Below are 72,089 nucleotides of genomic sequence, written 5' to 3' on the forward strand. Positions count from 1 at the left end.
TCCATTTATTTGTATGCTATAGGGAGGTTGGAACTATTTCCTTATTTGTTGTGAGTAACTTTTTCTTTATTATGCAATCTGAATTCATTCTTAATCTGTCCTAGGATATGAATGATAAAAGGGTCATTGCGGACAAGATAATCACTATTGCATAGTAAAAAAAGGAACTCTACATTGTCTGGTGTGTTTGCATGTAAGCAACATTCAGGTCATCTTGGCTCTTTATGCCTTGGTACTTATGTTCTCTTGCTAAATCAAAAGGACATGACATTTAGGTCATCTTGGTTCTTTGTTCCTTGGTGCTTATGTTTATCTCCAACATTTTAAAAATCTCAGTAATGATAAATAACATAACAAATCCAATGACTAAAGTATTAGGTTGCATTCATACTAAGCTTTGTACATTTCAAGAAATTTCAGCATGATAACTTTACGTTTTCTTTCTTTTGAATGAATCTTGAATCTAAAACGATCATGATTTCTCTGCCAAGTGGTCAATTGCATATTATTATCTTTGACATGATTGAGTACCTTTGTATTGACATCATAATTCCTACATGATATGTTAGCTACATACATGAGCATATCATATAGATCCATGAATCCATTGCATATTCATTTGAATCCATATTATCACATTGAAAAAGAAGAAAAATAAACACGGCATTCACATTTGCATCAGAATCATCATATTTATCCATTAAGTCATTCATTTGCATATGAAAACAAAAAAAATTCATGATCATCAATGTTACATACATCCATACTGTAAAGGAAATGCATACATATAAGACATCATATAGAATAATGCATATCAAACCCATCTCATGAGTCATCCTATATCAATCAACATAATATAATGAAGTCAAATCATGTGTCTCAAAATTTTCAAACTTGCTCCGATTGACACGAAATTTATACCCCTAGCTACATTGACCATCCCGAGTCCATTTTTGGGATTGAAATCAAAATCTAACCTCACTTTTCTAGTCAAATTCTCACAACATTGACCACTTGGCACATTCATCTTTAGATCAATCTTTGCATCACTCTGCACTCAAATATTTTCCAATCAACTCAGAATTCCTTAAATTTATTTTAAATCATTTTTGTGCTCAAATTATCATCGTTATATCTTTTTATCACCCGAATTGCCTAAAATCACTGTGGTATCTTGCCATCTTTTGATTTCACTCCCAAGGGGGCATACTTATTACATCATCAAAAATCAAGAATTTTTTTTTCAAATGTTCATCAAACGCCGAGCTACAAATCTTTTCAATCAAATATTAATTGAACATCAATCATATCTCATCACACAAGATCTCATTGCTAGGGGCATCTCAACTTCATTGCATCATATCAAGTTGAGGTTCTTCAAATAAAATCAATCTATAGGGGCATATCAGTTTCATCACACCAAATCAAGTTGATATTGTCTTCATCTGAATCAGTCTCTTAATGGTAATTAGTTTCATCACACCTCATCATGTTTTTTATTCATTTAAACCTAATAAAGGGTTTAAAGAGTCTTTTTGATAGTGATCACACACTCAATCCAAATAGGTATTTAGTTTCATTGCATCAAATCCAACTGGACATTCTATTTCGCTAATCGGTTCTTGTTCAATCAAGTTCAGAATTGGTATTATCTCTTCACTCAACCAATTATAGTTCAATCAAGTTTTGTATATTCTCTCTTCATCAGTCCTAGTTCAATCAAGTTCGAGATTAATATTGCCTAAATCAATCTGTTCAGTTTCATCACTTCAAATCAAGCTGAATATCTTGCTCTTCATCCATTCATGATCCATCAAGTTCAGAACCAATATCTTTTTGACATTAATTGTTCTTTGAATCAATATGCTTCTCACAAATCAATTCAAAGAGGGGAAAATGTAATACCCTAAAAATTCTCATTAAAACCATGGGCCCCTAATCTCAACTACATCACCAAGGTCCTCACCAAAGGCAATTAAATCAATTTTGAGCACATAATTAATTAATTCCTAAATCATCAATGTCACATGGAAAATTAATCTTTTCAATTAAATAAATCATCAAAATCTATTTAATCAATTATCCTATTTATTTAATTAAATATCCTAGCATATTTAATTAATAAATTAATTTGCCATTTAAATCACAAAAAAGGAATTATTTTGAAAAAGGAATTAATTTGACATAATTTGAAAATGAAATTTCAGAAAAAGGAGAAAAATTTAATAAAAGGGAATAAATCAAAGATAGCTTTCTTTAAGAAAGGAAAATGGAATAAATTAGTTTTTCTAATTTTATCTCAATTTTAGCTCAATCTTATCTCTTTCAGATCTGAAGAAAGCAGCCAATCACATCAAATCACTTGGATTGTGCTACTTCTGGGAGAATCTTGACCACTCATCAACAATCAATCTCGACCGCCGCTTTCTCTCTGGATTTCTATAAATTCAGGCTCTCATCTCTCAATCAAGAAGGCTAGAGAATTTATTGTTATCATGCTAGTTTTTCTCTAGAGTCATTGAAAACATTGCATCTTAGCTTATTGCATATCTTCTTAATCATATTAGCATAATCATGTTAGATTGATAGAATCATATAACTTGATATTATAGTTTGCATCCATCTAGCTTAATTTGTTTAATCTTTCACTCATATAGATTAAATCCTTTGTCTTGGTGTAGTCCAGTCATTGGTATTGCTCAGATAAATCTGAGAGCAAATATGTACTCGCATCTTTTAGGAAGAAATAGGTCGACTTGTTATGGTTTTACAATCATTGATTTTGATCAACTAACCATGCATGCAATGAATTATTGAGTGTTAGTGTTTCATATACAAATTCCAAATTTCATAGCCACACTTCATAATTTGACTCATCATCTGAAATACCAACATCATTTCTAACATAGTAGGCTTTCTTATTGAACTTTTCTTTATTTTCTTTAAACTTTTGTTTTGTTCTTATTTTCGGACATCTACATACATAGTGATCAATCTTTCCAGACTTAAACCATTTAAGAGGTAACATACATTTATACTTGTTGGTTCCTCTCTTCAACTTTCTTACAATGTTTGCTTCCATTTCATCTAGGCTCTCATCACCGAAATCTTCATTCAAAGCTTTTGTAGTTTTAAATGTTGTCTTAGTTCTTGCTTTGTCTTTACCAAATTTCCTTATCTTAAATGGAGTCAAGGTGCCATACAATTGTTCTCTAGTGAATTTGGACAGATCATAAATTTTTTTAATAGCTGAAATCTTGACACTGTAACATTCTAGTAAAGTCCTCATGATCTTTTAGATATTACATCATTATCATCCAAGGTGCCACCAAGATCTATGATCTCATTCATTGTGTTGGACCCTTAAAAATTCAAAATTTTAAGGTCCCAGATTCATACTAAGAAGAAAATATCTCTCTGCAATTATTTAGATCAAGTATCTATTCCACTCCGAGTTCCCTACAATTACTTTGATGCATGAACAAGGTGGTCAATTTCCAGGTATGTATATGGTTGCAAATACAGAATCAAGCCAGGTACGCCTTTTTGAACCATAACTTCTTCTCATCTGAACTATGTTATGTCAAATTAATTATTCCTCTATATTTTATGTATATATGAGGACCTATGTTTCAAATTTTGAATTCATACGATATCGTTTGATATGTTTTATGAGGCTAATCTAAATACAATTTCTTCAAATTTGCAATATACAATTTCAAAATTTTGTCAAAATGATTATTTTTCTTAGGTATAATATTAATTAGGAAGTATTTAATTTTGAATATTATATTTTTCCTCCAATTAATATTATAGTATTTAAATTATTTGTGTTACATGAAATAAAAGATTTTACGTTTGAGCAAATAAAATGATCAAATACTTTATAGTTGGTAGAAGGAAGTAAAAAGTTTTTATCTCAAAAGGTGAAATATTAAATCATTTTTTTAAATAAATGATTGGGATACATTGGGGCCTGATGAGTAAAAGCCATCGAGTATCGGCATAGGCATTTGAGAGCCCTCCTGATCCTCGATAGGGCGGCCAGGCCATTGTTGTACAACTGGTTGACAATGAACAATATATTCATTAATAAACAACATATACATGTTTCCTTAATAACCTATTGAGTGCTCAAGCTGAAGTATTATAGAAGCTCAGCAAATATTAGAGAAGTGGAGAGGCTATGATGAGAAGTATCCCCAACAGCAGCAAAAGTTCATTCACATTTTTGCAATTCAGGCCATTTAGGGGCTTGAATATGAGTTTTAAATGGTGATTTTTGTCTCTCAACAAAGGCCCAAACCATCCACCCTACCTTGAAGGCCATTTTTACAAGATTTTTGATATTTTTGGAGTATTGGTAAGCTCAAAAATGGCCCAGATTTGAAAGGGATGTTACATTGGGAAAAAATAAATTTATAGGCACATTAAGGAGCAGGGAGTATATCTTAAGCAAGTATATTTTTTATTTACAATAAGATTGCATTCTCCATATAAATGATTTTAAAATAAAATATATTTTTACAAAAAGGCAGGGAGAGGGAGTTGAACACTCAACCTCTCAACCCGACCTTCCTAACTACCCATACCTACCCTCCCCTTTTACCAATTGCTCTATTGTATTATTTGAAAATATTTATTAGGGTAAATTACTATGGAGAATAATTTGCAAATATTTCCATAAGATTTTAATTTATTAAAGTAATCTTGAAATGTGGAAATACATTTTGAAATATGTGATTTAAATAAATTATTTTTACCCTAAAACATTGGTAAAATATATATTAGGATAAAATGTTATTTCATATAAATGGATCTTATTTTGAAAAATATGTTAAAAGTTGTGAAATGTAATAATGAAGAAAATTAAATTTTGATATTGTTATTACCCTTTTTACTCTCTTGTAAATTATTTTTGCCTTTAATCACTAAATTAAATACTTTAGGGTGAATTTTATTTATTAGGAGATTAATTAAAGGATAAATATTTATTACAATGTTGTTTTATGTGCAGAAAGCTAAAATTCTTGGGCAAACATTAAAGATTACATTTTGACATTTTTTTGTGATATAATATTTCTAATTATTACTTGCCAAAGACATTTTGATATTTATAGCACCTTGATATACTTATGCAAGTAGTATTTTCTTTTTGCCTTTTAAGAAATTATAATTGTAATATTTTTTATCAAAAGGGAAAATATATGTGGTATTGGATGACCTAAATAGGGTTTGATATATTACTATGTCATTTTATATTCTCTTAATATTATTTTCACCCTAGGTAAATAATTTGAACATATTTATTAGGGTGAGTCATTTAATGCTTGATTTCTTTTTGCAAAGGTTATTTCATATGATATAATATTTCCCACCCAAATTAAAGATTACCAAAAGGTGAGAAAGTATTGTAACATTATCCGAAGGGAAGTATTTTCTTTTACTTACTATACAAAATCTTTTACCTTATGTTATTTAATAAAAACTATTATTGGAATAAATATTTACAAGTGTTTAATACTTTGATTTAAGTGAATTATTGTAAATAAGTATTTTACATAGGGTAAAATGATTATTGCCTAATCTAAAGTGGAATATATTTAATCTTTAATTAATAAGGGATTTGATTGGTTTATTTTATGTGCAGGAGATATTGATTATTTATGGGAAGTATTATCAAAGCGGAGGATAAAGGATATATTATTAAAGCTTTATTTAGTGTGTATTTTAGGGATTCAAATGTAATTATCTTTGTAAACCAAAGGGTGTGTCCTTTGGAAAAACAACTGTCTGTAACTCCCTCCTGTATGTGAAAGGGTGTGTCCTTTCACATATGTCTTTTGGATTAGGTATTTATAGGGAGTGTTTTTCAATTAAGAAGTGATCCAGAACAATTCACAATCTGTCAGGCTGCCAGTAGAGGCTATGGGATGTCTGTATTCGAGAAGTCTGTAGGAATGGAAGTATCATTTTGAGCAATCACTGTGTAATGGAGTATCCGTAAGTGTAGCTATTGTATGCAGTCACTCTCCAAAAATTAATATACAAGATTCATTATTTCAATTCCAGAATTTGTGTATACTTTTGTGTTGATGAATTTCATTTTGTCCTCTTGATAAATTTGATAAAGGGTTTAATACAGTGTGCCACCACAAGTTGTTATAATTGAATATAAGATTTTCTTCTTCATGTTATTATAGCACTTAATGGAACCTCTGTATTGATAGTCTTGTGTTACAAGTTGCCTAAAAACTGTCTCAAGAGTTTAATCAAATTATTTGTCCACAAAGTATCGTGCATATTCCTAGATAGAGGCATTGGTCTGTTATTTATTTCTGAGATTTTGATTTGTATGCATAAGGTCCTTATAGAGAAACATTCTTCCATATCCCATTTGAACTAATCCTTGCAGATTTCATTCAAGTCCTAAAAGCATTTCATTTTCAATATACAATAACTTTAACATGCACTTTTATTCATATTCAGTTTTTCAGTTTTCACAGTATTCAGCTCAAGCACATGATATAGCATAGTTGCAGAACACTAATTTGCCAGTTGTGTAAACTTGCTTAGAGACTTAAATCCACATTTAAATAACTCTTTTGTGCTTGAGAGGGAAGGGTACACCCACCTAGGTCTTGTGGAGCCTGAAGTGTGGAGGGATTTGGTCTTCAACCATCCCTGTTCGTTGGCCAAGGCTGATTGGATTTCCTAAGGAGTTGGCAAGTCTTTGGGTTTTCTAATCTACGGTTTTGGGCACCAACACATTGCATTGCCAACCTTCTAAATATTACTCATTATTTCTTCACCTTCTTTCATCCTCAAGTTTTTATATTTATCTTTAGTAGTCTTCATCTTAGCTAGCTTAACTCTGTCATTTCCTTCATAGATATTTTTCAATCTTTCCCAGACTTCATAAGTAGTATCTAATGAAACAATCTTTGGCAATTTAGTTTTAGATAGGGCACTAAAGATAGCATACCTTGCTCTTGGATTTTATTCATAGGTTTTAATCTCATCTGAGGAAGTAGTCCCATTTACCCACATTACATAATTTGTCTCTATAGATTTCTAAATCTTGTAACTTAGAGCAATAAAACATCCTCTCATCTTCACTCTCTAGAAACTATAGTTAGATCTTTTAAAGGTAGGAATAGTTAATTTATGTGCCATTAGATCTTCCTCGAGTAGTTAGTCTCCTTTCTAGGAATCAAAGCTTTGATACCAATTGTTGAATATCCCAAACAATTGAAAGAGGGGATGAATTATTTATCAATTAAAACATTTTACTTGTTCCACAAAAACAAATCTGAAAAACAAACTTTTGATTACTTAACCATAAACAGATATAAGCATGAGAGATCACACACATGAAACATACACATGAAACACCAAATTTTATGTGGAAAACCGAAGAAGGAAAAAACCATGGAGAATGCTAATTCTCAAGTATAAAACACATCTTAGGGTGATGCCAGTTAGGGTGATTTTTACAAAGGGTGGCTCACTACTTGGCTAAAACTACTAGAAAAGGGCTCACTATCTAGAAGAAGAAGAAGGAAAAAACATATGATCCACCACTGAAGCACAATTGTCACAATTTTGCAATGCCAAAAGAAACCTTTGGCTCACTACCTTGGTATCAAACAATAATAGCAGACTAACACACTGTTCAATCACAACATCACATAACCTTGCACAAATTCGCACTAGCAAAATATATATTTTCTTTTTAAATCCACTTGCTTCTATATCTTTTGTGTTATGATCATCTACTATTTATGCTAATCTCTTGAATAAGAAGTTTCCCACGTCAGCCAAAAAAATTGCCAGAACACAATTTGAAATATCTCTACACTAAACATTCCCACAGTAGAAGGGAGTGAGATGTGGACCACACCACAATGCACTATATCGATCAAAAAAATAGGCTATCCATATGTCATAATCACTAGATCAAAAATAAAATATTCAAGGACAACGAGACAGAGAATGAACATATCCACAACCACAACTTTTAAGAACATCATGTTGGGTATCCCAGACAACTAAGAGGGGGGATAAATCAGTTGTACATTAAAATATTTTACTTTTCCCACAAAAAATAGATACAATAGACCAACCTTAGATTACTTAGCCATAAGAAGATATAAACATGAAATAATATACACATGAAACACTAGATATGACATCGAAAACCCAAGAAGGGAAAAACCATAGAGAATGTTAGTTCTCAATGTAGACACCTAAAATTAATATTTAATTAATTTAAGCCTATCAACACAATTAATTAATTTATTTGTGTTATCCTTGTTCCTCTTAGAATCAATTAAATCTAATGTAATTAATCCTATCACTATTGTCCAATAATTAATTTATCAAATAAATTAATTATTCCCCTATTCTTCTAAAGTCCCCTCGAATAGTTATTTCCTCTAAACCCACTCAGTTAATTAATTATAATTAATTAACGTAGTCATGTGATTCCTACAAATCACTTTTCCTAATCCCACTTAGCCTAATTAATCCTTTCTAGAATATCTCATAATCATGCTTATAATTATTCTCCAATTTTTAATTCCCACTCATGTCACATCAACATTGAGTCTCTCAAAGAAATTCAAATTTCTTTGAATCCCTCAATGCATTCTTATTTTTGAATTTTTAATTCTTCATATTTGAAATTCAAATTTCTCCGCCCTTTTCCCAAGGAATTTTATATTCCTGTTTATTTTCCCAAGGCACCCTTGATACATGCCTTCTATCTCAAATCAATCTCAACCCTTCATGATCAAATCAATCTTGGCCCTCCATTGGCCTCCTCTAATCTATAAATTGGAGCCTATTATCCTCACAAATCATCCCCTTCTCATGCATTGTCATGCTGCCTATTTCTTCTCTCATCCTCTTCTAATCCTCTCTCAAATCTATAAAATTCATAATCCATCACTCAAATCCAATCCTATCAAATCCATCCACTTATCTTGTTGAGCATAAGGAGAGCAATCCATATTCACTCCATCTCTCCCCAACTCTCCATTAGTCAAACTTTGGAGCTAGCAAAGTTCATGGAGGCAAGGAGGACAAGGAAGAGCTACTTGCAATGGGAGCTTCATGAGTATATTTTGTCTTGTTTTTCATGATGTTCTTATTCAATCTTTCTTGATATCTCATTTAAAATGGTTTTTGGGTTTATTGAACACTAATCATGCTCTAGCCATTTTATTGTGAGACACTCAATATGAAAAACACCTATTAGGATTGTTGGACATTTGGTGGAATTGATTATGTGTTGCATTGATGTTTTGTCATTGATGTCAACACTAGCTATTTGGATGCTTTACCTGCACCCTTCTAGTCCTGGTAGGTTAAGTTGTTTTTGGTTAACTATGATCCGATAGGCTCTAGTATAAATTGGTGATGGAATTGGCTTGTTCATGATACTAATACTCATATTTGGTCAGTTGGTTTTGGTTTGGTGATTAGATGCTATCCTGCTTGCTTAGAAGCTTGGTTTCTAGTTCCGACAAGGGTTTCACCAGTAGAGATTTTGATGGATATTTTTGATGAATTGCATAAGTGGTGTTGGTGTATCTTATGATGGAGTTTTAGGATGCTATTGGTGATCATGTTCGAGACTTGGCTATCGGAGATCATTGCTGAAGCGTGTGGACCTATACTTGGTCCCGGTCGATCTAGGTTATGGATTGGCTTTAATGTAATGTGTGGATAGGACCTATTGATGCATTTATGGGATGTCTTATGTGTTGATATTACTTGTTTGGTCTACGGTCAACATGATTTGTAATTATGTAATTGGTTTATGGTCTAGTGGCCGACCTGATTGTTTATGGTCGAAAGTTGGTATATATAGATGTAAGATCTCATTGTAGATCATCATGATTAATGTAAGAGGTCATGGTCAAGGAATGCAATGTGCAAATAATGCAATATAATTTAGGTAGAGGAGTTGGTCGATCATTGGAGATCGAATTGGGTTTATGTAAGAGAATTTAGTCCTCTGGTATTGAGCTTAATCAGAACTGTACTCAGGCATAGGAGATGTTATCTTTTGTAGTTCAATATTTCTCCGGATTGTAGTTTGGATTTATATGTAGTCACTGAGTCTCTTTGTGTGATGAGGAGTGTTCTCTAGGCTATTGGCCTTCCTGGAAGTTCAAGCCCCTTCATTGTAATTCACATACTTATTGCAGAAGTATTAGCTGACTGTGGGTAGGCTTCCCACCTTGTTTTTTCCCTTTACTAGGTTTTCCACGTACAAATCTTGGTGTTGTGTGGATGGTTTTTATTATGTGATTTTTTTTTTATGCTTAATTGGATTTAATGGCTATTTTGGTAATATTGTTTTGGGTTCCAGTATTAAAGTTTTAATTATTGAATGTTCCTATAATTTGTGAGAGCTGATTCATTCCCCCCTCTCAGTTGTCTTCCGGTTATCTGAACTATCTAACAATTGGTATTAGAGCTTTGGTCCTCTCTGTAGAAAGCTTAACTGCTTGAGGAAGATCCTATGGTGACTAACAGTTCAAGTTCATCCAGTTCTTCTGGAGCTATCTTTCAAAGGGATATTCTGAGGCTTGATGGAGCAAATCACATAGTAATGAAGATTCAAATGGAAACTCATCTGAGATGTCTTGGCAAGGAGATTTGGGAGATCACATAGAATGGTGTCACACGCTTTAATCTGGGAGATGGAAATCCTCCTTCAACAAACCTAGACAAGGAAATTGAGAATGATTGCAGAGCAAGAAAATCCCTCTTATGTGCACTTTCTGATCAACAAATAATGGGATTAGCAGATAAATCATCTAGAAAGGCTATATGGGATAAATTGGAGACTCTTAATGAAGGTGATCCTATGGTGAAGATTGCTAAACTTTATGGCTATCGAGTGAGATATGAAAACCTAAAGATGGAAGAAGATGAAAGGATCATTGCATTCATGGAAAGGGTAAATGAGATTGTTATGGGAATTCAATGTTGTGGTGGAACTCTGAGTGAAGATGAAATTGTTTATTAAGTTCTGAGAGCCCTGCCACTAGCTTACAAAATGAAGGCTACTGCTATTAATGAGTTGAGAACAATAGCTAATACATCTATCAACATAGATACCTTGGTTGGGAAACTATCTTCTTTTGAGCTTGAGGAATTTGGTCCTTCTAGAGCTATGAAGACTAAACCTTCTTTTCATTCATCTACATCTGCAACTAGTAAGCAAGATTGGAAAGCTTTATATACAAAAAAATTAAAAGATGATGAGTTTGAGAAACTCAAAACACTATTTTCCAGATGAGTACTGAAAAGACCGATAGGAAGTAAGTATGAAGGAAAAGCACCTTTTAAATGTTTTGCATGCAATAAGTTTGGTCATTTTGTATCTAGATTTCCTGAAGGAATTCAAGATTTGAAGAAAGAGTTAAAACATCATTTAAGCCTAACACTAGATATCAGAACAAATATAGATTCAAGAAAATAGAGACAAATCATGCTACATAGTGGATACGGAAGGCATTACTGATTCAGATGATGAACCGATAGAAGACTCTACTAATGAATCCGACAATGGGAAGGAATGGGTATTCTTGGCTATCAAGGAAGATGATCCAGTATTGGAAGAGAATGTACCTAAGGAGAAGGCACTTGCTGCTAAAATTGAGGACATGGATAAATGGGTAATTGACAGTGGTTGTTCACATCATATGACTAGAGATAAAGAGAATTTATTTTCTTTGCAAGAATTTGATGGTGGACTAGTTAGATTTGGAGATGACAAGGCATGTATGATTAAGGGAAATGGAACTATATCATTGGATGGTAAGAACAATAATAACAATTTTTTTGAAGCATAATATTTTGAGTGTAGGACAGTTGGTAGACAAGGGATTTCAATTATAGTTCAAGGATGGAAAATACAAAAGCATGTATGATCTGGCTTGGAGATTGCAATCGGTACACAAACAAAAGGTAATATATTTCATTTGAACTCTGGTGAGAAGACATGTTTGATTACACATAGATTAATGAGAGTTGGCTATGTTATAAAAGGTTGTGTCACGTGAATTTTGATTGCATTGTGAAGATCAGTTGAACTAAGGCAGTTAGGGATATACCTAAGATTATGAAGCCCGATAATCCGGTATGTAAAGAATGTCAAATGGGTAAACAGGTCAGAACCTCTTTTAGGACTATACAATATAAATCAAATGATGTTCTTGATCTTATTCATACCGATTTGTGTGGCCCTATGTTACTGCATCATTTATTCCTCATGATAAGAGGGAGTCATCATTTAAGATTTTCACTTGGAGTCCTAATCTTTCTTGTGATACCTCGGTTCAAAGTTCTTAGTACATCTGTAAATCCTTTTTCAATCATAAAATTCAAGTTTAGATAATTGGTTGAACTCTATGAACACGTTGAACCATTTTGAACCAGGTTCAATAGGTTCATTTAGGTTCCATAGGTTCCTAGGTGTTCAGGGAGGTTTTTCATACTAATATTTTCTCTAAGTGTCTTGCAGGGGCTCTCTAAAAGTTTCTTGTTCAGTGATATGTTACTTTATTTCTCTCCAGGTTTTGAACTCATTGAACTAAGTTCAAGAGGTTCAAACATGTTCAACATGTTCAATATAGCACAAGTGGTCAGCAGCTTGATATTATTTGTTTTCTCAGGAAAATTCTCCTTGAGCATGGCGTACATCTTTAACTACTTGAACGCCCATGAAGTCTGTTCAAGATGTTCATATGTGTTCGAAGTTGGTGGGTCCCGTGGGTTTTAATGATTTGATGGTGCATTCATTGCCAAATATGAGGAGGCAGAACCATGTCTTAAGTGACGTCAATCCTTGGTTTTTCAAAGTAAGTAATCTTTTTAGGAACTGGCGGTTACTTCAAAAAAGCCGCCATGCATTCAATGCATGTGTGCAATGTCTAATCCAAAAACTCAACACACTCGGACTGAAAATTGGAATTATTACATTCAATGTTTCCATATCATTGCCTTCACTAATAAGGTATGAAGGATTGTTAGTGCTCCGCATTTGTTCCTCATTGTTGTGTCTTTGTTTTTCCTGGATAGGAGTCTTGTTTGCTACTAGCCGTCGTCCAGTTGTTCAACTGTGAAGGTGAGTCTTTTTCCTATCCTCTCCAATGGGTTTTTGCTTGCATTTTCTCTCTTACAGAAATTTTTTCTGTAACCGATTTAGGCTTATTGTTTAAAATTATGAAGTCCACACTACATTTGTTTGGGAACATTTTTAGCCTGGCATCCACTGAACCCATAGTTAGCAATACTGACCTAAAAGGGGAAAACCTTGAGGTGTTGAAAGAGAGGGTGTTCAAGGGAATTGACAAGTCTTTTGGTGTGGAGATTTTGAGTAGCAGTCTCATAGAAGCCGTAGCTTTTCCCCCAGCCATTCCTTGCCCAGAATTGATTCAGGAATGTATTTCTAGATATGACCCAGTGTTTGAAACCATTAGGAGAGACAATGGTGAAAACCTTCTTGCCATAAATCCTGAAATAATTTCCTCAGTCTTCAAGATACCTGATTACCAATTCTCCAACTTTTCCCATGCTCAGTCAATCACTGAGTTCAATGCAGACAGAATCAGGCACTGTAACAATGTAGCAAAATTCTGGTTGAAGGTTTCTCAAAGAGGTGGTTCCAGGTTACCCAAGAATCCTAATAAGAATCACATGTTGCCTCACATTCATGATGTAATGCTTTTGTTGCACCGAGCCAGAGGATCCGCTAAAGCTTATAGCTTCGACGACTGGATTTATTGCTACGTGCAGTTGGTTTTAGAAGGGAAGCAATATTTGGATTGGGCTGAATTGATTGCCGATTCAATGAGAGAACAACTGATTTTGGCTAAACAGATCAAACAGAACTTCTTTATGTCTTCATATCTCTTGTATTGTTTGGCTTGTGTTAAGGAGTTGGTTGGAATACCGAAACAGCTCACTAAGGAGGATGTTCCCGTATATTAGTTCTATCCCATGCTATAAAAGGATAAAGCTTTACAGGATTTCAGAAGGGTGCACTGTGAGGCCCTACCCCGATTCAGTTTGACATTTTCAGTTATTTGCATATTGAGACTATTATGGATTCTTTATTTTATGCATTATGGACTTAGAACACATATGATACCATGATTTGGACCGCATTGACATTTGTTGATGTTTTATTTCATGCATGATGATAATGGAACCTTAGATATGTTACTAGAATAGAATTACATTACGATGATAAATGTCATTTGCAGAATTTTATTTTGATGAAAGAAAAATGATGCATATTTATGAATGGTTCATCTTTGGGAAATTATGTTGTTTGCTTATGTGAAATTGAATGTGAAAACAAATGAGATATTGAATTATTGTTGCCTAATGTATGAGCGTTTGAATTGCAATGGAATCCATGTATTTGATTATGAATAATTGTGATTATTTGGAGTTACTAATGTGTTAATTGAGATGCGCAGGAAATTATCCATGTGACCATGGAATTTATGGAGAATCAAGCCTAGACCGATGCGCGTTTGTTAAGCCGGGAGTTGTCTATTTGGAGAGACAACACCCCTCCCCTTGTAATGTATTTTATTTGTGATGTGTATAATGCTTGAGTGTAAAAAAAATTAATTTATATGTAATTGTGTAATCCTTCAAGAGACCAATTTTCCATGTGTGATTTTATATTGTATTTTTTTGTTGTGTCACTTGACACATGTGCTGATTAAGTGTCATTAAGTTGACTTGCCTCTTGGAGGGAGTTTTGTTTCTACCAAAGTCATTCAAAAACATGAGTGTGGTCCCAAATTTGTCTTGGGTAGGGAGTCATGGGAGTGGTCAACTCATGCTTGACCCGTAGGTAAACTTCAGTGGGGTTTCCAAAGGGTTTAATGGACTCCTAGGGTAAGTTTTTAGGCTTTTCCAAAGGTCCAAAGGGTATACCTATGGGTTAGGGGTGTTTTGCAACATGTGGCTTCTCCCATGTGACTATGAAGTCACTTCAAAAAGTGGTGTTTTCAAGATGCACGAAAATTGAACTTAGAAAGTTCTTCCTAGAATAGTGAACCTTCCCCTTAGGAGTCAAACTCTCTTCCCCATTCTCTTCCACCTTTTCCCTTTCCAATTTTAGTAAAGTGCAAGAGTTTGGGAAGGGCAACCAATGGGAACTCACACCTCACCCAAGGAGTTGGGAAGTGCGTGAGAGGCCTTCTTAGGCAAGATTTTTCAAACTTAGTGAGTAATCACCCACTCTCCTTTCTTGGGAGATTTTGCTTGTTTTGAAAAAGTTAGTAGGAGTTGGCATTTTAGTGGAATTTTGGGAGAAAAGATAGTGGAAATTGGGCAGCTCATCTTCAACTAAAGTTAGCAAACGTTTTGGCAGAATTAGGTTGGTTACTCTCTTCTTTCTTTTATCATGTTGAAAATGATAGTTTATGTTGTTTTGTAACAAGATAGGAGTTGCTTGAAAGATTGTGTTTTAAGAAGTTTTTGTGTTGAAGTAAGATGTATAGTTTTCCTTTCTATGTGTTTGTTGTGTTCTCTTGTTGTTTTTGGGAGTGTCCAAGATCTCCTATCCTTGGGAGGGTAGGAAGATCTTGGGGTGGAAGGAGTTTGACAGCCATGGGTGAGAGGCTCTCCTTATGGAGAGTGTTCTCAAGGAGTCCTTGGTGACCCTTGATGCATAGCCTTGTGTATGCATTTGGGGGTCATAAGGGGAGCATATATGGCCTTGAGCCCTTTTGGGGGGCATAAGGTTTGTGAAAGCATTTGGGTTGCATTGTGTTGCCATGAGGTGGCTAATGTGGTATTATATTTTTTTTTGGCATGCATTCTCCCCATAGGTACTTGGTCCACTTCCACCCATGGAAGAGTCACCATGAAAGTGGTGAATGTGAAGCTTGGGAAGGGATATTTGAATGTAAATGTGTTATTATGTTTGTTGTGGGGTTTGCATGTATGTAACCCGTCTAGTGCTTGGTTCTCCAAGCTCGGGGGTGGCTTCTAGTAAGCCTAGGCTGGGAGGTGAGCTTCCCATGGTCAAAATGTGTTGTTTTGCAGGTTGCATGGGAATGGGAAAAGGAGGATTGAAAGACCATGTTGCTGTTTATGTGGCAGAAATTAGTTATTATGACATTTTATTCTCTTTGGGAGTTGTAAATAAAAAAAAAGGAGCTAGATTTTGTTATTCATAAGGAAAAAAAAAAAAAAAAGATGTTTGCATGCATCATTAGCTTGTAAAAGAAAGAGAAGGATATTGTGTATTTATTTACAAAAAAAATAATGTAGCAATGTAACTCCATTATCTTGAAAAAAGGGGAAATGTAGATGTTTTTTTTAAACTTCAATACTTCCTTGTAACCATGCTCATTGTACTTAAATCTGTTAAAGAAATACATGATGTTTTTTTTTACTATTCTAGTTAGTTGCAGATGGAAGCATTAGTGTATTAGGTTGTATGAAAATTTTGTGTTTAACTAGGGTGGAAGGGTAGATGCATTATATTTCTTTTATGTAATCTGCAAATAAGTGAAAACATGTTGCTGTAAGTTTAATAAAACAGTCTTTTATTTTCTGGTTATTGCAAGAAAGGAATTTTTATTAAACAAGTTTATCCTTTGCAAAAAAAAAAGGAAACTTATAGCTTTTAACATTATCATTTTGTTACAAAATAAAATATAGATTTGGAGACCCATTTTAAATGTATTTGATGCCTACAATGATAATTGCTGATAGATAGCCCTGTTAGTTCTATAGAAAATTATGCCTTCTTGAATTACAAATTAATCAGACACAAGGATATTCATATATATATAAATATATATATTTTTATACATATATAAATATATATTTATATATATTTTTATACAATTTTAAACATTAAAGAATCTGTTAAAAAAAAAAAGATATTCAGGCAGATCTGGTTTTACTAAAAGAAAAAGAAGCAGGGGGGCTTATTGAAGCATGTATATATGGATATATACATATATTTATATATATATATATAGCTAAATGTATATATATATATATAAATATATAAATATATACTCTCTCATTATTCTGTTAATTTTAAAAAAAAAACAGAAGACTTGCAAAGACATATATATATATAGATGTATGTACATATATATATATATATATATATATATATATTTTCATATACAAAAAAAAGGGAACCAAAAAGAAAACCACCATACAATGTGCCTCCACGAAGTGCAATTTCAATATAACCGCACGCAGTTAATAACGCAGGAGACGTAGCGCGGGCCGCGGCCTTGGCAGTGGCGCCACCCAGGCTGCGAAACCCGCAGACCCTGGGCGGCGACGTCCAGGGCCTGCGGGGGCCGCAGGCTAGGCGGCGCTGCCGCAGCCGGCAGCAACCCCCGCGCTCCGCTCGTAACACTCCCCACGTTGCAATGTTTTCACCCAAAAAAAAAAGAAACGCGGGTCTCCACGCCACATAAAAGATGAACAAAACCTGTTTACAGCCGAGCTCGCAGATAGTTAAGGAGGGAGGGTGGCTAGGGTTCGGCCCTGTGCGCGCCTCCCGCGGCCGACCCTGCATACACACCAACGCAAAAAAAAGGGGGGTTAAGTGGATATGTCGTGTTCGCCCTAACCCTAATTTCGGGTTAGGGCAACACTCATAAAGTATAAAATATAAAAGGAGGGGGAAATGATGTTCAAAAAAAAAAATAAGTATTATTATAAAGTTATAAGTACTTGTATGGGTGAATATGTAGATATTTATATATATGTATGTATATATATATATTCAAATATATATATATATATATATACATATATATATACTTTTATATTTAGGTATATATATAAAATTAGTAGGATTAAATTGGTAATTAATGGGTATTAAAATTGATAGATGTGAAGGTAAATTATGAACACTTGGTTATTAAGAGGAAGGAACGTTATAAATGATTTAAGTACCTAGGTGAATTAGATTTAGATAAATAAAAAAAAAAAAAAAGGGGAAATATATACATATGTAGATTTATTTTTATAAACATATTTATATACACATCAATACGGGTGTATATAAATATATATATATATATAAATAATTTCAAATTATTATGGACGTCTGATGACCCCAAAATTGTAGTTGGTAACGTTACCTAGAGTTCATTTAATTTTTAATTAAGAAGCTTTAATAAGGTGATTTAAATTATGGTGGAAATTGACTTAGGAATCCCAGCAGGGTAAGAAGGATAAGGTAAAATTTTAGAACGCCTAAACGGAGATTAAGCATCATAATTAATTATGAAAATTAGAGAAAATTCATTTGGGAGAGATTTTAGCTCGTAGATGAATTGGTAAACCTTGTCACCCAATTGAATTTAACTACCCAATTGACATAAATGTAATTAAGACCAAACCCAAGATGCATTATATTATATAAGATCATTACGCTTAGTTGATTAAACTAGTTAAGTAGGTCATTAATAAGTTAAGTATTTTTTTAAAAAAAAAATTTCCGTTCGTGTCCAAAAGTGGGCATGACATGCACAATGCTTTTCTGGGTGATTTGTGTCATGAATTGAAGAATATGAAAGCCAAAAGAATCTCTGAAGATGCATAGGCTTTGATTAAGAGGTTTAGTAGTTTTTATATCTAGTTTCCACACTTCTGTTACATATGGGTAGGCGGCTTTGAAGAGGAGCCCTTCAAGCTCCCTCACTTCTATTCAGATTGCTTTGTTCTAACAGAGATATGCAGGAAACTAACCTCTGTAATAAAAAAGGCATAGCCTAGGGACAAATGGGAAGGTCATTTTCCCATCCAATTGGGTGTGTTGTCCTGCAGTTCAATGTTTGACACTTTGAGTATAGGAGTAGACCTCAGGAATTTCAATTTTTCCCTATATCCTGAAAGGAAAGGTTTTGATAATAAGGGATTTTCCCAAAGTCTTGGTCTAATGCCGTACCTTCCCATGCCACAGTTAGAGGATTTCTAGGAAGATTGTACAGATGAACTTGAAGTATTCAAAAGGGGAAACATGAGATTGTTGTTAGAACAAGTTGTTTCGTTGCAGATAAAATTGGATACTAAGGGGCTCGAAGAGGATTATCTAGAGCTATTTGAACCAGGGTACTTAGCCCATGCAGAAGTTGAAATGCCTCTAATTAACTAGGATGAGGAAGAGAATGATGATATACAATTAAGGACCAAAGGAATTTTGGAGAGGACCACGGTGTGGGTGGCCAATAAGAAAGCAATGAAATCAGGCGTTAAGTCTAATATTGTGAGAAGTAATAAGGATCCTCTACCTTCACCAAAGCATCTTTCTAACAATGTTTCCATGCCTATTCGTGCAGGTAAGGATAAAAAGTCACCTCAGCTTAGACATAGGTCTAATTCAACTTTGGATTTTTGCACTCCTTGGCATACCCGGTCCCGAAGTGTCGCCCAAAGGAAGATGGATTAGGCAAAGGATATAGGGGTGAAAGATACCATTCTTGATGCTTAGATATTTGAAATTGAAGACTTGGATGGCAATGTTGCTCGTGCCTTGGATTCTCATACGGTGACTATGGCTATGACACCACCTTCCAAGATGATCGAAGGAACCACTGGTTCCAGTGCAACTCCTAAGTGGTTGACCACCTCGGTGAACAAAAAATGGAGTTTTCTTTCTGTGACTATTTGGATTCAGGAAATGGTCATTAAATACACAAATAAGAATCCAAAGCCAAAAAGGTTCAAGACTGCCACTCACCTTGACAATGATGAGGGAACTAGAAAATGGGTTGCTGAAATCACCTCGTATAAACCCAAGGAGGATAGCCCCAATGATTTCAAGATCACAAAGGTGGAATTGAGAAACATGAGTAGAGACACAAACAATCATTTCCTCTAGGTATCAGCAAAGAAAATGCTCACTAGGTCGGAGAAGGATGGGTGAGAAAAGAGAGAACTAAAGCGACACATAAACATTCTGGCCCAGTTCATCGATAGTATTGGTTGCCTTGGGGTACTCCCAATATCTCATGCTACAGAGAAATTTGACCCAAATTCACCAAAAAATAAAAAGCTAATGAGCCAAGTTCAATAAGCCAAGAGTATTGCTGAAGCTATGGAGAAATGGATTGAGGGAGTAATCAAGGATGGAGAGAAGTACATTACCAACTCCTGGAGGCTATGCAATGAAATACAGGGCCTTATTACCGAAGTTCAAAATCAGCTTGATCCATGGGAAAAAGAGGAGCACAAATGGTAGAATATCTTGCCTTTGTTTGCCAAAATAGAAGAATATGGAGTTACAAGGTTTTTGACAGAACACTCAATCAAGCTAGTGGCGGATGAATGTCAGCTTTTTGTGCTGAAGAAAACCATAATGTGGTGAGTGCTTACCTTCAAGTCTGTGATCACCGATACAAAGACCTCTATTTACGAACTCCAGGATCTCCAGTGCAGCATAGTTAATGATAACAAGGTGGTTAACCCTGACCATGATTGGCAGTTGGGAATTTCCGGGTTGAGCACATAGGATGCAATCAGGTCTTTTCGGATGAACATGGAGAAGATCAAGGCAAAGGGTAATTTCACTCCAGAAGATATAACCAGGGTGGCTAGGATTGAGTCTATGACTTTCATTGGAAATGATCAACTGCTGAAATATTCTGAAAAGATGGTGAAGCACCGGTGGAATAATGAGGCAGCGAAGGTGAAGCTCAACGCGATGAAAGTTCTGAACCATTCCATTGTTCAAGAACTCACAACCACTCATGACACCCATGAAAGAGGAGAGGATGATGATGATGGAAGAGTGGCAAATGCATTGATTCAGGCCCGATTCCCTTTATTCTTGTAATTTCTCATGGTTATGCAAAGACTTCGGGACATCTATCCCAAAATACTTCTTGTTGGTTTTATAACTATTTACGGGGGAGGTGGAGTTTTCATGGAGACCTCCCCTATTCTAAAACTATAAATTAAGGAAAGATAGATGATATAGGGGTTAGATTTGGTGACCAATTTTTGGTTTTTCTCTCTGTTTTATGTATTTTCTATTTTGTCAAAGGAAGAATCAGACTGCTAAATCTAGAATGGAAAAGATTTATACATGTATTTTCGTGCCTTTGTTGCATAAAAAAAAAATATTGAATGATCATACTATTCTTGGGAGAAGGAAAATTTGTGTGTTTTGAATTTGTGTAGATACATGTCTTTGCATATGTTTATCTAATCAAATAACAGTAAGGATCTTTCCATTACAGAAAATTCTTCTTCTTTTGATATTCCTTCCTTTGAGTGTTTGTTTACTTCTAGAGAGGATTCATGTTTGAGGACAGATTTAGTTTCTTAAATCTATTCATTCTTTATTAAACCTGTGGAAATGGTGTACTAAACTTTGTTTTAGTTGTTGTCATCTCATATATTGAAAAGATAGGAAAAATTGCTTTCTTCTTTTTAGGAAACATGTGTGAAATATTGTCCTCTCATCCAAGAATGAAGTAGGTAGCCTTACATGCTTTCGGGTTAAAAGCTACTATTCAAATTAAATAGTTTAAAGCATTCCTTGAAAAACTGAGATAGGGAGCTGTACCTATGAAAAATTCAGAGGGAAGTGATTTATACAACTCTTACCCAACTGTTTAGTGAAACACTTGTCCTTAAAATAAGGCGACAGAGTTCAAAATTGATCATTTTAAAAAAATGGACAAATCTGTTCACTAACAGATTTTTGGCGACTCTGCTGGGGAGTTAAACAAAGAGAAAATCGAACATTTAGTAGACTAGTATGCCATAGACATAACAAAATTGAGCCTATAATAGGCAAAATTTCATAGAGTTCATTTTGTCAAAGACATAGTTCTATAATTTAGGAAAACCATTGAGATTGAGATTTGCTTGAAAGAGCTTAGGATTCCTAAGGGTGATAACACTGGATTCTCATCCATATACCAAAGCGCAAAGGAGAGAAGGAATAGTTGATAATTGTTTTGAAGAATTGAAAGGGTTGTCATTCACCACAAACTTTACTCCCAAAAGAAAAGCTAAGACCAGACCTTCCTCTCCTTTCAGAGTTACTCCTATACCTTCTTCTTCAAACCCTTGGCAAGCACTAATGCTTACTGGAGTTCAAGCCCCTCCCCTTGTAACCATTTATCTTGTGTTCATTATGGCCCAACCATGGGGTGTTGTTGTTGGACCTCTTGCTCTTGCAACTCATAATCCACTTCCAAAAGGGGTGAGGGATGTTTTACCTAAATATAATGGAGACGGAAAAGTCTCGGTTGAAGAACACTTGAATTCTTTTAATGTGGCCACTAGAATTCTAGCAGTCCAATATGAGGATGTAGCCATTAGGCTTTTTTCCCAAACTCTCACTAAGGGGGCAGCATATTGGTTCAGCCATCTACAAGCAGGATTCATAACTGACTGGCAAACGATGAAAACCGCTTTTGAGAAAAGGTTCAAAAGTGCTGATGATGAACATTTGCTACTAGCTCAACTCACACAAATGAAAAAGGAAATTCATGAGCCAATGAGGGACTATGTAGCTAGGTATAATAAGATTATCCACAAAATTCCTCAAGCCAAAAGACCAACTGAGGATAATCAACAATGTTTCTTCATAAATTCCATGCCACCTGACGTGGGTTTTCACCTTAGAAGAAGTAGGCCGGTTGATCTGGAGACTGCACAAAATGAAGCCATACAGCTTGAAGATGAACTGATAATAGCTGGAAAATGGAGGAAAGATGTACAAACCCCTCAGGGCCAATCTCAGGCATCTACCGCTTCTACTGACCTAGTTGTTTAGCGGCTTGTCAATGATATGATTGCTCTGAAGAGGCAGACACCCAAGCCTGGAAGTTCTTATCCACAACCTTATCAGGATATAAGCAGGAAAACTCCAAATCAGTATAACTATGGACGATCATTGCAATTACCTATTGTTCCACAAAGATTACAAATAGAGGCACCTCCTGACAAAGGTGTCATATGTTCATTCCATCTTACCACAAATCACGATGGGGGTTCTTGTCCCAATATGATAAGACATGTTCAGATGCAAAACACAAAAGATGAATTAGGTGAGTTCAGTGAAGCAAAAAAAATTCAAGAGGTTCCTGGCGACTCTGGAACATTCTACATTGAATATGAGTCAAATTAGGAAAAAGGTAGTAACATCTTGGTGACCCTTGAAGGTCATGCATGTGCAATTCTAACAAGGAATCAATGAACTTCCCAGGCTTCTTCTTTTGTGAATCCTTCTGGAAGCAATTTCAAAGGTAAAGATCTCCCAAGTAATAGCCTTTCAAAGATCCCTGAAGTTAGGATTTTGCAAAGGAACCATGAAGATAATAATAACCCTTTCTCTTCCTCCTCCTTTGACATCATTGAGTTTTGTAAAGCTTCTACTATTCAACTTCCTACTACTAAGTATTTGAAACTAAACCCAAAAGAACTAGATAAACTGGTCAAATATGTTAAGGGAGATTCTTCTTCGGAGTCCCTAGTACATGGATGTGTGGAGAATAGTGATTTAACTGCTATTGAAAAATCTTCATCTGTCCTGTGCTCATTAGCTAACTTGGCTAATCCCTATGCTTTTCATGATGCTAAAAATGGGCTTGAGGTTGAGATTCTGAAACCTAAACCTTTCTACATATCCCTTCTCTTGAATGGTCAGAAGCTTAGCAATTGCATAATAGATTCAGGAGCATCAGACAACATAATGCCTTCACCTGTGGCTAAGTCTCTAGGTTTGACCCTCACAAAAATATTTGGGAGATGCTTTTCGATGGATGGGAAATAGGTTCCTCTTATTGGACATGTAAAAGACATCCAGGCAGTGCTAGTAGCATGCCCTGATAAAAGAGTAAGATTAACTATCCTGGTTGTTGATATTCCCGCGAGTTATGGAATGCTTTTGAGTAGAACTTTTTGCAAGGATCTTGGAGGTGAAATCAAAATGGACTGGTCTGAAGCCAATATTCCCCTTGGAAAACAAAGAATCAAGCTTGAACCCAAGCCTAAAAATAAGTACACTATTTTTCTTTCGGACAACCCCAAAGCCTAGATTTTGTTTCAAGAATGCGAGTTTGGAAACTATCTCATTCTTGCACCTAGCGAAAGGGAATCAGAAGAAGCTATTGACGAACTTGGTGGGTTGTGGCAGATGGAATTTGATGGAAGCTGTGCCAACTCCGGCTCTAGAGCGGGGGTAGTTTTGCTGTCACCCACTGGTAATATTTTCCTGTTTTCTTTCAAGTTGGATTTTAAGAATACTAATAATACAACAAAGTATGAGGCATTATTATTAGGATTAAATGAGGCCAGATGTAAAGGTATCAAATTGCTCAAAGTTAAAGGTGATGTAGATTTGATTGTCAGATAGGTGAGAAATGTTTATACAGTTAAGAATGATAGATTGAGACATTATAGAAATAGGGTTTGGGATGAGTTAGAATTCTTTGATGCTTTCTTGATTGAAGCCATTCTGAGGGAACAAAATAGTAGGGCAGATTCGTTGGCCGTTTCAGCTTCACTTTTATTACCACATCCAGACTTTAAGGATAATTCATATAGGATTGAAATGATTTATAGGCCTAGTGTCCCTGATAATGTAAATCATTGGCAAGTGTTTGATATGAATGCATAGATCAAATATTTCCTAGAATGTGTTTAGTCATTCTCCCAATCATATTTTGAAGGTTTTGAAAATGCCTGCAAGGAGTTTAGTCTAGACCCAGATGTTGATCCCACAAATAGTTTTATTTAGCTCAAAGGCAACAAAATTTCGAAAGGGCTAGTGACTCTGGAAAGGTTTTTCACCAGAGATGATGCATTCATAGGCAAGAAAGCTCCTAAGGATGATGGGAAAGGAAATTGCAAGAAAATAAATTTGGGTGATGAGTCCAACCCAAAAGAGGTAACAATTGGCAAGTGTTGTTCTATGGAGGAGAAGCGAGCACTTGGTACACTACTAAAAAAATACATTGATGTCTTTGCTTAGTCCTACGACGACTTGAAGGAGTTTAGAGATGGGCATTTTCAGCATCAGATTCCATTGAAGCCAGGCGTCTCTCCTTTCAGGCAAAAATTGAGGAATTTCAACCCCATAATGGCGGATGCAATTTTTAAAGAGGTTGATAAAATGCTTAAGGCTAGAATCATATATCCAATTCATCATTCTACCTGGGTAGCCAACATTGTGCCCATAAGGAAGAAGAATGGGGAGATTCCTATTTGTGTTGATTTCTGTAATCTAAATCAAGGAAATCTAAAGGAAAACTATGCTTTACCCAATATGGACCACATTCTGCAGATGGTATCCAGGTCAGAGATGATGTCGATGTTAGACGGTTTTTCTGGTTACAATCAAATTAGTGTTGCAAAGCATGAGCAACACAAGACAACATTCATCACTCTGTGGGGAACATTCGCATATAATCGTATGCCTTTTGGTTTAATAAATGTCGGAGCCACCTTTCAAAGAGCTATGGATTCCTCTTTTAAGGATTTTCAAGATAGAATTATTGTTGTTTACCTAGATGATCTCACGGTATTTTTGAAAGAAAGAAAGAACCATCTTAGGGATCTAAGTGCAGTTCTGCAGCGTTGTTGAGAGCACGGAATCTCCCTGAACCCAAAGAAATCAGTTTTCTATGTCACGAAGGGAAAATTGCTAGGACACATTGTCTCAAAGGAAGGAGTCAAGATCGATCCTGAGAGAGTTAATGCAATTCAATGTCTCAATTTGCCTTCCAACCGGACTGGAGTAAGGTCGTTCTTTGGTCAAGTGAATTTCTTAAGGAGATTCATTCCGGAGTTTGCAGAAACCACAAAACACATCATCAGCCTATTAAGTGAACAACATCCTTTCAAATGGACTGAAGAGGCCAAAGAAGCTTTTGAAAAAATCAAGGGTTCAGTTGCAAATGCGCCTACTCTCATTAACCCAGATTTCACAAAGGACTTCATTTTGTATTGTTATGCATCAGAGCATATGATGTCTGGAATACTGTTACAGTTGGATGAATATGGGGCTGAAGCACCTATAGCGTTCATGAGTAACCCACTCAAGAAGCATGAGCTTAAGTACTCACTCTTGGAGAAACATGCCTATGTCGTAGTTAAAGCTATGAAATAGTTCCAGTACTATATTCTGCACTCCCACTCTTTGGTTTTTGTCCCAGATTCCGCAGTGAAAAGCATTTTAACTCAGCAAGAGGTTGGACTAAATAAGAGAACAACTTGGGTAACAAAAATTCAAGAATATGATTTAGATATTCACCCTATGAAGACAGTCAAAGGACAAGGCTTATGCAGGTTGATAGCAGAAAATGAGGTGGAAACGGAAGCTGAATTACTATTAACTCTTTTTGTTGGATTGCAGGATACCTGGTTCTCTGATGTGGCCTATTATTTTACTTATGGTAGTTGTCCAAGTCATTTGTTAGCAAAAGAACAAAGGAATCTTAAGTTAAAATCTGCTAAGTATGTAATTTGGCAGGATGTTTTGTACAAAAAAGGTTTAGATGGAACATACTTAAGGTGTGTAGATAAACCTCAACAACAAAAACTCCTAGAGATCTACCATGGTGAAGCCTATGGGGGACACTTCTCATTGTCTGTTACTGCTTTCAAAATTATAAGGAATTGTTTTTATTGGCCAGGCATGTTTAGGGATGCATATATTTATGTTAAAGAGTGTGAGAAATACCAACTCTTTTTCGGGAAGCCACATTTGGCGGCCCTACCTTTAAGGCCTGTGGTAGTAGATGAACCTTTCAAACAGTGGGGAATTGATTTCATAGGACCAATAAACCCTCATTCCAGTGCTAGTCATATGTACATTTTGATAGCAATTGACTACTTTACCAAGTGGGTAGAAGCCATTCCCACTAAAAAGGCAAACTCAAAGGTTGTGTGTAGTTTTCTCAAGGATTACATCCTAGTACATTTTGGGGTTCCCCAAAAGATTGTTGCAGATAATGCATCATATTTCTCTTCTGAGGAGCTGACTATGTTTTGCTATGAGCATCAGATTACCCTCTCGCATTCCTCTGATTACTTTTCACAGGGTAATGGACTAACAGAGTCTAGCAACAAGAACCTGATAGTCATCATGAAAAAGTTGGTTGACAAAAGTGCTCGAAGTTGGCATAAGAAGGTATATGAGGCTTTGTGGGTAGATAGGACCACACCCAAGAGGGCCATTGGAATGACACCTTTTGATCTTGTGTATGGGGTCAGAGTAAAACTTCCTTTACCTCTAGAATTACCAGTAGCCAAACTACAGACAGTAGTGGAGGATTCTTTCTTTCAGAATGTTTTGGAGAAAAGAATTATGTACCTGATGAAGTTGGAAGAGGAGAGGGAGTTGCTAGTGGATAGAATCTTGGAGCATTAGAGCTGAGTGAAGAGGATTTTTGACATGAGAGCTCACCCAAGAGCTTTCCTAATAGGAGATGAGGTGCTGTTATGGGATAAAAGGAAAGAGCCAAAGGGTTCTCATGGTATGTTTGATTCATTGTGGAAAGGCCCTTTCAAGATCTATGAAGTGGTGGGACAAAATTGTTTCAGACTCAGCTACTCTAACAGAGTGATTATGCCCTATACCTACAATGAGCAAGATCTCAAGCTCTACAAATTGTAAGTCCTATGATCGAGAGTTTTGTATATAGTAGGCTAGGTGTTCTTAGTTGTGAGTCACCTTATCCTTTCCCCTTTTTGTTTTTGGTCATGTGAAACCAGAGTTTGAGAGTTCTTTGCATTTTTCTTTATAAAATACAATCCCCAGTCAGAGCCAATGTTACTGTGTCATTTATTCCTCATGATAAGAGTGAGTCATCCTTTAAGATTTTTAGTTGGAGTCCTAATCTTTCTTGTGGTACCTCAGTTCAAAGTTCTTAGTACATCTATAAATCCTTTTTCAATCATAAAATTCAAGTTTAGATAATTGGTTGAACACTATGAACATGTTGAACCATTTTGAACCAGGTTCAATAGGTTCATTTAGGTTCCATAGGTTCCTAGGTGTTCAGGGAGGTTTTTCATACTAATATTTTCTCTAAGTGTCTTGTAGCGGCTCTCTAAAAGTTTCTTGTTCAGTGATATGTTACTTTATTTCTCTCCAGGTTTTGAACTCATTGAACTAAGTTCAAGAGGTTCAAACATGTTCAACATGTTCAATATAGCACAAGTGGTCAGCAGCTTGATATTATTTGTTTTCTCGGCAAAATTCTCCTTGAGTGCGGCGTACATCTTGAACTACTTGAATGCCCATGAAGTCTGTTCAGGATGTTCATATGTGTTTGAAGTTGGTGGGTCCCATGAGTTTTAATGATTTGATGGTGCATTCATTGCCAAATATGAGGAGGCAGAACCATGTCTTAAGTGACGTCAATCCTTGGTTTTTTGAAGTAAGTAATCTTTTTAGGAACTGGCAGTTACTTCAAAAATGCCGCCATGCATTCAATGCATGCATGCGATATCTAATCCACAAAATCAACACACTCGGACTGAAAATTGGAATTATTGCATTCAATGTTTCCATATCATTGCCTTCACTAATAAGGTATGAAGGATTGTTAGTGCTCTGCATTTGTTCCTCGCTGCTGTGTCTTTGTTTTTCTTGGATAGGAGTCTTGTTTGTTGGTAGCCATCGTCTGGTTGTTCAATTGTGAAGGTGAGTCTTTTTCGTGTCCTCTCCAATGGTTTTTTGCTTGCATTTTCTCTCTTACAAAAAGTTTTTCTGTAACCGATTTAGGCTTATTGATTAAAATTATGAAGCCCACACTACATTTGTTTGGGAACGTTTTTAGCCTGGCATCCACTGAACCCATAGTTAGCGATAAAGACCTAAAAGGGGAAAACCTTGAGGTTTTGAAAGAGAGGGTGTTCAAGGGAATTGACAAGTCTTTTGGTGTGGAGATTTTGAGTAGTGGTCTCGTAGAAGCCTCAACTTTTCCCCCAGCCATTCCTTGCCTAGAATTGATTCGGGAATGTATTGCTAGATACGACCCAATGTCTGAAACCATTAGGAGAGACAATGGTGAAACCCTTCTTGCCATAAATCATGAAGTAATTTCCTTAGTCTTCAAGATACTCTATTACTAGCTCTCCAACTTTTCCCCTGCTCAGTCAATCACCAAGTTCAACATAGATAGAATCGGACACCATAACAATGTAGCAAAATTATTATTGAAGGTTCCTCAAAGAGGTGGTTTCAGGTTACCCCGAGAATCCTAATAAGAATCACTTGTTGCCTCACATTCATGATGTAATGCTTTTGTTGCACCGATCCAGAGGATCTGCTGAAGCTTATAGCTTTGAGGACTGGATTTATTGCTATGTGCAACTGGTTTTAGAAGGGAAGCAATATTTGGATTGGGCTGAATTGATTGCCAATTCAATGAGAGAACAACTGAGTTTGGCTAAATAGTTCAAATAGAACTTCTTTATGTCTTCATATCTCTTGTATTGTTTGGCTTGTGTTAAGGAGTTGGTTGGAATACAGAAACAACTCATTGAGGAGGATGTTCCCGTATATGAGTTCTATCCCATGCTGCAAAAGGATAAAGCTTTATAGGATTTCAGAAGGGTGCACAATGCTTTTCTGGGTGATTTGTGTCATGAATTGAAGAATATGAAAGCCAAAAGAATCTCTGAAGATGCACAGGCTCTGTTAAAGAGGTTTGGTAGTTTTTATATCCAGTTTCCACGCTTCTGTTACATACAGGTAGGCGGTTTTGAAGAGGAGCCCTTCAAGCTCCCTCACTTCTGTTTAGATTGCTTTGTTCTAGTGGAGATATGCAGGCAACTAACCTCTACAATAAAAAATGCACAGCCCAGGGACAAATGGGAAGGTCATTTTCCCATCCAATTGGGTGTGTTGTCCTGCAGTTCAATGTCTGACACTTTGAGTATAGGAGCAAACCTCAGGAATTTCAATTTTTCCCTATATCCTGAAAGGAAAGATTTTGATAATAAGGGATTTTTTGAAAGTCTTGGTCTAATGCCGTACCTTCCCATGCCACAGTTAGAGGATTTCTGGGAAGATTGTACAGATGAACTTGAAGTATTCAAAAGGGGAAACATGAGATTGGTGTTAGAATAAGTTGTTTCATTGCAGATAAAGTTGGATACTAAGGGGCTCAAAGAGGATTATCTAGAGCTATTCGAACCAGGGTACTTAGCCCATGCAGAAGTTGAAATGCCTCCAATTAACTAGGATGAGGAAGAGAATGATGATATACAATTAAGGACCAAAGGAGTTTTGGAGAGCACCGCGGCATGGGTGGCCAATAAGAAAGCAATGAAATTAGGTGTTAAGTCTAATTCTACGAGAAGTAATAAGGATCCTCTACCTTCACCAAAGCGTCTTTCTAACAATGCTTCTATGCCTGTTCGTGCAAGTAAGGATAACAAGTCACCCCAGCTTAGACATAGGTCTAATTCAACTTTGGATTTTTGCACTCCCCAACATACCCGGTCCCAAAGTGCTGCCCAAAGGAAGATGGATCAGGAAAAGGATACAGGGGTGAAAGATATCATTCTTGATGCTCAGATATTTGAAATTAAAGACTTGGATGACGATGTTGCTAGTGCGCTAGATTCTCATATGGTGACTATGGATATGACACCACCTTCCAAGATGATCAAAGGAACCACTAGTTCTAGTGCAACTCCTAAGTGGTTGACCACCTTGGTGAACAAAAAATGGAGTTTTCTTCCTATGATTATTCTGATTTGGGAAATGGTCATTAAATACACAGAGAAGAATCCAAAGCGTAAAAGGTTCAAGACTGCCGCTTGCCTAGACAATGATGAAGGAACTGGAAAATGGGTTGCTAAAATCACCTCGTATAAACCCAAGGATGAAAACAAGGAGGCTAGCCCCAATGATTTTGAGATCACAAAGGTGGAATTGGGAAACATGAGTAGAGACATAGACAATCATTTCTTGCAGGTATCGGCAAAGAAAATGCTCACTAGGTCGAAGAAGGATGGGCAAGAAAAGAGAGAACTAAAGCGAAACATAAACATTCTGGCCTAGTTCATCAATAGTATTGGTTGCCTTGGGGCACTCCCAATATCTCATGCTATAGAGAACTTCAACCCAACTTCATTGGAAAATAAAAAGCTAATGAGTCAAGTTCAATGGGCCAAGAGTATTGTTGAAGCTATGGAGAAATGGATTGAGGGAATAATCAAGGACGGCGAGAAGTACATTACCGACTCCTAGAGGCTATGCGATGAAATACAGGACCTTATTGCTGAAGTTCAAAATCAGCTTGTGTCGTGGGAGAAGGAGGAGCACAAATGGCAGAATATCTTACCTTTGTTTGCCAAAATAGAAGAATATGGAGTTACCAGGTTTTTGACAGAACACTCAATCAAGTTGGTGGTGGATGAATGTCAGCTTTTTGTGCTAAAGAAAACCATAATGTGGCAAGTGCTTACCTTCAATTCTGTGATCACTGATGCAAAGACCTCTATTTATGAACTCTAGGATCTCCAGTGCAGCATAGTTAATGATAACAAGGTGGTTAACCCTAACCATGATTGGCAGTTGTGAATTTGTGGGTTGAGCACACAGGATGCAATCAGGTCTTTCCGAATGAACATGGAGAAGATTAATGCCAAGGGTAATTTCACTCCAGAAGATATTGTAGACACCTAAAAATGGTCAACGCTTGCGGGATCATACTTTAACATTTGCGCATTGCCTCATTTTAGGTTTTTGCATCGCATTAACATTTCTCCTATGTCACGCACTTGGTCTTTATCATTTGTGAGCATCGAGTCCTTCTTCTGCATTCTTCATCTGTCTCGCTTTCAAATTTGGTCTTGCCAATAACAAATCTTCAGTCTTGATTTTGGTCGATTTTTGTCCTTGTCAATCTTGTCACATTGCGATCGATTCGTCATCGATCCTTGTCCTTTTCAATCATGTCAATTTGGATCAATTTGTCATTGTTCCTCATCAATTGGTGTATTTATTAATCAAATCATTTATCACATTGGTCAATTATCAATTCAAAATTATGATCAGATCAAATCGAATTGAGTCAATTATCTTTCATCAAGACCTAATTCATCTTCTAGGGTTTCGTGATTTAATCATTTAACCTTGTGTGTGTCATTTCTTCCTTTAGGATTGATAAATTGTTTATTTATCCTAAGTCTTCTCATTGCAATTAAATGTTCATTTAATTGGCTAATTATTCCTCTTTGTGAATTAATTAATAAATGACAAATTATTAATTAATTTACCTAATTTCTAATTTCCATCAATTTCTTAATTCCTAAATTCCTCATTTTCTAATTTCTTAATTTTCTAATTTCCTAATTTCAATTTCCTCCTATTTCTCTCCTAAATTCATGGAAATGACATAGAAATTTGTCATAATTTGTCATAATTGACAATCAATCAATCCTTGCATAGAAATTTGTCATAAATTGTCATAAATTCTTGACATAGAATTTGTCATAAATTGTCATAAACCCTTGCATAGCAATTTGTCATAGACATGTCATAATTTTGCTATTCTTGATTTGAATTTCCATTCGAATCACTATCATGCTAATCTTGTCATCTCTCCAATTCTTTTATAAATTGGATGAATTTCTTCAATCTTGGCTAATAAGGAGAATAATCCTTAATCAGACTATCAAATTTATGCTTCTAGTACTCTTGATCAATAATCAATGTCAATCTTGCTTTCAATCATGTATGTGCACTTGTAGGTGAGATCCACAACCAAACCGTTTGAAGAGGAAAGAAGAACAATGGAGCCACATGAAAGGAGCATTCAAATCATCATCCGGTTTGCATAATATTTAGTTTTTGAATGTTTTTATCTCATGTCTCTATTGAATGTGTCTTAGGATAGATTCATTGCATTTAGTTTTGTGATTGAGCTAATGACTAGTATTATGTTTATCTTGTCTTGTGATGATTTCCTATTTCCTATGCTACATTAATTGGTGAACCCGACATGAACACTAACCATCTAACCACTTTATGGTGTTTTTGAGTGCTTTCAAGTTGATTTTGCAGGCCAAAAACCCAAAAACAGGATCGTGCAGGGTTTTCTCGAGACTTCTGCGCCTGTGTGAAGCAACCTGCGCCTGTGTTGAGCATTTTGTGCTTGTGTAGATGACATTATATGCTTGTGTCATGGGTTCTGTGCCTGTGTCATAAGTTTTGTGCCTATGTAAAGTCCAGAACAGAGGTAAAAAAATGCAGTGTTTACTTGAAATTTGTTGTGTTTTTGCATTCTATTTTCTATGCGTTGGATTTTGGTACTAATTATCTATGTAGAATCTTGGCATACGCATGGAAAAGACAATAAAACAAACTACTAACATGCTTTGTGCAGATTTGAAAGTCAAAGAATAAGCATATTAAACTTCTAACTTGGGTTTTTGCAGGTTGCCTTGGAGAAACAATCAAACTTTGTGTTTGCATTTAATTTTTAGGCACCTAGTGATTTCTAAATAGGTTGGAATGAACATTTGTTTGCTTTGATTGTTGAGTATGACATTGGAGTAGGAGAGTATGCTCTCATCCTTCTTAGGGTGATCAGAAATCCAGATCTTCGATACCATGCTCATGTCTTTGATTGTTTGTCTCCTTTAGAGGGCCTGCCTTCCCAACCACTTTGCTTTTGCAAGCAAGTGATAATCGTGAGAAGGGAACGACCCAAAGTGAGTATGGCTAGAATTCCTTGGCATTCTAACTCACTATAAAAAAATACCCGATGAGCGAAAGCTTTGAAGGAAGTATTATGTGGGAATTGCAGTTACTTGGGAAGTGATGACCCTTGGACTCTTTCTCATATCAACATCTAAGTAGGGCCTCTTGGTCTAAATCATGCTTGCACGACTACATTTGTTTGGTATCTTGATGGGCTTAATGTCTGAATCACGCTTGCGTGACATCAAGGAGTAATGCTTAACAGAAATCCTTACTAAACACCTTGTTTTTAGAGGCCAAAAACCCTTCTAGTTGCTTGAGAAGGACAAATTTGGATACTTGGAAGAGATACTAAGTTCACCATGGGGAGATTTCCATGGGGATTGATGCTTGGCTGCCCTGAGAAGTGAGTGCCATGGAGGGGAGCCCGTGGGGTCAAGCATCTATGTATTCTCCTTGAATCCCATAATGAGTCTACCTCTCAAGTACCTAATGTCTTTGCCTACCATAAGAAATGTGGAAATGAGCATGATTGTCTTGAGTCTAAGTTGCAATATCTTGTATTCTTTGCTTGTCAAAAGTTGAATTGTATCCCATTTCAAAAAGCAAAACAAATTGATCCAACATAAGATTAAACACAAGAGACATTCATTCAACAAAAGCTCAACAAGGTTCAAAACATATCTTCAAACATGGTTGTCAAACATCATTCAAAATCTTGTCTTAACATTCATGTCACTTGCATTTAGGTTCATCCTAGGTTGCATTTTGCAAAGTTCATTATCAAGTACCAAGGTTAGGTTTCACCTAAGTCATACTTCTTTTGCATATCAATAAAAGTCATCCATTTGCATGTGTCCTCTTGCATTAAAGTTATACCATTATCATACATTCATATTTGCATACCTTAAGTCTCTTCATTAAGTTTAGGTCATTATCATATCATATTAGTCATTTTCATACTAGTTGTCCTTTTGCATATAGTCTCAAAAACTAGGTTTTGTCATCCTTGAGTAATCTGAATCTTTGATAAACCCTAAGTCAATGTTAAGAAGTCTAGACCTTATCAAACCTTTTGTCCTTTTGTCATCAATGTCATTTCGTCAAACCTAGCTTAGTATCCAAGCATATAGGGGAGACATTGTCAATTTGTCCTATTGTCACTTGGTCCTTTTGTCCTTTGAGGTCTAGATATCATTTCAATTTCCTAAGGGTCTCTTTCTTAGATTTGCATTCCAAAATGTTTGTCAAAATCTTGAAAAACAACCAAAAAACATAGGTTGCATTCTTAGCATAGATTGCATTCTCATTCATTTAGTTTGCATTTAGTTGCATATCATACATTATCCTTGAAAAATTCCAAAAATATTGCATTTGCATAGTGACATGTCAATTGAAACAAGGTTCCAAGCACCAATGATGCAACAAAGTTTGACATATCAACCGACAATGCAATCACAATTTTATCCAACCCAACAACAAGGCAATATTGATCAAACTTTTTATGATGAAACAAGTCTCCAAATACAAAAACTAGAGGAGAAACTAGCTCAAGAAGAAGAGATATTGGAACAAAGAGTGAAAAACATTGAGAAGAGTAGATCACAAATGTCCAAAATGTTTCGAAAACTTCCAGGTCAAAATCCAAATATTGAGCCAATTGATGTAAGGTCTCTTATCGAATGATCAGACATACCAGCTCTTCTCTCCCAAATAGAGATGATGAAACAATTTCAAGAAAAGAGCCAACAACATTATGTGCCTCCACAACAAGAACAAGAAGGTGTTTACTATCAATCAGATTTTCAACCATCACAACCAATTGTCCAACATATGCAACCAACACAACCAATGGTCCAATTTCAACAATATGTCCAACCAACTATACAATGTCAACAAATGGTTCACCCAATGGTGGAATATCAATGTCAAAAACCATGACCAAACATTCAAAAACAAAGGTTGCAGCACACACGAACCCAAGTTTCAAACATGTCGGAACAATTGAACCAAGTCCAATATCAAAACATGACATCAAACAAAAAACAAGTTCAAATTCCAGATCCAATCATGTCAAAACCTCGAAAGAAAGGTGGCTTTATTGCAATGATCTTAAGGAAACTACCAAGTGAATTCTTTGAAGAAGATCAAGATAATACACTTATGTCTAGCAATGCCTCATCCCCCCGCAAACAAATTGACTCTCCAGTGGCATCTATCCCTACACCTTTAGAAGTTTCACAAGAACCTTCTATATTGTCCTCATCAAATAATACATCCAAGGATGCAATTATCCAAGGGCTATCCATAATTGATTGCCATGATAATCCAATTCATGATGCACATCCTTGTCATGTTTCAGAAATACAAGACCCAGTGCCACCATGCACTTTATTGCCATTACCTATTTTAGAGGACCCCATTCGAAGTCCCTCTTCCTCATGTTCAAGCATTGATTCCTTGTCAGAATCCATCACAAATGTTGAAAGTGCATTTCCTTCATGCCAAAACATTGACTCCTTGTCAGAATCCTCCATGCATATCCAAAGTCCAACCCCATGTCAAGAGGATAATTTAGAGCACGAAGAAATGAGTCCTAAAGAAAATCAAGATCAAGATCCTGAAACCTTATCATCCCATCCAATTGTTGACCAGGATCCCATTTTCCCAGACACTCACGATGATTCCCCTATTCTTGTCCATCCTATCCAAAGTCCTATTGACACTCCATTCCCTGAGCAAGATCAAGATATCCCAGTCCCTCCAATCCCAAACGATCCCCTTCCATTTCATGAAAACAATGTCCTTTCAAATCCCATTGACACTCCATTCCCTGAGCAAGATCAAGATATCCTTTCCATCCTTTTTGATGATCCTATTGAAAGTCAAGAGCAAAGCACCTGTAAAGAGGATTCCAATGATCTTCCTCCTTGTCAAGATCAAATAATTCCTTCAGATCCTCCACAAGATCCTTTTGTTCCTCCATGTCCTTGTCCTAATCCAGCATATCCACTCCAAGATTGCATTTCTTTTGATGATCCCATTATTTCTCCCATTCCATCTCTTGAAGACCCTGTCATTGAACCATGTCCACTACACAATCCTAGTCCCCCTCATGATCCTAATCCCCCTCAGGATTCTAATGTGTCAGTACAAGATGTTCATGAACCCCTGACATTAACAATGGGTTCTTCCACTTTGGTGCAATCCGGTCCACTTCAAGATCTCATTATTTCTCTCATATCATATCCACCTCATAATGGACTCGTGTCTTCTTCCCAAAGAAAAGGGTATCCTACAAGTCAAGATATTCATAAAGGCAAAGGAGTAGACCTTCATGAGAAAGAATCCCTCCATATCAAAGAATATACTAATGGTCATGGCTACAAAGCTCACACTCAAGGTGTTGGTATCCCTTCAAAGTCAAAATCCAAATGTCCACCTTCCTCATCATCGCTTCCATCCATTCTAGGTCCCTATATCCTTCCATCTCCTATGCAACATCAGCAAAGGCACACATCCTGGAGAACCTTCCATCCATCCCATAGGCCTCCATATCATTCCCATCCACACCGACATTCATTCCCTCTTCCAAGCAATTTGGATGCCAAGCATAAAAGTCATAAGTCTAAAAATCCACATGTATTCAAGGATCAACATGTCCAATCTAATTGACATGTCAAAACAAAGAAAAAGAAATTTCCAAAAGGCCACAAAGGCCCACTAAGCAAAATAAAGGAAAGTCAAAATATATATGGGTTCCTAAATCCCTTGTGCAAGCAATGCACTCCAAGGAACCACAAAAGCATGAAAAATCAAAAACCATGTGGATCCCTAAGCGGCTCCTTGAAGCACAAAAGCCTAAAGAAAAATCCAACTTGGCATCCAAAGTTGCTATTCCTCCATCCAAACCTCTCAAATTTGTTCCTCCATCACGTTCTTCATCCGTTTTGGGCCCTTATGTCCCGAAATCACAAGCTATTCCTCCATCCAAATCTCAATTTCCAAAATACGTCTTTCCTCCATCGGTCCATCACCCCTCAAGGTGTGTGCCAATGTCGATCTTGCCTTCATTTCCATCCACTGAAGCCCAATTCTTCCAATACCCTATCCATTATCCAATTCATATTTTCCATCCTTCGATCCCTCTGGTCCAATCCTTTGCATAAATCCTCGCCTTAGTTTCATCTCATTTTCCATGTCCTTATCCTACCAACGTCTTTGAGCATACTTTCAAAGGTCATGGTCCATTTTTTTTTTTCAAGGCTACTATCCAAACAAAAAGATGTTTGAGTCCTTCTTCCATCCCCTATCATGTGTCCATCTTCTATTAAAAAAGTAAAAAAAAAAAAAAAGTCAAAATGCAAAATAAAAAAAAAAGTGAAAAAAAAAAAAGAAAAGAAAAAAGTAAAGAAAAATAATTTTTCCATTGATGAAAACCTGGCAAACAGGTGCCTTGGGCAAGTACCATGATGAAAACTTGGCAAACAGGCATCATGCGTAATTTATGAACTTCTTGCACACCACACTTGGGGGTAGGTTTTATCCTATCATATCCTTTTGTCCTTCATTCTTCCATTATCTTATCGACCCCATGTCATACTCCTTCATGTCCTATTACCCTTCCTTGTCCTATCATCCCTCATGTTCATTTTCCCTTTCCACATTTGATCTTGACAAGGCTGAGGATTGTCATGAGAATAATGCATCTTGTTTGCAGCTTTTAGTCCATCATAGCTTTTGGTCATTTATCCATTTGCTTATTACAACCTTTCATCCATATTCCCTATCTTATTGCAACTTTCTGCCACTATCCCTTAGCTAATCCCAACCTTCAGTCCATGTCCCTTATCCATTCTTGGTCTTGCTTATCTTATCCATATCTTATCACTATCCATACACTTTTTTTGTCCCTTGATCTTGATCTGACATAAGGACCCAAAATTTAAACATGGTTTCCAAAACCTCTTGACATGTCCCTCATGCCATGTCGCTGCTTTACATTGTCATATCCAGTCTCTTGTCCCATCACGCCATAGCCCTTGAAAATTGCATCTGCATTGTCTCCATGATAAAAGGCCTTTGTCTTCCCTCTATCCACCATCATTTCAGCAAGCCTATTTATTCACCTATCATATTCCTTGCCTTGCTAGACACTGGGGGCAAAATCCAAAAAAATTTGAAAAATGTCCTGAAAAAATCTCATAAAAATTGCAAAATGTCCTGAAAAAAGTCTCTTAAAAAAAAAATCAAATAAAGTCCTGAAAAAAATTCAAAAAAAAATTGAAAAATGTCCTGAAAACAAAATTCATAAAAATTTAAAAATGTCCTGAAAAAATCCCTAAAAAGTCATATAAAGTCCTAAAAAAATGACCAAAAAAAACATTTCACAAACATTAAAATCCAAAAACACACATTTTGCAATAAAGGATCTCTTTTTGTGCATAGCCAGATCACTGAGTATACATCCAACAACTCGCAATCACACGTTGCACTTTTAATGAAATCACGCTTAAACAGATAAACTTTTTCAATCAAGCCAGACATTCAAACTGATCAAAATTGTCATATCAATCAACCTCACAATCATTTGTCCTTGGCATACTATCATGGGTCTTATACAGGGTGTGGTATACTCGAAACCAGACTGTGTCTTGTCTTAGACGGGGTACCACATTCCCTGAAACCAGACAGCATGATCGTCATATCAGCACTTTCAACTTTTGACAATGAAGATCAAGGTGTTTGTTTGATTTGAATTTGTGCATCTTATATTTTTATTGATTTATCTTTGGCTTCGGTCATGTTCCTATGTTGCTTGATGATGTCACTGAGTGATTTAGAGTGACCGGGATGGATCATGGTCTTTTTCTTGATTGTGATTGTTGTTTGTCTATGATGTGTCTGTCTGTTTGCAAAAAGGGGTTGCATTTCAGCTCTGGCCTTCAATGCCATGATGCTACGCATCCATTTTTCTATATTAAAATAAAGGTTCTCACCTACAAAGTGCATTACTGAAAGCAAGTTTTTCTTCGTCACTAATTTCCCTCTGTCTCATTTCTTCTTACTAACACTTCTTCTGTCAGTTCGGATAGTCAGTTCGGTCTAGTGCTCTGATTTCTCCATACATATGCTGCATTCTGCATTCATTGGTTAGTACATTTGCATTACATCAAGCATTTTATCCATTTCATATTATCAATGCATCAAAAATGCATAAGCAAAAAAATATATACATCCATACATGTTCCACAATTCATACATCAACAGTGCATAAGTCATCCATACATGGAAAGTAACATCAGTCATCACACATTGCATCCCATCATATCGATGCATATCATATATCATCATAATATCAGAGTACAAAATTGGACTGTCTGTCCTAAGTATGGCCCGCAGGCTGACTACAAAATATCAAACTACATAATGTCCACTGTCTGTCATAAGGAGCATGTGCCTCTGTCACTGGGTGCTCCCTCTATCCTCCTCATCTCTTCCATGTCTCAAGGATGATGTCCCTCCTATCCCAAGTCTTGCTATTGTATCTCTGTCCATGCTTTTGAGTCTATGTCGTAACATGAAGCAGTCAGGTCGGTTCTCCCGTGTGATCAATGGACATTGTCGACTCTGCATCACAATTGGGGCACATTTTGTCAGTTTTAGGGTTTTCTCCTACAGGTTGTATTTCCTCATTTTCATGTCCACCTCAGGGTTTTTTTCATCTATTCTGACCTATCCTACCCTTATCCCCCCTTTTCAGATCATTTGCATGTTGTTTTGGACCAAAATTGAGTTCCCAATGCACAACTATGCTTGTGTCAAGGAACCTGCGGTTGTGTCATGTAACCTATGCTTGTGTCACGTAACCTGCACTTGTGTACCCTTACACAAGCATAGAAGACCTCACACAAGCACAGAAGACCTTACACAAGCGCAGAAGACCCTACACAAGCGCAAAAGTTAGTTTCTGCATTTTCTGTGGGCCCTGCAATGTCTCGCAAGCAAGTCAAATTCATGAAATTGAAAACATGGGTTTTTGAGATACATATCACTGCTCCCACATCGTCCGATCATTTTTACGTGCGTACATGTTCTCTGAGGTGATCTACCATTTGAATGTTCGCCATCTCTCTGCAAGTGTCCTTTTCCAGAGCAACAAATCCTCTTCTTCGGCTAGTGCAAATGAACAATTTTCACTTTCTTGGCCTCATTTATAGATCTTTGTCAGTGCATAGATGGACGTGCATCCTCTCCATCTTATGTTGGTCGTGGTCTTTTGTATCTTCACTTTCTTGTCCTTCATGCATCCGATATCCGATTGTCAATCCATTCGATCCTATCATCGATCAATTGGCCTATTCTCTGCATGTTTCCAGCCAATTCCTCGAGGGGGCATGCATATGTCATTATCATTGTCTGGGGCATTTTCATTATTATTCTTTGAAACAATGCTTAAAATCACATTGTCTCAAAGAGGGGCAAAATGTAGACACCTAAAAATGGTCAACGCTTGCAGGATCATACTTTAACATTTGCGCATTGCCTCATTTTAGGTTTTTGTGTCACATTAACATTTCTCCTATGTCAGGCACTTGGTCTTTATCATTTGCGAGCATCGAGTCCTTCTGCATTCTTCATCTGTCTTGCTTTCAAATTTGGTCTTGCCAATAGCAAATCTTTAGTCATGATTTTGGTCGATCTTTGTCCTTGTCAATCTTGTCATATTGTGATCGATTCGTCATCGATCCTTGTCCTTTTCAATCATGTCAATTTGGTTCAATTTGTCATTGTTCCTCATCAATTGGTGTATTTATTAATCAAATCATTTATCACATTGGTCAGTTATCAATTCAAAATTATGATCAGATCAAATCGAATTGAGTCAATTATCTTTCATCAAGACCTAATTCATCTTCTAGGGTTTCGTGATTTAATCATTTAACCTTGTGTGTGTCATTTCTTCCTTTAGGATTAATAAATTGTTTATTTATCCTAAGTCTTCTCATTGCAATTAAATGTTCATTTAATTGGCTAATTATTCCTCTTTGTGAATTAATTAATAAATGACAAATTATTAATTAATTTACCTAATTTCTAATTTCCATCAATTTCTTAATTCCTAAATTCCTCATTTTCTAATTTCTTAATTTTCTAATTCCTAATTTCAATTTCCTCCTATTTCTCTCCTAAATTCATGGAAATGACATAGAAATTTGTCATAATTTGTCATAATTGACAATCAATCAATCCTTGCATAGAAATTTGTCATAAATTGTCATAAATTCTTGACATAGAATTTGTCATAAATTGTCATAAACCCTTGCATAGAAATTTGTCATAGACATGTCATAATTTTGCTATTCTTGATTTGATTTTCCATTTGAATCACTATCATGCTAATCTTGTCATCTCTCCAATTCTTCTATAAATTGGATGAATTTCTTCAATCTTGGCTAATAAGGAGAATAATCCTTAATCAGACTATTGAATTTATGCTTCTAGTACTCTTGATCAATAATCAATGTCAATCTTTCTTTCATGTATGTGCACTTGTAGGTGAGATCCACAACCAAACCATTTGAAGAGGAAAGAAGAACAATGGAGCCGCATGAAAGGAGCATTCAAATCGTCATCCAGTTTGCATAATATTTAGTTTTTGAATGTTTTTATCTCATGTCTCTATTGAATGTGTCTTAGGATTGATTCATTGCATTTAGTTTTGTGATTGAGCTAATGACTAGTATTACGTTTATCTTGTCTTGTGATGATTTCCTATTTCCTATGCTACAGATATAACTAGGGTGGCTAGGATTGAGTCTATGACTTTCAATAGAAATGATCAACTGCTGAAACATTCTGAAAAGATGGTGAAGCACCGATGGAATAAGGAGGCAGTGAAGGCGAAGCTTAATGCGATGAAAGTTCTGAACCAATCCATTATTCAAGAACTCACAGCCACTCACAATGCCCACAAAAGAAGAGAGGATGATGATGATGGAAGAGTGGCATAATGCATTGATTCGAGCCTGGTTCCCTTTATTCTTGTAATTTCTCATGGTTATGCAAAGACTTCGGGACATCTATCCCAAATTACTTCTTGTTGGTTTCATAACTATTTATGGGGGAGGTCGAGTTTTCAGGGAGACCTCCCCTATTCTAAAACTATAAATTAAGGAAAGATAGATGATATAGGGGTTAGATTTGGTGACCAATTTTTGGTTTTTCCCTCTGTTTTATGTATTTTCTATTTTGTCGAAGGAAGAATCAGACTGCTAAATTTGGAATGGAAAAGATTTATACATGTTTTTTCGTGCCTTTGTTGCATAAGAATATATATATAGAATGATCATACTATTCTTGGGAGAAGGAAAATTTGTGTGTTTTGAATCTGTGTAGATACATGTCTTTGCATATGTTTATCTAATCAAATAATAGTAAGGATCTTTCCATTACAGAAAATTATTATTCTTCTGATATTCCTTCCTTTGAGTGTTTGTTTACTTCTAGAGAGGATTCATGTTTGAGGACAGATTTAGTTTCTTAAATCTGTTCATTCTTTATTAAACCTGTGGAAATGGTGTACTGAACTTTGTTTCAATTGTTGTCATCTCATATATTGAAAAGATAGGAAAATTTGCTTTCTTCTTTTTAGGAAACATGTGTGAAATATTGGCCTCTCATCCAAGAATGAAGTAGGTAGCCTTACATGCTTTCGGGTTAAAAGCTACTATTCAAATTAAATAGTTTAAAGGATTCCTTGAAAAACTAAGATAGGGAGCTGTACCTATGAAAAATTCAGAGGGAAGTGATTTATACAATACTTACCCAACTATTTAGTGAAACACTTGTCCTTAAAATAAGGCGACAAAGTGTAAAATTGATCATTTTAAAAAAAGGGACAAATCTGTTCACTAACACCCTACTAGAGTTAAAAGTTTTCATGGTGATAGATATTTTATGCTAATCATTGGTGATTATTCTAGAATGATGTTGGTTAATTTTTTGAGAGAAAAATATGAAGCATTTGAAAAGTTTAAAATAGTTAAGGCTAAAGTGGAAACTAAGATAGGATTAAAGATTAAATGTTTGAGATCAGATCGTGGTGGACAATTCACATCCGGTGAGTTTAATAACTTTTGTGACAAGCATGGTATAAGAAGACAATTTTCTGCTCCCCGGACACCTCAGTAGAATGGAGTTGTGGAAAGGATAAATATAACTATCTTGGATGCTGCTAGAAAAATGATGATGGAAGATAATCTACCTCATATCTACTGGAGAGAACGAATAATTACATCTATTTATACATTTAATGGAGTACATATCAAAGGAGAAACCGGTAAGACACCCTATGAATTATGGTTTGTGAGTACACCTATAGTTAAGTATTTCATAATTTTTGGTTGTAAATGTTATATCAGGAGAGATGATAAAGATGAATAGTAAATACTCAACAGGTACTAAGAGGGGGGGGGTGAATCAATATAGACAAAAACTTCTTTAACAACTTAAACTGCAAAGACTGCATTAACTGGTAAACAACATAACCGATCTAAATCAAGGCAATACCGGTAAAACACAGAGACTGTAAAAGTCATAAACCGGTAACACTAGATCATCTTCAGACCTAACATCTCATCTCAAATTCACCCATATGCTTAAACAAGTAATACATCAAAAATATAATGACCACGGGATCAGCATGCATTACCACTTAATAGAAAACACTAAAACATCACATGAAAAAGCATCACACTTGACACACTTATTTTTCATGAAGAAACCCAACTGGAAAAAAACCACGGTGGGGATGAATACCCACAAGTTGTTCTTGAACTCTTCTGAAGTCTGCTCTGTTAGGAGCCTAGTGTGGGTAAGGACTTTACAATAGGTTTTGCTAGGAACCGATCCTGCTAGGGATCACCTGGTTAAGGGATGGCTAAACACCCTGTTAAAGGTTAAAACCATGTAAAAGGTTAGAGGATTTGAAGAATTCAATGATTTTGAGTCACCTTGTTAAAGGATTTAGAAAAAGCATGTTAAAGCTACCTGATAAAGGGATTTTCCAACTGCTGAAATGGTTAGAAGTCAATAGGTAATACACTAATTTGATAACAACACTTACTGCCAAGGCAGATCCACTTTAGTTCCTTTACATCTGCAATTACACTCTGCAGATCTCTACTCATTGCTCTGGTCTGGCAAGAATCAAGTATCTCTTCACTTGGATACACACATAACATCTGCCAACAACTTCAAATGAGAATCCTCATCAACCTTATAGATAGCGATTAGGTTGGTAGCCAGAACCTAAAACCCTAAGCATCTAGGCTAACAATACAGTTGGTCCAATCCTGGCCGTTTAATCATATTGCATGAGGTAAAACAATCTTGAACAAATCTCAAGATGTTCTCCATCATCCATTCTTCACTGCTTTGGGAAGTTGATAACCCATCACGTACTCTCCACCATTTACTAAGATTTTGGTCATTCCTGAGGTGGATAGAATCAATATTCTTCATGCAAGATCCTCAAGAAGATCCTTCATGCGCACAAAGCTGACATTGCAACATGATCTCATCTTCATTTCAATGCTAACTCATCACAAGATGTCGTCGATCGAATCACACAAACTTGGAATGCATCAACCAGAAACCTTGAAGCTAAGACTACCAACCGATAGTCATATCAAATGAAACCCCAATACAAACCCCAATACAAACTTTTCATATACCGGTTCACATTCTGACATATCGGTTCACCTTTTTGTATATACCAGTTCATACCATCATACCAGTTCTCTTGCTAGTTTGCTTACTTCAGTATACCATTTCATACTTCAACATATTGACATCAATGACAACATACACCATCATGTCATCAAACTCTGCACATATGCCAACAATCTCCCCCTTTGGCATTGATGGCAATATACAAAGATATCTCTGCATCTTCACATCTTCTCCCCAATCTCTTCCATACTAAATGTGTTCAATACTCTAGATATCTTCTCTGCTACACATCTTCTCCCCCTTTGACAAGAATGCCAAAGTGGAGGCATAAACATCCATGATCTACTATGCTCCTCCCCCTAAGGAGTAGCATCCTTCAACACACCAATCCTAAAAAGATTTGACAATGCAATACCTGATAGATGTGGAGCACATACCTTTAGTTCACCTCTTGAAGGGGTAACACCCCTAATTCACCTCTTAAATAGGTAATTGTAGCCTTCAGTAGAGGCTTAGTGAATATGTCTGCTAGCTGCTCTATATTGGAAACATGTTCCAATACAACCTCTTTGTTCTAAACTTTCTCCCTCAAGAAATGATACTTGAGCTTGAAATGGTTGGTTCTAACATGCAACACCGGATTCTTGGAAATATTAATTACACTTGTGTTGTCACAAAATATACTCACTAGTTTAGATACGGGGACTTTGAAACCACTTAATACATGCTTCATCCAAATTGTCTGAGTACAGTTCATAAATGTTGCTACATATTTTGCTTCTATTATAGACTAAGAGATACAACTCTGCTTTTTGCTCATCCATGAGACTAGTCTACCACTGAGAAAGAATGGACCACCAGTTGTGCTCTTTCGGTCGTCCACATTACCAGCCCAATAGACATTAGTTAACACTTTGAGATTGAAATCATTATTGTATGGATACCACAATCCATAATCTATCATTCTCTTTAGATATCTAAGAATTTGCTTGACTGCTACCAAGTGGGATTCTCTTGGACTTTTTTGAAAACATGCAACAATGTCCATTACATGTGCATATCTAGTTTGTTGTGTACTACATAGCGCAACTTACCAATCATTGATCGATATTCCTTCTCATTCACCAACGTTGAGTCGGCTTCTTTTGACAATTTACAACCAGTCATCATAGGTGTACCAACTAGTTTGTTGTCTTCCATGCCAAAGGTCTTCAACACCTCTTTGACATACTTGGACTATGTGATAAAGATACCATCATTCATTTGTTGAATTTGTAGTCCAATGAGGAACTTAATCTCTCTGATTAGTGACATCTCAAATTCCTTCTTCATCTCATCTGCAAATGCATGGCTCATCTTGTCATTTACACCAAAAATTATGTCATCAACAAAAAATTTACAGATTAGAATCTGATCTCCTTCAGACTTTAGATAGATATTGTTGTCTTCACTTGTTCTTTTAAATCCAATCTTCACAAGATAGGAGTGTAAACATTCATACCATGCTCTAGGTTCTTGTTTCAATCCATACAAGGCTTTATGTAGCCTACACACCATATCATTGTCTTCTGATAGGGAAAACCCATTTGGTTTCTCTATATACACTTCCTCTTCAAGTATTCCATTCAGGAATGCAGATATTACATCCATCTGATACACTTTGAATCCCTTGAAGGCTACATATGCAAGAAGCATTCGAACTCCTTCCAATCTAGCTACTGGAGCAAAGGTTTCTCCATAGTCTTCTCCTTCTTCTTAAGAATATCCCTTACATACCAGTCTCGCTTTGTTTATTACCACTGTGCCATCTTTATTCAGCTTGTTTCTAAAAACCCATTTGGTGCCAATAACATTTTTGTGCTTAGGTCTGGGTACCAAAGACCATGTACCATTCTTTTCTATCTGGTCAAGTTCCTCTTCCATAGCCTTAATCCAGTCTTTATCTTTGTGTGTCTCTTTAAATGTTTTGGGCTCAAATTTAGAAATCATGCAAGAATTTTCTTTGGCCTTTCTTCTTGTAAGAATTCCTACATCCTTATCTCCTATGATCTGCTTTGGATCATGATGCAACTTTACATACCTAGGAGTGATCTTGGCTGATTCCTCTTGCTTTTCCTCTTCATCCTCATCTTCATCTTCATCTACATCAACATCAACATCTACTGGTGTAGGAGCACTGTTACTTATACTTGGTTGTTTTGCAACTAGTTCCTAGAAGGTTACAACCGGTTCATCTACTGCTTTCTCACTATCGGTTTCCTCAAGTTTCTCAAAGGTTTCATCAACTCTAACATTGATACTTTCAACAATTCTCTGAGTCCTATTGTTAAAACACTTGAGATCTTTTCTCTTGGTGGAATACCCTAGGAATATTCCCTCATCACATTTTGCATAAAACTTTCTATGGTATTCACTTCTCTTGATATAAAACTTGCTACCAAATACTCTAAAGTAGCTTACTACTAGAGTCTTACCAGTCCAATAATCATAAGGAGTTTTATCCTTACCTTTCTTGATGAGTACCTGATTCATAGTGTAGACTATAGTGCTCACCGGTTCTCTCCAAAAAGTGTGAGAAAGCTTCCCTTGAATCAACATCGTTCTGGCTACTTCAACTACTGTCCAGTTGTTCCTGTCTACTAGGCCATTCTACTATGGAGTCTGAGGGCAGATAGTTGCCTCTTGATGCCATTCTCTTCACAATACTTATTGAATTCTCCAGAAGTGATCTCTCCTCCTTGGTTGGTTCTAAGGTAGTTAATCCTCTTACCACTTTCCTTTTCAACTAGTTCTCTGAAGGTTTTAAAATTTCCAAAAGCTTTAGACTTGTCTTTCAAGAATGTGACCCACATCATTCTAGAGAAATCATTAGTAAGAATCATAAAGTACCTATCTCCCTGAACACTCCTAGTTTTCATAGGACCACACAAATCAGTATGTACAAGATCAAGTAAATTATCTGTTGTGAAAGATTTACCTTTCAAGGTTGAGGAAGACATTTTCCCCAGTTGACATTCTATGCACAAAGGATTCTCCAGTTTGTTTAGCACATGCAATCCTCTAACTGCCTTGATCTTACTAGCCTTCACAATATTAACAAAATTTACATGGCAGAGTCTCCTATGCCATATCCAACTGTCATCAAACTTAGCCATTAGACATTGACTGATATTTGTATTCAACTGAAATAAGTTACCTTTGGTCTGCATACCAGTGGCTATCAATTCACCATTGTTTCCTTTTAATTTGCACACTCCATCTTTGAATTCCAGAGTGAGTCCTTTATCATTCAGTTGGGAAACACTTAGAAGGTTATGCATGAGACCTTCTACCCAATACACATTATCAGCACTACTTTTTCCAATTTAGAGAGATGGACCCTTTGCCTTTTACCATACATGGTGCATCATTACCAAATCAGACTACTCCTCCATCATACTCTTCCAAAGATAGAAACTTTCTCTAGTCACCAGTTATGTGGTGAGAACAACCACTTTCAATAATCCACTCATTAGAATTATCAAAGCAGGAGACAAGAGCCTTATTGTTTGTCACATCTTCCTTAATGGCTACAAACACTATGTCTTCGCTTTCTTCATCTTCTGATTCATCATCAATGACACCTTCATCAACTGTGACAAGATAGTTTCTCCTATTTCCTCCTTTGAACTTTTTAAACTTCGTCGGTTTGTCCTTATTCACTATTGGGATAGTTGACAACAATGTGCCCTATCCTATTACAAGAAAATCATTTCAAAGGGAGCTTACCTCTATATTTTCAAGTTCCCTTAGGAAGTCTCTTGGCCAAAAGAGCTTCAAATTCCATTAGAATCCCCTCATCATCCATATCTCTGCTTTGTTTGGGTTCACAGCTGGCACTAGCTTCTTTACCCTTTCTAGATAGTGCAGCAGATGCTCTAAAGGTTGAATTAGTCTTTTGAACACTACCATCATAACTGTTTAGCTCATATGCAATCAACTTAGCAATGATAGAATCAAGGGATACCTTTGTCTTGTCAATAGATCTCAACTCCTTAATAGAGGCAACCCTTATTGCATATACTGGTAATAAGGTTCTCAAAACTTTGCTTGCAATGGTGGAATCATCCATTGTACCTCCTACACTCTTGATGTCTCCAACAATAGTTTTAATTCTTATCCCATATTGTTGAATGGTCTCTCCTTCAACCATCTACATATCTTCAAATTTTCCCCTAAGGCTCTCTTCCTTAGCTTGCTTCACATGCTCATCACCTCCCTAGATAGAATCCAAATTATCTCATACATCTTTGGGATTGTCTTTGTCTTGAACATCTATAAACTCAATATCAGATAGATTGCTGATAAGAGCTTTCATGACTTGCCCATTCTCCTAAATTTCTCTTCTTTGATCATCAGTGAGAGTACTGGTAGGGACAACGTAAGTATTCTCAACATAGTTCCAGTGTTGAGCACCCATGCTTTTAATGTATATCTTCATTTTGTCCTTCCATATCTTAAAGTTATCTCTATTGAACTTAGGACCTTCCCTCTTCATGATTAGAATAGGATCTTTTCCTCAAGTGGTTAAGCTTACAACATAGAGGACCTAGAGGATGCTCTGATACCAATCCATGAATAATGATGAACAATAAATATTCAATGGAGACTGAGAGGGGGGGTGAATCAGTATAGACAAAAAAATCTTTAACAACTTAAACTACAAAGACTACACTAACTGGTAAACATCATTATCGATCTAAATCAAGGCAATATCGGTAAAACATAGAGACTGTAAAAGTCATAAATCGGTAACACTAGATCATCTTCAGACCTAACATCTCATCTTAACTTCACCCATATGCTTAAACCAGTAATACATTAGAAATATAATGACCACTGGATCAGCATGCATTACCACTTAATAGAAAACACTAAAAGATCGCATGAAAAAGCATCACACGTGACACACTTATTTTTCACGTGGAAATCCAACTGGGAAAAAACCACGGTGGGGATGAATACCCACAAGTTGTTCTTGAACAATTCTGAAGTCTGCTCTGTTAGGAGCCTAGTTTGGTTAAGGACTTTACAACAGGTTCTGCTAGGAATCGATCCTGCTAGAGATCACCTGGTAAAGGGATGGCTAGATACCCAGTTAAAGGTTAAAACCCTATTAAAGGTTACCTTGCAAGAGGATTTGAAGAACTCAATGATTTTGAGTCACCCTATTAAAGGATTTAGAAAAAGCCTGTTAAAGCTACCCGTTAAAGGGATTTTCCAACTACTAAAATAGTTAGAAGTCAATAGGTAATACACTGATATGATAACAATACTTAATGCCAAGGCAGATCCACTTTAGTTCCTTTACATCTACAATTACACTCTACAGATCTCTACTCACTGCTTCAGTCTGACAAGAATCAAGTATCTTTTCACTTGGATACACACATAACATTTTCCAATAACTTAAAATGAGAATCATCATCAACCTTATAGACAATGATTAGGTTAGTAGCCAAAACCTAAAACCCTAACCATCTAGGTTAACAATACAGTAGGTCTAATTCTGACCATTTAATCACATTACATGGGGTAAAACGATCTTGAATAAATCTCAATATGTTCTCCATCATCTGTTCTTCACCACTTTGGGAAGCTGATAATCCATCACACACTCTCCACCATTTACTAAGATTTTTCTCATTCCCAAGTCGGATAAAATCAATCTTCTTCATGCAAAATCCTCAAGAAGATCCTTCACACGCACAAAGATGATGTGGCAACACAATCTCATCTTCATTTCAATGCTAAGTCATCATAGGATGTCGTCGATCGAATCACATAGACTTGGAATGCATCAACCAGAAACCCTGAAGCTGAGACTACCAGCCGGTAGTCATATCAAATGAAACCCCAATACAAACTTTGCATATACTGGTTCACATTCCAACATACCAGTTCATACCATCATACCGGTTCACTTCATACCATCATATTGGTTCTCTTACCATTTTGCTTACTTCAATATACCGATTCATACTTCATCATATTGACATCAATGACAACATACACCACCATGTCATCAAACTCTGCACATATGCCAACAGATACTATTGGGAAATTTGATCCTAGATGTGATGAAGGCATGTTTATTGGTTATTCTAATGAAAGAAAAGCATATAGATGTTATAACAAGAGATTGCAGAGAATTGTGGAGAGTACTAATGTCAAACTAGATGAGCTGAACAAAAGTCAAATCAGAGTTTATGAGAAGGAATCGGTAGTGGAAATGATTATATCTGGACTGGTAGCTCACCTTTACCGGAATAGAGAGTTGAACCAGTTACTTCGACAAAATTAGAGAATTTTACAGTAACTGAAGAATAGGGAAGAGGAACAAAGAGTTAGAAGACTCCTAGGTATGTGAGACTGAATCATTCTGAAGATCAAATCATTGGGGATAAGAGCAATGGAGTAATGACAAGAAGAAGACTAGCAACTAATGAGGTATGTTTAATTTCACAAGTTGAACCGGTATCAGCAATTGAGGCATGTAAAGATGAATTTTGGTTAAAAGCTATGGAAGAAGAATTAGACCAGACTGAGAAAAATAACACATGGACTTTGGTTCCCCAACCTAAAAATAAAAAAAGTTATCGGAACTTAGTGGGTTTTTAGGAATAAATTAAATGAGGATGGTGAAGTAAAAAGGAATAAGGCTAGATTTGTTTGTAAAGGATATTCTCAAAAGGAAGGAATTGATTATGGAGAAACTTTTGCACTGGTAGCTAGGATTGAAGCTATAAGATTATTTCTTGCCTATGTTGCTTATAAAAACTACAAGGTTTATCAAATGGTTGTTAAATGTGCATTTTTGAATGGGGATCTTGATGAGGAAGTTTATATTGAGAAAACTAATGGTTTTTCACTATCAGATGATAAATATATGGTTTGCAGGTTAAGGAAAGCTTTATATGGATTGAAATAAGCACCTAGAGCTTGGTATGCAAGGTTGGATAAATATCTTTTGAATAATGGTTTTACTAAGGGCGGTGCTAACAGTAATTTATATAATAAAATCACTGATGATGATATACTGATTGTTGAAGTATTTATTGATGAAATTATTTTTGGAGGTGAAAATAAATTGTGCATAGAATTTTCTAAGAACATGGAGAAAGAATTTGAGATTTCTATGATTGGTGAGATGAAATTTTTATTAGGTTTGAAGATTAGTCAAACTGACAAAGGCATTTTTATCTATCAAACTAATTATGCTAAGGAATTATCGAAGAAATTTAGTATGGGAGATTCTAAACCGGTAAGTAAACCTATGGTTACAAGTGAAAAATTGACAAGAAAAGATGTTTCTGCATTGGTAAATCCTACAAGATACAAATCTATGATTGGAGGTCTACTTTATTTGACTCAGAATAGGCCTGACATTATGAATGTTGTTTGTATTGTTTCAAGATTTCAGAGTGATCCTAGAGAAAATCATGAGATGGAGGTGAAAAAGATTTTTAGATACTTGCAAGGTACATCAGAATATGGCTTGTGGTACCCTAAGAATGACAACTTTAATTTACGTACATATACAGATGTTGACTGGGCTGGTGATATTGATGACCAGAAAAGTACTTCCAGTGGAGCTTTCTTTCTTGGAAAGAAGTTGGTTTCATGGATCAGCAAGAAACAATCATGTACTTCTCTATCTATTGCTAAATTTGCGTATGTTGTTGTTGCTACTAATTGTACACAAGTTTTATGGATGAAGCAAATGTTGAAGGATATAAAGGTGGATTGTGATGCACCGATAATTATTTACTATGATAACTCTATTGCTATTGACATATCAAAGAATCTAGTATTTCATTCTAAGACAAAGCACATATCTATCAAGTATAACTTTTTGAAGGAAAAGGTGGAAGAAAATAAAGTTAGACTAGTTTATGTGAACACTAAAGAACAAATTGTAGATATTTTTACTAAACCTTTATCCAAGGAAGCATTTGAGTACCTAAGAGACAAATTAGGAGTTTCTGCCCCTCCAATAGAGACTTGATTAATGCAGTTTGGCATCAGTCTGGCATGCATTATCTGAGATACTATTCATTTCAGCACTGATGTGGGATGCTACTGCTCAAGGGGAGTAGTCAGCTTTGTGATTCAGAGACTTTGATATTTCTATCAGATTTCAGGCATTGATGTCAAAGGGGAAGAGATAGTGATGTGAAAAAGATAAGGAAAAAAAAATGAAAAATGAAAAAGAAAGGGGGAGTGATATTGATAAGAAAAATAAATTTAGAGCTTTACAGACATATTGTTCAAAGGGGGAGATATATTGATATTCAGAGCTATATGCAAGTGATTGTTGGATGTCTTCCATAGGGGGAGACTTGTTTGGCATTTCTTGGTACTTAGATGTTTTTCACATCTAGTGTTTCCATCAATGCCAAAGGGGTAGATTGTTGGCTATTTGTTGTAATTAATTATGTGTTGCATTGATGTTTTGTCATTGATGTTAACACTAAATGTTTGGATGCTTTACTGGCCACCTTCTAGTCTCGATAGGTTAAGTGGTTTCTGGTTAACTATGATCTGGTAGGCTCTAGTATAATCTGGTGATGGAACTAGCTTGTTCATGATACTAATACTCATATTTGGTCAATTGGTTTTGGTCTTGTGATTCGATGGTATCCTACTTTCTTAGAAGCTTAGTTTCTAGTTTTGGCGAGGGTTTCACCGATAGAGCTTTTGATGGAGATATTTGATGAATTGCATAAGTGGTGTTGGTGTAGCTTCTGATGGAGTTTTAGGATGTTGTTGGTGATCATGTTCAAGACTTGGTGGTCAGAGATCATTGCTAAAGCATGTGGACCTATACTTGGTCCTGGCTGATCTAGGTTATGGACCAACTTTAATGTAACGTGTGGATAGGACTTATTGATGCATTTCTAGGATGTCTTATGTGTTGATATTACTTGTTTGGTCTAAGACTGACATGATTTGTAATTATGTAATTGGTTTATTGTCTAGTGGCCGACCTGATTATTTATGGTCGAGGGTTTGTATATATAGATGTAAGATCTCATTGTATATCATCATGGTTAATGTAAGAGGTCATGGTAAAGGAATGTAATGTTCAAATAATGTAATATTATTCAGGCAAAGGAGTTAGTCAATCATTGGAGATCGAACTGGGTTTATGTAAGAGGATTTAGTCCTCCGGTATTGAGCTTAACCGAAACTGTACTCAGGCATAGGAGATGCTATCTTTTATAGTTCAACATTTCTTTGGATTGTAGTATGGATTTATATGTAGTCAGTGAGGCTCCTTTTGTGATGAGAAGTGTGCTCTAGGTTGTTGGCCTTCATAGAAGTGCAAGCCCCTTCATTGTAATTCACATACTTACTGCAAAAGTATTATCTAAGTGTGGGTAGGCTTCCCACCATGGTTTTTACCTTTAACAAATTTTCCACGTACAAATCTTGGTGTTGTGTGGATGGCTTTTATTTTGTGATTATTGTTTATGCTTAATTGGATTAACTGTTATTCCAATAATATTGTTTTGGGTTCTGGTATTAAAGTTTTAATTGCTGAATGTTCTTGTAAATCTATGACAACTGATTCACCCCCCCTCTCAGTTGTCTTCTCGTTATCTGAACTATCTAACAAGGGTGACACTGGTTAAGGTGATTTTTTATAATAATGGGTCACTGCCATATGCTCACTATAGGTAGGCTCACTGCCTGACTATGTCATGCCCAAACTTTTGGGCACAAACGAAATAATTAAAAAAAAAAAAAACTTAATCTAATAAAACTAAATTTGCTAAATAACACATTAACAAGTCTTGTCTTAACTAAGTTTGGTTTCTTTTCAACTAATAGTAATCTAAACATTAGATCAAGTAAGCGAGATAATCTAAATTTAATACGGAATATTAATTCTCCAAAGAATTATTATTATCTCATCAAATAATAAATAATAATTTTGTTTAAACAAAAATCTCTAAATAAATTTGCAAGAGATATTATTAATCTCAAATAGCCTTTTAATTACCTAGGAACTAAATTTATTAGCCCTAGCTCTTAGATTTAATAATCCCATTGTTTATTATATCAATATACGTAATTTGTCTAACATTTGACTAAAGGGGTCAATGAAGTCCATAATGTAATTTACACTATTAGTATTTGGCCAATATAATTAATTAATTCTACTAAGGCTAAATACTATCAAAAGTAGTTATTATTATTCTCCCATAAAATTCAAACCCAAAAAGATACTAAAACTAGTTTCTAAATAAAACCCTTAGAAAAAAACTCTACTCAATAACAATCGTAATTTCACTTTTTGAAGGATAATCCAATTAAAATCTTAATTTATAAATCATATATATATATATATATATATATATATAACTGCATATATATCTATGTGCTATTACACCATGAATATATATATATATATATATATATTGTAGTCACACAAATCTGTCCAGCTTAATTAAATAAATATTCGATATTTATTTGATTAAAAATCCACCAGCCATTAGTTAATTAAATAAATATTTAATTAATTCATCCCCAAAACATTCTTCTATTAATTAAATAAATTATTCAATTTATTTTAATTAATTCATTAAATAAAATTCCAATCAATTAAATAAATAAAATCTATTTATTTAATTAAATCCCCTTTTTCCTCTTTTAAATAAATTAAATAAAACAGTTATTTAAATCATTATCCCCACCACTTGCATTTTCCTACAAATGCAACTTGCACACATTTATTGGAATAAATGAATTTTTATTTTAATAAAATCCTATTTTCCCTCACCCACCAAATCCACTTGCAAAATCTAATCCCCTTCTAGATTCTTCTAACCCCTTCCTAATTAGCCTAATCCATCCCCTAATTATTGTCACATTCCTAAGCAAAATGGAGTCACTTCTCAAAGACTCCAAAGTCTTTGAAAAGCATTTAATGCTTTGTGTGTTCAACAAATTAACCCCCAAAGTCTTCCAAGACCACTAATGGCTCTTACATGACCATTTATGGCTCTTACATAACCATTTATGGTTATTTCAAACTTGTCCCCCCAAACATTTATTGTTTTGACCATATTCATCCATTTCACATTTGCACAATAATTTATCCATTGGTTAAAAGCTTTATTCTTTGAATAAAGAGTTTATTCATTCAACTAACCTTGACTTTAACTTCCAAAGTCATGTCAAGCATTTAATGCTTATTCCCTCTCCTCTCAACCTATCTCACATTGACACTTGTCATCCTGGGATTGGGTTGAAAGCCTTCACATAGATTTGAAATCATTCAATCCTGACCCTTGTTGAGATTGCTCAATCTCAACCATCCATTGCTCCATTTTTCCTATAAATAGAGCCCATTTCTTCATAATCCAGATCCTGAAAATTTGTATGCATTTAAGCTATAGGCATTTTAAGAGAGCATTTTAGCATAATTAACCCATGTATTGTTATTTTGGTTAAAAATAAATCATTTTAGCATCAATAGCATAGTATTAGCTTTTCATTTCACATTTAGAGCACAATACTACGATCTCAATCCTCCATAAGCATCTATAGTGCAAAAAGTTGCTGAGAGCTACACTATTTTGGAACTTGGAGAGGAGAGGAACAAGGGAGAAGAAGTCAAGAGCATGTTAGGAGGCATTTGGAGATGCCTCATCATATTTACCTTCCTAGTTAGATATTTTATCATGCTTTTGGTATCTCTTTTGATATGCTTGTGTAGGAAAGTATTTTGTTTATGATTTCTAACACTAACAACTTGGCTTTTCTTCTTGTTTGTGTTTTGTTATCATTGACTAACCTTCCATTTTTGCAGAGAATCATTTGGTGAACCCGACGTGAATCGAAGCACCAAAAAAATACCATTTTTTTTGTAAACTAACATGTCTGATTGTTGAATTTGTCACACAGGTTGCGCTTTAGTGCTATTGAACACGTTTTAGCGCTACCGACACTTGTTATTTTAGCGCTATTGTTCTTACAATAGCGCTATTGTCCAAATTCCAGTGCTCTTGGGTTTGTTTTGGCGAGTTTGTTGTTCTTTTAGCGCTATTGAAAATCTTTTAGCGCTTTCGCCTCTCTGGTTTTACCCTTCTTTCAGTGCTTCTGTTTAAAACACAGACTAGCGCTATTGCAACAGAATGTTGTAAAACACACGTTGTAACCAAAAAAATTGAAAATCTTAGGCTTGTGGAAGCCCCCCCTTGGACATAGATTTTACTAACAAATTGTGGTTTGTGCAGGTTAAAACTCATCATTAAAAAAAAAAAAAAAAATCACAAATTTTCCTTTGGTGCTTTTAAAAAACTTGAAAACAAACATTTACTTCCATTGCAAGTTAGGATTCATCTTCATTTTGGTGCTAAAATCAACAAACAAATTTTCTTTCTTGCATCAAACTTAAAAATCACAATACACACTTCAATTTTTGGGCAAATAAAAAGAACAATCCATTTGTTTTGATTTTTGCAAAAACAAATTTTACTTCAAGCAAACGTGTTTTTCATTAAGTTGACCAGGATTTCCGAATTCTAGATTACAAAACACATTGCCTTTGAAGTTAAAAAGAACACCATGGCTATTGGAGCAACATCTCCAAATAGTTAGATCACATTTGAAATGGTGGATTAAAAAGAACAAGTGTCTTTCGTGATTGGCACGCTTGTGCAAAAAGTCCATCGAGTGGTCCTACCTCTAACACACACTATCCTCTCCCTTGGCTTTCGTGGTCCTAGGTGCAAGAGAAAAGTGTTAGTAACACTCAAAATTTTATCTTTTTAAGAGAGGTCTGCCAAGGGATCGATACTCTTGGGAATGACCTCGAGCGGTAAATCCTTCGAGCTGCTATAAAAATTAGTTACAAATGGGCCCCACCATCAGTTACAAGGCTCTTAAGTGAGTCACTGCAGAATGAACTTATATCCAAAAATATCGAACATGACTAAACACCTTTAAGTAGTAGCCTACCTATTCTATTGATTGAGGATATTTGCAATATAATTTAGTGCAAGAGCATAGATGGTTTTGCTCCCAAGATACTCACCATACATATTTCCTTGAGTAGAAACATAGCTTTTTGAAAAGTCAATTGTGGCTTGATAAAAGTGGTGACTCCCCCATCATAGGGATCATCTATTTGTTATGCTCGTGCAAGACTTAGTATATCACATCCTTACCTACCACGGCGGGATTCATAAGGTATGTAGTACCAAAGTCAAAGAAATATCAAGATGTGGGCTAAATTTATCACAACTGGCCAATTGACCTTAGGGATAAAAACTGTTTGAAGTGTGTTCATTTTAAAGACCAAGTGCAAACTGAGCTAACTTCAGGCTTTGGAAATACACCTTAAAATACATCTAAAGGAAGGGTTATATACAAATCCAAGGATTGGGTTGATCTAGACCCATACTCATTTGTGCCTTTAAAGGCAACATTCTTGTGTCTATGTGCTTGCTTTGTTTTCTTGTCAAAGAAAAATCAGAAAATCACTTTCCAAAACAAAGTATTCATCCAACCAAACACATAAAAAACAAAGTGCAAAAAAAAACAAAAAAAAAACAAGGAATCAAATTTTATGACCATTCTTCACATCTTGCGAAAGAAGAAGCATCATCAGAATATCAACTTGAAAAGAAGACCATTAAGCTCAAAGGCTTTGATCAAAAGGAGGAAATTCTTCTATATCAATAGACAAATATTTGTCTCCCATAGAGTTTTTTTGCGTCACATGCGTCTCTACCTTCAAGGAAAAACAAATGAATTTGATTCTGAATCATTGAACCGCAGAGCTTTTATGCAATATAGAGCTCTGAGTTATCACAAAAACCAAGGAGGAAAGATTAATCCCAACTTCTTCCCAAACGTCTTTATCACATACAACACAGCTCGAGAAATACCACCAACACTTGAAAGGGAAGAGATAGAGTTTGTCCCATTTGTAACACAAAGTTTTTATTGAAGTTGAAAACATTTTCATCCATTATGTCACTCATACATCATCACTTCATCATCAATCCATTCCAACTCTCAAAACATTAAGAGGTTCCTGTCCCAAGTTCTCTTCTAGATATTGTTTGAATCAAACACATCACATCACTTTTTAGATTGTTTCTACATCTAGGATAAGCTCATCCTAAGAGACATATCTATGCAAGTTAAAACTAGTTCATGAGTGAATCCTCTCATTACTAGGTAGTTAAATCTGTAACACATCTCAAATTTCTCTATACCTTATCACATCAAAATCTTATCAAACAAGCAAGCAATTCAAAGAAGGAATTCTAGTTACATCCACCTTAAAAGTGCTAGAGATCTACATGCAACACAACTCACCAATCATCAATCTCTCATTCCATCAAAAACTCATCATCATCTTCACTCACCTTCAACAAAAGTTTGTAAGCAAAATGGCTCAAACCCAATCACAATCAAGGCAACGAGAAATAGAAATCAAAGAAGAAGAAGAGAAAAATCTCAATGAATTTCAAGAAGCACTTGGAGGAAATGCAAATGATGAAAACCCAAGTACTCCCGCTCCTGCAACAATAGAAAGGGCTCAGCATAACCCTCTCTTTAACAGACTATTTGATGAAATACTCAGGAGCAATGCAGATGCTCACTTCTTAAAACTTGCTCAAGAAGGAGCAAAACTCCCCTCTGACTTTGATCTTGCCCAATTAAGACAAGCATCAGAAAGACAAAGTCGCCAGGAAGAGGAAAGAGGTAGAGATCCCATCAAATATAACATTCCTCGAGGTAACCCACCACCTCCTCCTAAAAATGAAATGGAGATGTTGCGGCAACAAGTCAAGAATCTCACCCAACAGCTTCATAGTGGTGTCAAGACTAACCAATTCTCACTTAATGACATATGTCCCTATCCTTTTGACAGGAATCTTTACATGCCACCATTTCCACATGGATTCAAAACACCCAAATTTGAAAAATATAGAGGAAAGGGGGATCCCCGCGATCATGTCTGAGAATTTCATTCCGTTTGTCTCGAAGTAGCATATGAAGACACATACCTAATGCGCCTTTTTCCCCAAAGCTTGGGAGGAACAACCACATCATGGTTTTCCCGACTACCAGGTGGCATTAGAACATTTGAGGAACTTATCCAAAAATTCCTCGCTCATTACTCTCATAACATTGAATGTGACATCACCATGGCTGATCTGTGCAACACCAAACAAAAACCAGGTGAACTATTCTCAGTATTCCTACAACGATGGCACCAAATGTCTAGCAGACGTTCTCTTCAGTTACCTGAACGAGAACTAGTGGAAATATTCATTTCCAACTTAAACGAAGAAATCAAATTTCACCTGGATGTCAAAGACATAGACTCTTTTAATGATATGATCACCAAGGGTTTAAAATGTGAATGGGCACTCATCAAGAAAGGACTCATCAAAATCTTTAATGAACCAAAAGATGGTCCTTGCCTGCGCTTCAATAGTGATAAACCAAGCTTCTGGAATAAAAACAAGAATATCGTCAACGATGGGGTTGTGGATGCTCGGACTATCCAAAACTCATAACCTGTGGTTTGGTTTGCAGGACAAAATCCTCCACCTCAAAACAACACAAATGTTCCTTCTAATCAAGGTCGCATCACATCTCACGATGAACCTAGATCTCATCAGCAAAAATAGAAACACACATACACTCCCTTAGGGGAACCCATTGAAACCGTATTGCGACAACTCATTTCTCAAAATTTGGTCACTCTACCTAAACTATCAAACTATGAGGCTCAGTTCAAACCGGCATGGTGGAGAGATACTGAGCACTATGAATTCCATCAAGGAAGAGGGCACAAGACAAGTAATTGTCACCGATTGAAAGATCTCATTCAGGATCTTATTGATCAAGGAGAAATTGAAATTGAAGGACATGACCCAAAAACAACAAATAATGATCATCTGATGTTCAAAAATCCACTTCCATCACAAGATCAAAGGGGTCCTTCCACTTCTAGGCGAGGCACTGATACCACTGATTATACACAGGCTACGTATAATTACATTGTAAATCATCTGTATGATGCCAGTGAACAAGTTGCAACCATAACCTTCAAAAATCCCAACTCAAATTGCAATGTTGTTACACATTGTGGCAAGGTTACCATAAAGGCAGCTCCACAAGGCACCACCTCCATCCCAAAGCAGTACAATCTTGTGGAACAATTAGACAAAACGCCTACGCTTATATCCATTTTAGAGCTATTGCACCTATCGCCATCTCATAAAACTATCTTGGATCAAGCACTCCAAGAGGCATCAGTCCCTGCAAATCTGAATACAGACCAATTTTAAGCCATGGTTGGAAGTCTAAAGTCATCACCTTGTCTCACTTTTTCCGAAAGTGACAACTCTTCCTTCCAACAACCTCATAATGCTTCACTACATATTGAAGGCTTTATCAACTAGCATAGGATCAAGCGAGTCTTGATAGATAATGGAGCAGGCCTGAATATTTGTACACTACAGTTGGTCACAGCATTGGGATATGTAGTAGAATCAGTGGATCCCTGTAAGAAGATCACAATCAAAGCCTATGACGATGTAGAGTGGTCATCCAAAGTAGCTGTGGTACTACCAATCCGAGTAGGCCCTATGGTAAAGCACATCATCTGTTAGGTTCTGGACCTTCCTTTGCCATATAATCTATTGTTAGGGAGACCTTGGATACATGCCATGCAAGCCGTTCCATCTACCTACCATCAATGTATCAAGTTCCCACATAATGGTGTAGAGATCACAATCTTGGGCGATGCAAATCCCTTTGCATATTGCCATAATATCAGCCATCAACCAGAGATTACCGTTCCTAATAATAGAGAAGCCATTTCTTCTACATCATATATAAGTCCTACCTCTCTTGCCAGTTTGAACACCACTATACTAAAGCAAGAAAAGCTTAAGATGAAAATAGCAGAGGAAGGTCCTGGGGAATACAACTTGAGTCAACTCTTTTGTGTGGGACAAATGCCCACTTCTCCTAGAACACATGGTAAACCACAGCAGTTACTCCAGCAACCACTAGTCACACCAGCATGTGCTTTGACACCTTTCATCCTTGGAAAGAGTCGAGAAGAAGAAACCCAAGATGAGGACTTAGCAGAATGGATCTATAAAGATCCCATCACCACTGATATACCGAAAGTTAAGCTTCCTATGGATCAGTATGGCAAAGGTCTCCTCATTATGCAAAGAATGGGGTATGATGGTTAGAGTGCTTTGGGATATTGCAAACAAGGATGACATGAACCTCTGCTGCCGGAATTAAAGCCCAAAGGTAATATAGGCCTAGGCTTTGAAAAAGAGATTTTTCCTAAACTCAAATTCAAAGGAAAACCCAGCAAACCATTATGTTAGCCTACTACAAAAAAGACACCTTTCATTATCAAAGTAGCATCAAGCACCATCCCAAATACCCCACCGAGGCTCAGAATCCCAACACAACCATCACCAATGCCACTCATCCCACCAAACGAACTTGTAATCCCATTAGCAGCACCATTAGCAACAGCAACTACATCAGAATCCGCAGTAGCATCCATGGCACCAGTAGTTCTAACAGAAGCCACAGAGTCAATATTACCAATACTCCCTGTACCAGATCCTTTAATCCCCATCAATCTTCCTGCAGCACCAATTACTACAAAGGTACATCAACCAATCACACCTGTAGTATTTAACTCCAAAGACATCCCAATATGGTATAGTAATCGGATGCTGGAAAGTGACTCAAAGACTGACTCATATGAGTGGGAATTTGATTCTGTATAGCTTAACACTTCATATGAGGAAGACACATCACTACCTCCACCACACAAAGACATCCCCATTTACGGAGAAGCACAGATAAAGAATTCTTGGGTTCCTGAGCTGGAAACATCTTCCACAGACCCTACGTCTCATCCTACGTCTGATTCTGACAGGGAGAGTACCATTAATGACCTTCACTATAACGTCTTAACCCTCACTGATACATCTAATGCACTTAACCTAATCGATGAAGTAATGCCCATTATCCACCTTGAACTCATCGAATGGAACCAACCAAATCCCCCATGTCTTGACTTCTTCCAAAACGATGAGGCCATCATTGACTTTTTGGAATTAAGGGATAACCTACCAAGCGAGGATCACAAAGCTGGATTTGCCATTGAACTTAATAGCGCAACATACTTCGAGGCAGATGCCAAACCTTTTAGTTGCAAAAATATAACAATAAAACATGGATCTTCCAGTGAAAACCACACTATGGCACTATTTGATCCAACAAAGTAAAAAGAAAGAGCGTATCCAATGGTGAAAACCTCTCTGAGGCGCCTGAGGATGAAGGGTTTGACATTCTCCCTGCTAGTACACAACAGGAATGATCAACGATTCTCATAGAGGAAACCAAAGAATACAATGTGGGGACTCCTGAAAATCCTCATCTCATACATCTGGCGTCTCTTCTCACTCCAGAGGAACAACCTAAATTTATAGAGTTCTTCCAGAAGCGTCAAATCAACTTTGCATGGTCATATGCAGACATGCCTGGACTTGATCCTAATTTAGTCATGCATCACCTTACTATAGCAGAAGGAGCCAAACCTGTCAAGCAAAAACTTTGTAAGATGCATCCTCAGATTGCAGTGCTAGTCAAAACCGAACTCATGAAACTCCTAGATGTTGGTTTCATTAGGCCAATTGATTATGCAGAATGGATCTCCAATATTGTGCCTGTCGGCAAACCAAAAGGGGGCATCCACATTTGTACTGACTTCAGAGATCTGAATAAGGCATGTCCTAAGGATGACTTCCCCCTTCCCAATATTGACATCATAGTAAATCTAACAGCGGGACATGCCATGCTTTCACTTATGGATGGCTTTTCAAGATACAATCAAATAAAGATCGCACCAGAAGACCAACATAAGACAACCTTCACATGTCCATGGGGCACATATTACTGGAATGTGATGCCTTTCGGTCTCAAGAATGCAGGAGCAACCTATCAAAGGGCAATGACCACCATCTTCCATGACATGATGCATACCATGATGGAAGATTATGTGGATGACTTACTAGCAAAGTCACTCACCAGAGAAGGGCATCTCCACATCTTAGATAAAATCTTTGATAGACTGGAACAATACCATGTTTGACTCAACCCAAAGAAATGTGTCTTTGGAGTAACCTCCAGGAAGCTTCTAGGATACATTGTTTCAAGCAAAGGTATTGAGGTTGACCCAGCAAAGGTAAAAGCAATCATGGACATGCCACCACCAAAGAATATCAGTCAACTAAGGACATTACAAGGACGGCTTCAATCCATCCAAAGATTCATTGCACAATTGGCTGATAAGTGTCATCCTTTTACACACCTACTACACAAGAACATCCGCTTTCAATGGGATGCCAAATTCCAGCAAGCATTTCAGACGCTTAAAGACTATCTCATGACTCCACCATTGCTGATGCCACCAGATCCAAGTAGACCATTGTTACTCTATATCTCAGCAACAAGTATAGCATTAGGGGTACTCCTGGCACAACATAATGTAGAAGGAAAAGAGTGTGTTGTTTACTACATCTCTCGCACACTGGTTGGCTATGAACTCAATTACACCCCTATTGAGCAAGCTTGCGTAGCAGTAATCTTAGTAGCCACTAAACTGAGGCACTATCTGTTAACACACAAGGTACAACTCATTGCAAAAATTGATCCACTCAAGTATTTACTTAGCAAAGCAGCATTGACAGGTCACCTAGCCAAATGGGTGATGATTCTAAGTGAATTTGACATCGAGTATGTAGACTATAAAGCTATCAAAGGTCAAGTTATTGCAGATCAGTTGGCCGATGCACCTCTCATAGGCGATCATCCTCTCATTTCTAATTTTCCGGATGAAGAGATATTCATGATCACAACAACACAACCATGGAAATTATACTTTGATGGATCATACACTAGGCATGGCTCAGGGGCAGGCATTTTGTTTATCACACCTCAAGGTGATAGCATCCCAAAGTCTTACAGGCTCACATTTCCATGCACTAACAACATCGCAGAGTATGAGGCCTTGATCACAGGACTCAGGCTAGCCGTACAATGGAAATTACAAGAACTACAAGTATATGGCGACTCCCAACTGGTCATTCGACAAGCAACCAATGAATATCAGACCAAAGATGATAAACTCATGCCATATAAGCAAATGGTGGACACTCTAAAAACATCATTTACTACTCTCACTTTTGAGCAGATACCTAGAGATCAGAATCGAGCTGTTGATGCTATGGGTACCATCACATCTCTCCTAGATCTTCCACAGAATTCAACACGCTATGAGTTCTTGGTAGAACAGCTTTGGATCCCCGCTTATGATATCCCCGAATCTAAAATGATATGTCACCTTGTCGGTTCTGAATCCCCATGGTATGGTGAATTCTACACCTATCTCTACGATCACACCCTTCCTCCTAACCAATTGAATAACCAACGTAAAACCTTCATTTGCCAAACTGCTCAATATACCATTATTGCTGAAACCCTATACCGACGCAGTCTTGATGGTACTCTCCTTCGATGTCTGGAACAAGATGAGATAACAAAGGCTTTGGAAGAAGTCCATGAAGGCATTTGCGGGACTCACTCAAGTGGCCCGTCACTCGCTAAGAAACTCCTCCGCAATGGATACTATTGGCCATCTATGGAAAAGGATTCCTACTACTTTGTCAGAAAATGCAAGAAATGTCAAGTTCATGGCGACCTGATACATGCACCAGCCTAGGAACTGCAACCACTCACGACACCATGGCCTTTTTGTCAATGGGGCCTTGATCTTGTGGGTAAGATTCATCCATCTTCATCCAATGGCCATAAATTCATTATTACCACCACCGAATATTTCACAAAGTGGATCGAAGCTGTTCCACTTACCCAAGTCACCGGCAAGCAGATCGCCTCATTCATCCTCAACTACATCATCTGCTGGTATGGTGTACCCATGTCCATCATCACAGATAATGGTCTTCCTTTCAAAAATCAGGATGTTCGTGAACTCTGTGAGAAATTTCACATCCAACACCGCTTTTCCACTCCCTATTACCCACAAGGAAATAGTCAGGCCGAAGCATCCAATAAAAACATATTGAGGATCCTAAAGAAGACAGTCAATGATGCCGGCCATGACTAGCATGTTCAACTAAATCCAGTACTATGGGCATATTGAACTAGCATTCGAACCCCTACAGGCGCAACTCCCTACTCATTGGTCTATGGTGCAGAGGCTATCTTGCCTATTGAGGTTGAGATACCATCATTACGAGTTTCCATGCACAATCTCATCGATGATGAAGCATACAGAGTCTCACGTCTTCAAGACTTAGAGTTACTTGATGAGAAGCGACAAGCTGCATACAATCATCTCAAAGCCTATCAGCAGCGCATGAGCAGAAGCTACAATCACTGAGTTAGACCTCATACATTTGAGGTAGGTGATCTTGTTCTATGAGAGAATCCTTGCAAACAACCAAACCGAGAACATCAGGGCAAGTTTGAATCAAACTGGCTAGGCCCATATGTTGTCACTACTGTGTTCAGGTCCGGGGCATATCAGTTGGCTACATCAGAAGGAGAACCGCTCGTAGATCCAATCAACAACATGCACCTCAAATGGTTTTATACCTAAGCTGTACAGAGCATTAGGCTCCCCTGCATACCAGAAAATACCAAAAACATTCAAAAAAATGTCTTGAAGAAATACAAAAACATTCAAAAAGTAAAGAAAAATCATCCATCCAAATGGTGAACAACTGCTTCGGTGGCACCTTGGGTAAGTACGATGGTGAAAACCTGGCAAATAGGCACCATTTGTAAAGGATATGGCTCCATTGTCTTTCAGAGTTGTTGTGATCACATCTATTTCATACATACATCCATCCATCCAAAAACCATGGCTTGTTATTCATCTACAATTATGATAGTACTTCATGCATCTAGCATCCCATTTTTTTTCATAGTCATATCTAAAACTGGGGGCAACGCCCTTAACCTATTGATGGAAGTGGATTCTACATTGTCTTATGATCCATTAAGGTCTTCATTCCAAATAATCATCAAAATACCAAAAAACATTGGAAAATGTCTCAACAAAATACCAAAAACATTCAAAACAATTCAAAATCCAAAAACATCAGAAAACATCGATAAACACACAAAAACATGACTACACTTTGTACATACTCATCCATGCAGATACCAAAACAAACATTGACAAAATACTCACACAATGACCATTTACCAATCGACCACACAATCCACATCAACAATCAAACTGTCTTCAACAAGGATGCATCCTTCCTTACCAAAACAAAGACAAGATGACATTTTCTTTGACAAGAAAATTATGTAAGCTATCAAATACTTGGTTGGTTTGTGAGTACAATCATTCATTTATCTGTATCAGGATCTTTCAGCATTTTTTTGTATCATTGGTACATTATTTCCGATGAAGTTCTGGGGCATGTGCTAATGGTTTCTACGTGGGAAGTTCACCAAGCTACGTGATCTTATGCCAAATGTAGTCATGGATCACTACGGTTTGCTGACTACAACGTATACGTCGAACATATGGGCATGAACCATTACCAAGGATCCTTATTCTTTATTCTTTATGTATATACTGTTTGTTTGCAGGTACCATGCTCATTCTTTGGTTCCTCCTCATCCAAATTGGATATAGGTTTTTATCTCTTAGTATGGTATGCACTTATCTCAAGATATGATCAGCCTAAGATCAAGGAGGACGATCCAAGTCATGCATGAATGGAGATAATCCTTGTCTGTTCCGCAAGCAATACTCTGGTTGACTTGACCCTTATATCAATTCATTTGTATTAACTTGCTATATAAAATCCATGAAAGGAATACTCAGGTCATCTTGAATCATTATGTCAAGATGCTTGTATTCTCTTCCAACATTTTAAAGCTCAATGATGAAAATAGAGCACTATGGATCATCATTTCATCTCATCTATTTATATCTTGCATTCCGTTGCATATCACCCATCCATTCACTCATTCATATCTAGGATTTTTATGCAAAAAGTGACCATTAAAAACTGGTCTTGGATACAATCACGACCGAGTACTCTGATACATAATCAATGCATCATGCAAAGTCTTACAAACCTTGCATTCCTCATGGTCATATCATCATCGCATTTAGTTGCATCTTGCATTAAGTACATTCATGTCATTTTTAACTTAACATTGCATATAGTTCATTTTGGACATTAATTTCCATTAAACATTTACATCATTACATCAATCATAAATAATTAGATTCATTTGTGGGATTAAATTGTCTTTGATTATATTAAGTCATTTACTAGGCATTCATATAGTGTCAATTATCCATCATCATTTTATCATCCTTTATCATTTATTATTTGCATCCATTCATTAGTGAAAAAGTGCATTCATTCATCCATTTATTAATGTATCCTATTATGCTCATTTTAGGATTTATTTCACATTGCATTCATTATCCTTTTTCAATTGCATTAAGGTGCAGTTATTAAGACCGTAAGTTATAATATCATCATCACATTATCATTCTTCCTTAAATCATATTTAAAGCATTTAGAATCATAAATCCATTTGTTTCCAAAACACATTGGTTCATATCCATTATACATATATCCATTATACATAAAGCATTCATTTAGGCATTATCATGTACACATTTGTACTTTACATTTTGTTTATCCATATTACATTCATCTAAACACATCTAGATGCATATCCATACATAACATCATTCATTCAACCATTGCATTAACATCATCACATCAATCATCTCATCATTAAATCAAAATAGGAAACACCAAAATCCTGTTCATCAATCATCATAAGCATACATCCTCATCATGGCATTACATATATAAAGCATTACATCAAAAATCAAACAAATCATACATATATAAACCTACATTCATATGTCAGTATCCAACATCAGTATCATCATCAAAACATGCATATAAGAAACATCTCATCAATGCATACATGCACACAATCCATCTAAGCGATAAACTCATCATCTTGCATAAACATCTTGTGTGGGGGAAAAAGAGAGACTAGGTTAACATGCCCTAATCCTACCTCTTATCACACATTATGGAATAGGAAAGAGCCTAGAGGTATCGCATAGTTGGCTACTTCTTTTTGTGAAAGAGAGAGCCACGGGCTACCTATTAGGGTTTCTATTCCTTTGTTGTAATTGAAAGGTAAAATTATGCAAGTCCAATTCCTAACCCTAGAATGTAAGTATGAACTAATAACAAGATTGCAGAATTGAACTTAAACAATGGAAAGCTGCAAATACCAAGATAAAACAAAAATGCAAATGCGTACCCAGAGTCAAAATTTGAGTGGAAATGTTCGGGACGGGGGCACGGGCGCCACTGTCCTGATTCTGCACCTAAAACTGCACTGGAAACTGTTATTTTGCACTCTGGAAAACTGTCTGAAATCCTGTCTGTCAGGAGGACTAGGGCGCCCAGCGCCTTTGTGCCAGGGACCAGGGCACCTAGCGCCCCTGTCCTGATAGGACCAAGGTGCCCCACACCCCTATCCTAGTATTCTGCTTTGCAATTTGGTGTGGAGTGTTGTCTCGACCTGCTTTTCCCAGATCTGTAACCTGCAGCGTCGTCTGAGTCCTGAAACCTGCACTTATATCTGAAAAGGGTGTTTGGGTGGCTATATAGGGTTTTGCCTTAGTCAAACCCCCACTTCGATGATTTCCACCTCCACGAATAGCCAGGTTGTATTGTAAAAGTAATGTGTGTGCAGACCTTGTATGCGTGCAAGATCTAAAATGCAAGTAAGCAAACTAAAGCAACCTAGAAAGTAAACCCTAATTGCTTGTAAATGATAATGTAAATGCTCTAAATCAAGATGCAAAGTGATCTAAAGCATGAATAAATGAGATATTGAAGCTTATGCAAAGACATGAAAACAACATGAAATCATACCCAACCCTCAAGGGAGGGGTACAAGCCAATCTTCAGTCGGTAATCTCCTATTGTTCTTCAATGTCTTCCAAGCCCTAAATGGATGAATGGAATTGATAAATGCTTGATAGAGGGATGTTGTAAGTTGTTGAAGTCTTCAAAGATTTTCTCTTTCACTGCATATGAGGTTCCTAAAAACAAAATTCTGATCCCTTCTAATGAAGAAAGAGAGCTCTTATGTATGAAACCTTAGGTCTTAATTCCAACTTTTGGCCGACCTAGACATTGAATATCCTGCCAATTTCTTGGGGTTAAGCTTTATTTTATGATTGGATTGTGCTCCTCAAATTTTGGGAAAAATGTCTGGGACTGTGTGCACTTCGGGCGCCATGGTCTCGACAACTTTTCACCAAATTTTCAGGGTCGTCAGATATGATGATTTTAGAGAGAATCCCGAAGTTACAGGTGATTTCGAGATGTTTTGACCCCCGAAATCAAGCCCCCAAGTTCGAAATAGGACTTAATTAGGGTTTTTGATTAGATGATGTATTGGAGGAATAACATGAAAAGGGGCACACTTTAACAAAAGGGCCCGACTTTATGATGTGGAGGATGATGAAATAGGACCTTAGACCTAATTAATTTGATTAATTAAGTGCTAAAGGGGAAATGCAATGCAAAATGCAAACTGCACCAAGGTGGGTGCTAAACTAGTTGTGAAATTGTATTGCCTTAGCAAGTGTGTACAATTTATGATGCTACATTTAGCCCCCACTTTAGCGGTCATATGAGTACTACGTGCATATGCAAGCTAAAGTACAGAAAGTAAACATCATTTGAAAAAGGATATATCCATAAGTTGTCGGACGAAGCCCCCAGCAGTATCTGCAGTACATAGTTAGGAACCACACCCTACAAAACACATGTTAGATCACAAAATCACCTAATGCTTACTAAGGAAATTGATGAAATTTGCGAGTAGCTATATGCCCCCCCTATTTCGACTTGCTTATTAGGGAGGTGAAACAGGGTAGCATGTTTACTTACGACAAATTATGTAATAGAGTATTGATGAGGGATGTTCACTGAAAAGGCTTCATTAGAGAACTTTTTGGAACATCCCGAGAGTAGGGGAGCGAAAATATGATTCCTACACAACAAACGGTTCGAAAATCGCATCTCCCAAACTCAAGTTATGATGAAATGAGTGATAGAGGAAAATTAGGGTTTTGAAAGTAAATGTAAAAGAATGAAAGTATATACCTTTGAAAGTGACATTTGCATTTGTCACTTTGTTGATTCTGAGTACTGTCTATTGCAGCAGAGCCCACATAGCCATCATCATGCCTTCACGACGACTGGAGCATCCCACGAGGATTGAGATCTTGCGACAGGCTGTGATCGACGACGAGCCACTGGACGAGGTGAGTTGACTGAACATTGACTTTTGATTTTCTGCATTTGACTTGTTGTGATCATTTGCGGGCCCTGGAATCTGACCGTGGGTCCCACACAGGGCGCCATGGTCCCCTCAGGGTGCCATGGTCCCTTCAGGGCGCCATGGTCCCTGACAG

The sequence above is a fragment of the Cryptomeria japonica genome, chromosome 4 (genome assembly GCF_030272615.1).
Source record: "Cryptomeria japonica chromosome 4, Sugi_1.0, whole genome shotgun sequence".
NCBI classification, from domain to species: domain Eukaryota; kingdom Viridiplantae; phylum Streptophyta; class Pinopsida; order Cupressales; family Cupressaceae; genus Cryptomeria; species Cryptomeria japonica.